We start from the raw sequence: 72,089 nt of genomic DNA, 5'->3' as shown, positions 1-72,089 counted from the left end.
TAAAGATGTGCTATATTTGTTTATGCTACATTTGTTTAATGACATAAGGATGTGTGTTTAATTATGTAAAGATGTGTTGCATTTGTTTCACTTTGCCTGCCTAAGGCACCTGATTGGTCTAATGAAAAGTTGATTGGCTTGAGTCTGGTGCCTTAGACCACTCAGCCATCCTGACACCTCATGTAGTTTTTTTTTTTTAAGATTTATTTATTATGTATACAGTGTTCTGTTTGCACATATCCCTGCAGGCCAGAAAAGGGCACCAGATCTTATTACAGATGGTTGTGAGCCACCATGTGGGTGCTGGGAATTGAACTCGGGACCTCTGGAAGAGCAGCCAGTGCTCTTAACCTCTGAGCCATCTCTCCAGCCTAGGTTCAGTTCCCAGCATCCACATGGTGGCTCACAACCATCTGTAATGAGATCTGGTGCCCTCTTCTGGTGTCCAAGCATACACGCAGGCAGAAGACTGTATATATAATAAATAAACAAAGATTTTTTTTAAAAAAAGTTGATTGGCAAATAGCTAGGCAGGAGAGGGGTAGGTGGGGCTTCTGGGCAGAGAGAATAGATAGGAAGAAAGAATGAAAGAAGAAGAGAAGAAAGAGGAGACAATGAGGGAGAAAGAGAGAGACACTCCCAGGGCAATAAGCCAGGTAGGCACCAGCCAACCAGACATGAGAAGGAGTAAAAGAAAGACAGTAGAAAGAAAGTATGAAAAGTAAAAAGCCCTGAGACCAAAGGTAGATGAGGAGAAATAGGTTAAGCTAAAAGAGCTAGCCAGAAAGGGGCCTAAGCTAGGCCAAGCATTCATAACTAATAAGAAGTCTCTTGTGTCATGATTTGAGAGCTGGTTGGTGGTTCAAAAGAAAAAGCCTGGTACAAGCAACATGTGCTCTTAAATACTGATTCGTCTCTCCAACCCAAGTGTATTCTGTTTTGAGTTCTCAGTGTGTGTTCTTCTTTTCACATGTTCAACATGTCATTGATAATGCATTAACTCATTCCACGTGCACAATGACTTTATGATTAAGTATTTTTCATTTTTTGGTCATTTTTGTTTGTGAGAGCTTTCCCTGTGTGGTCTGGGCTGACCTCAATCTGGCAATTCTTTCTCTCTTAGCCTTCTTATTACAAGCCTAAACCATCAAGCCAGACTCTGATTTGAGTACTAATTCTCTCTCTCTCTCTCTCTCTCTCTCTCTCTCTCTCTCTCTCTCTCTCTCTCTCTCTCTCTCTCTCTCCCTCCCTCCCTCCCTCCCTCCCTCTCTCTCTCTCTCTCTCTCTCTCTCTCTCTCTCTCTCATTGTGTGTGGAATAATATACATATGTGCAGAACAACCTTGGGTGTTATTCCTTAGGTGCCGTCCACCTTGTTTTTTGAGATAGGGTCTCTCACTGGCCTGGAGGTCACCAAGTAGGCTAGGTTACCCAGCATGCCCTAGAGGTCTGCCTCTTTTTACTTCCTTAGAACTAGGAATAAGAGGATGTATCATCATGCTTGTCTTTTTTACTGCAGGTTTTGAGGACTAAATTCTCTGGTCTTTGTGCTGGCACAGACAGTACTTTATCAACTGCTCCATGTCCCCAGCTCTACTGTTGCTCGTTATTTTCTTTTTTATAGTAATGAAGATTGAACCTAGGGTTGTGCAAGTGCTCTTCCACAGAGTTAGAACCCCAGTTGTCCTTCACTGTTATTTATTCTTACTTTCATTTTATAGATGAATTAAAGACTTTTTCCGAAGGCAATGAAACTTATTAGTGGTACATCTAGGACTAGAATAATTTTTGGAATACCCAGTGGATGGCTGTCATTTTTTTTTTGTTTCTGAAAAAATGTGTTCAAAAAGTCAGTATTTGGATTAATGGGAAGGGAATACAATCAGAGCTTTCCAAATCTTTATTACACTGTTTTTATTTTCCCCAGTTGATATTACTGAACTGCATTGTTTTTAATAGAAGGGATTACTAATCAAAATGATAGGTGAATTAAAATATATCATTTATAAGTTTGTGTTATTGTGAATTTGGAATGTAAAAACAACTTTGAGAATGGCTAAGATCAACACAACAACAGACAACAAATGCTGGTGATGTTGTGAGGAAAGGAGAACCCTCCTTCACTGTTGGTGGGAATGCAACCTGGTGCAATCACTCTGGAGATCAGTGTGGACAACCCTCAAAAAACAAACAGTAAATCTATCATATGATGCAGCTATACCACTCCTTGGCATGTGCCCAAAGGACTCAGCATCCTACTTCTCAGACACGTCCTCAGCCATGTTCATTGCCACTCTATTCACAATAGCTAGGAAATGAAAAAATAATCTAAATATCCTTCAGATGTCAATGACAGACTTGTTGCTACATCCACAGGATCAGAAAAATGTTGACTATGTTCTGGAATTTTGGAACACAAGTCACTGACTGAGGTAGTTTGGATGTGGAGCAAGTAAGGGACTGTCACGTTAAAAAGAAGTGTGAAGTCTTGTATTATTATTATCAGAAGAGTAATTACCAGTGAACTGCAACATTTATAGAGATAGCAACAGATGTGTGACAGCTGGGTTAATTGAATGTCTGATAAATCTTTTTCTACATAACATAATTCCTTGTGCATACTTTGAGGAAGAAAGTAAATGTGACCAGTCAATTGTCAAATGAAGTGAATAAACATCACCCAGGGGATTTTCTGATCTACCAAACTTAATGCTTTGTTTTCCTTAGCTTCCAAGATAACCTAGCAATTAGGTTCTGACAGTGAAACAAAATTACACCTTGAAAGCCCATGCTATTTTAAAACTATATGGCAAAGAGTTTTCTGTAGTGTGTCCTAACTTTAGCTTTTATGTGAAGGTTTAGTAAAAGGTGAAGTTCCAAAGACCACCCCCTTCCCCAACAACAGCACATATAAGTATGAATGGCACTGATGTCATTTACATTGATAGATATACTGACTTAGAATTAAGTTAGAGTATTAGCTGTGTTTGTGTGGCTTACCCAAACAGAATTACCTTATCTAAGGGGCTTAATTTGAATTCTTCCTTATTTATATTCTCTTATCCTCTTTTAAATTATTTAGTTTTCTCATTTGCATGCACTAATACTGATATATAATCTGGTGTACAAAATTCAGGCTATCCTACAGCTCCATGAGCATGCAGTGTGTGCTTGTGTCCCCTCTGATGTATATGGGAGTCAGGAAATCAAATGAGATCTCTCAGTCTAAGTTACACTTGGGATAAACTTGAAAGAACAGGACAGTGCTGACAAGAAATGTGTTGACTGTTAAGAAACCTCAATGATAGACTCAGACAAAAAATAAAGAGGTGAAGATGAATAAAGCAGGTTTGTATAATAAAAAGAAATATAGAGTAGTAGGGCTGCTATTATATATTATATCTGCACCTCAATACAAGGAAAAGATTCATGGATGAAAAACAAAGCATAATAAAAATAGAATTGAATTGTCCAAGAAGACATAACAGACTTGAATGTGTATATGCCTAGCAATGATTTGTTAACAGGCCAGGCAAAGCATAATACAGCAAAATTAGAGAGAAATGCTCCATTCTAACTCAGACATCACCACCCCTCTGCCAGCAATTGATAAATGCAGCTACTAGAAAAACAGTAAAGGACATAGGTAAACTGGATCTAAGTGACATTTACAGAATATTTTATCTAACAGGAGCAGATGGCATGTTCTTCTCAAGCTCACAATGAGTATCCATTAAAATAAAAAAAAAATACTTGAAGCCTCTTCAAATAATAGTTTTAAAAGACTAGCAATCACATAAATTTGTTTTAAGATGATGTATTAGTTACGGTTCTCTAGAGTCATAGAACTTATGGAGTGAATCACTCCCTCAACTTGTACTCTCAACAAGGGGATTTATTGGAATGAATACAGGCTGCAGTCCAGCTAATTCAACAATGGCTAGCCGTGAAGGAAAGTCTAAGAATCCAGTAGCTGCTCAGTCCCACAAGGCTGGGTGTCTCAGCTGGTCTTCAGTACATGCTGGGATCCTGAAGAAGTAGGTTCCAATGCCAGTGAGGGAATGGATGTGCTGACAAGGTGAGGGCAAGCAAAGAGCAAAGCTTCCTTCTTCGTTCCTTACGCAGGTTTCCAGCAGGAGGTGTGGCCCGACATGTCTTCCTGTCTCAAGACTTGGATTAAAGGTGTGTGTCTTCCCAACTCAAGATCCAAATTAAAGGCTGTGTCTTCCTGCCTTAGGATTTCGATCGAAGCTATGCATCCTCCTACCTCAAAGGTCTGAACTGGGAGTGGATGGATCCACTTCAAACCAAGCAGAAAATCTCTCACAGGTGGACTCTCCATTTCTGGATTGTATTTTATTCCAGATATAGTCAAGTTGACAACCAAGGATAGTCATCACAGATGAAAAATGGATTAAAGATGAAATCAGTAAGAGAATAATATTTGGAACATCCTATAACCAGATATTAAACAGTATAAGTCTATGTAGGACATGGGTCAAATAAGAATTCTCAAAAGGAATTTAAAAAATACTTGGTGCTTAGAGCTTAAAGTATAGCTCAGGGTAGAGGAGTAGCTAATTGTGCATGAGGCTTTGTGTTGACACTCACCACCAAAAATAAATAAATAAACCCTTGTATTTTGAGAAACGGTAAAAGACAATTTATCAAATTTCTGAAATATAATAAAAGCAATGCTTAGGGGAAATGCTGTGGCATTGAATTTATGTCTATAAAAATCACAAGATTTAAAATCAATAACACAAACTTCCACTTTAGAAAGTAGAAAAAGAAGTTTCCTAAATAAAAATAAGAAAAGCAAGACTAAAAATCATAACAGGGTTTTTCTCCAGAAGATAAAATCAGAGAAAAGGCTCCATGACTCATTTTACGAGGCTAGAGTTATAAGAATACCAAACTAAAGATAAAAACAAGAGGAAACGTTTACACCAGTATCTTTCATATAGATAGATGCAAAATTCCTCAGTAAAATATGGGTTTATCAGACCCAATGACATATAAAAAGAATTATACCTCACAATTCCATAAGATTTATTAAAAATATGTAAGGGCAGCTCAACATTTGAAAATTAATTAATGTAATCCATCATATTGACAGGCTCAAGAAAGGTCATGTGATTATATTAATAGATGCTAAAATTTATTTGATAAAATACAAACACGAGGTTAATAGATTATACTCAACTGCTTTCCTATATAGCAAAGATGGATTAGAATTTAAAATGAAAAACATGGGGCAGGGAGAGGACTCATTAGTGAGCCCTCTTGCCATGAAGCCTGAAGACTTGAGTTTGATCTCCTGAACTTGTGTGGTGGAAGGAGGAACAGACACCCAAAAGTTGTCCTCTATCCTTGATATACAAGCCATTGCACATACACCCTGTCACACACACACACACACACACACACACACACACACACACACACACACGCGCGCACATGCACACGCACGCGCGCGCACGCACACGCACACGCACACATACACACAGGCAACAATAGCTCCTTCAAATTGATAACAGATGATTACAGAAAACACACTAAATTTTGGTATGATCGATCGACTTAAGACCTTCTGGATTCTAGACAAACAATGTACTACTACATCTTCAACCCCATATACAATTTCCTTTTTGTTCATAACATTTTTAGTAATTTGAGAATTGTATGCAATGCATCTTGATGACATTCACCCCCAGTTCTCCTACACATTTCTTCAAGATCCACCCTTCCTCCTTACCCTTGTACTTCATGTCCTTTTGTTTTCTTTTAAATTTTTTAGAAGAGACTATCTTGCAACAGATGTCCTGATCTTTTGGCATTTACAATCTTTCTGTCCTCTCTTTGACCATGTTCCCTGAGTCTTAATTGAAGGGCTTGTGTTGTAAAATATGTTAATTGAGGACAAGTACTCCGTGGTCAGTTGGTCTCCACATTTCTTTAATGATCTCCATCTGCTTAAAAAAGAAGCTCCTTTAATGAGAGGTGGAGGAATGGATCTGAAGCTGACCTGGAAGTCTCCTCCCTGAGGAGATGCTCATAGTATTAGAAGGAGCCATGCAAGCTGCCAAGGAAGGAAAGCAGTAAATAGTTCTACCTAGCTGGAATGCCTATGAACCGCAACAATGACGCCATATCATCCTCAATGGTCAGAAACTAGATAGATTTCTGCCAAAAATGCTTTTTTTTTTTTTTTTTTTTTGCAGGAAATGCTTCCCATCTCTTGGAAGTCATCTTTCAAATTGTGCTGGAAGCCATTATGAATACAGTAAGACAATAAAATAAAATTTATACATATTACGAAGAATAAAAAAAACGTATTTTGGGGATCAGATTATATGACTATCTGTGTAGAAAATAGGAAGGAAGCAACAAAGCTCTCTTGCAACTAATAAGGAATTACAGGCAAATTATAGAAATGATGGAAATTAGAACTTAAACTGGAAAACATTACACATTAAACAAATTATCTATTCTGTGATTGGATTGCTTTACTCTATTTTTTTTTAAATTTGTTTATTCGTTGTATCTTTCACATCATGCATCCCAATCCCACTCATCTCCTGTCCCCTCACATCTACCTTCTGTCCCTGCAACCTGCCCCTGAAATAAAACAAAATAAAATTTAGGATTAAAAAAAAGGTAAAGAAAAAAATAAAAGAAAAGGGATATCTCGTCATAAAATCTGCAGTATGATACATTGAGTCACCAAGTAAACACCTTTATTCATACATACATTTTTACGTAGAGACATTCATTGCAAAGAATCATTGGTTTGGTTCAAGGCCCTTGGTCTATGCTACACTATCAATACTGGACCCTCACTGAGGCTTTCCCTAAACATCCCATTACTACCCTTTGCTGAGAAGATCTGTAGCCCTAGGTCTGCAGGACTACCTCCATACCCCAAACTGTGATCCCTCAAATCACAAATAGTGTGGATGCTGGGGTGGGCCAAGACTTAACCCTAGTTTTGAGCCTGGGTAGTTGCAGGGTTGGTCAATCTGCCAGTTCTTCACCACTAGGATGAGTTTGTTTTGTTTTTTTACTTCGTCAAAATAAGTGACGTTGGTCAGTTTTGTTGGCATGACCTTAGCTGGTTTTAATATTAATTAGACTATTTGGTTTGTTGATGTCTAGTTTTTTATTTCTTTATATATTTTGGATATCAACCCTCTTTCAGATATGGGGTTAGTAAAGACCTTTTTCCATTCTGTAGGCTGCCATTTTGTTCTTTTGATGGTGTCCTTTGCCTTACAGAAACTTTTCAGTTTCATGATACCACAGTTCCCCCTCCCTCCCACTCACCTCCCACCTCCCTGCACTCCATCCCCCACCCATTCCTCAGAAAGGGTAAGGCCTCCCATGGGAGTCAACAAAGCAAGGCCTATCAAGTTGAGGCAGGACCAAGCTCCTGCCCCCTGCATCAAAGCTGAGCACAGTATCCCACCATAGGGTATAAGTTCCAAAAAGACAGCTCATGTACTAGGGACAGATCCTGGCCCCATTGCTAGGGGCCCCACACACTGGCCAAGCTACCTACACACCTGTCACCCACATGCACAGGTCCTAGGCTGGTCCCATGCATGCTCCCTAGCTGTCTGTCTACAGTCTGTGAGCTCCTGTCAGCTGTCTCTGTGGCTTTCCCTGTTGTGACCTTTGACCCCCTGGTTCCTTCAATCCTTCTTGCCCCTCTTCAACAGGACCCCGAGAGCTCAGCCCGGTGCTTGGCTGTGGATCTCTGCATCTGCTTCCATCAATTACTGGATGAAGGCTCCATGATGACAATTTGGATAGTCACCAATCTGATTACAGGAGACGGCCAGTTCAGGCACCCTCTCTACTATTGCTAGTAGTCTTAGCTGGGGTCATCCTTGTGGATTCCTGGGAATTTCTCTGGCACCAGGTTCTTCCTTAACCCCATAATGGCCCCTCTATTAACATCTCTCTTTCCTTGCTCTCCCTCTCTGTCACTCCTCCAACTTGGCCATCTCCATCCCTCATATTCCAATCTCCCATCTCTCCCTCTCTACTCTCTTCCTGGTCCCAGGAGATCTCATCTGTTTCCCCTTTTCAGGGCAATCCATGCATCCCTCTTAGGATCCTCCTTGTTACCTAGCTGCTTTGGGGCTGTGGATTGTAGCCTGGTTATCTTTTGTTTTACATCTAATATCCACTGATGAGTGAGTACATACTGTGTTTGTATTTCTGTGTCTGGATTACCTCACTAACAGAGATCGGCTTGCCTCTGGCTGCCAAGTGCTGAGATTAAAGGTGTATGACACAAAATCTGGCTTTTCTATTTGTTGTTACATATGTCTTTGTTAGTCATTACATTTTTTATTTGATGACTCATCCAGCCAGAAGCAGGAGACAAAATCTGAGATTTTATCCACTCATTGGATAAAATGTGTGCTGGATGGAAAATGCAGTGTGCATACAAAATATGTTATTAAGGAGAATGTACTCTGCCAGAAAAAATACTGCTAACTTTAAAAAGTTTATTACTATTTATTTTATGTGTGTGGGTGCTTTACTTGCCTGTATGCTTGTATCATGTTTGTACATGGAGCCCACAGAGGCCAGAAGAAGGTATTGAATCCCCTGGAACTGGAGTTACAAATGGTTATGAGCTGGCATGTAGATTCTGGGAATAGAACTCAGCTCTTTAAAGAGCAGCCAGTGCTCTTAACCATTTGGGCCATTTCTCTAGAGCACAATTAGCATTTTAAAATTATGGTCATTTATTTAAACAAGTTTATTTGAGTAAGTCTTTTGCTTCTCTTAGACTCCTAGTAAGATACCCAAACTATTAACTCAAATATGGCATCATGATCTTAGTTTTCTTTGATCCTTGATATATATGAGCAGAGGAATACAGGATTTTTGTTAGTTTGTTTGATCGTTTTTCAAGACAGGGTTTCTCTGTGTAACAGCCTTAGCTGTCCTGGAACTTGCTCTCCATAGACCAGGCTGGCCTCAAACTCACAGAGATCCTCCTGTCTCTGTCTCCTGAGTACTAGAATTAAAGGCATGGCCACTACCACTCAGCTGAGGAACACAGTTTTATATCTCAAACCAAATGTTCTACAATGACCTAAACAATAGATTTGATTACTATTTAATGAATATGACAGCTTTTAATACTTTTATTAAGAAAATTTGTTAACTTTATATAATCAGCCCCGAGAAAGAACATCCAAATGCAGGTAGGATTCAACTGTGCTCACTCTACAATTGTCAGTGTCTCAGTAGGATCAATCAGTAGAAATAGAATCTAGTGTTTTTATTAGTTATCCTCTTTCCCTGCACACTACTACCCAACATTCCATTTCCTGAAACTCCCTGCATTCTTTCTAATATGAAATGCTCCGCATGAACATTTCCTTGCACAAAGAGAACAATAAAAATGAACCACAGTGTTAATTGGCAGCTCTTTGAAACCTGTAGGTTTGTACAAAGGACAGAAGTTTCCAGAAAGCTGGAAATGTTCTGTAGACAATCTAGCCTGTATTTTCCTGCAGGATTGCCTTTGAATAAATCCTCCCCTAGTGGCTCTAAATCATTACCCATTATGGTTTATAGACCTCTAGAGAAAGCTTTTGGGACAACTTTGCACTATTAATGTTTAATGTTCCATAAACTATTGTCAGGACAAAATTCTCTTTTCTGTCTTACCTACCACTTCAGTGTGTTACCATTACATTTTCTTAAAAGGTGCCTCCTGCTTGTCAAGTTCATTCACATTCTGAAGAATGTTATCAAAAAACAGGGCACAAGGAAGATCCTTTTTTTTTTTTAACTCCAGTGGTCAATTTTAAGCTATTATTTCCTTGATCTCTTAGCATTACTGGCTCCTGGGGCTACACATTCCAAACTGATATCCTTTTTTTCATTTGTTTTCCAGTACACAGAACTATCCTGGTTTTGTTTGTTTTAGCTTTCAAAGGGAGGTTACTTTTTTATATTTAGAGCTGGCATGTAAGATTGTATACACTTGTGGATTGTAACGTGGTGTTCTGATACATGCACATAGTATTTCAGATCCTATCTGGGTGCCTATCATTCATTTGTTGTGAGAACACTCAATATCTCTTGTAGAATCTTTCTAAAAGTTAACATGAGATTGCTAACTGTAGTCTTCCTATTGTGTAATATAGCAACAGAATTTATTCTTCTAATGTATCTTTAACTCTGGCAAAGTTTATTTCTCTTTTGCTCACTATTACAATCTTATGTTTGATAACTTGTTTAAAAAATAAAGTGAAGCCGGGCGGTGGTGGTGCACGCCTTTAATCCCAGCACTCGGGAGGCAGAGCCAGGCGGATCTCTGTGAGTTCGAGGCCAGCCTGGGCTACAGGGTGAGTTCCAGGAAAAGCGCAAAGCTACACAGAGAAACCCTGTCTCGAAAAAACCAAAAAAATAAAAATAAATAAATAAATAAAAATAAAAAAATAAAGTGAATTAATTTTAACTCACAATCATGGATCCACATCTGCATTTTTTGTTTAGTTCTGAAATTTACAAAAAGAAAAAGAAACAAGAAAAGACATGTGGACCTGGAATGACTTAAAAAAAGGTAAGGACATGGAAGTGAATGGGACCGAGATGCATTATGTGAAAGACAGAGGAATAAATAAAAAGAATGTCACATACCCAGAAAAAAGCATACCTCTTTCAGGCCAGATACCTCAAGGTCATTGTCGGAGTGAATTTCTACAACAGATACCTTCAAAAGTGAATTGGGATCATATTTACCTTTCTATTTAGGTTTGTCCTATGATTCAAATGCCCAGCAGAGCTAGAGAAACTGTAGTTTTGAAAATACTTGGCTAAAAAGCAATTAAAACATGGCTACAAATATGATTATCATAGATGACTAATTATTAATCTATTTTTTAATTATCCATTACAATTTTAAATGAGTTATATAAACATAATACCTCAAACAAGAATATATATATATATATATATATATATATATATATATATGGTATAACAAAATTAACTTCAAGTTTGTATCAATAAACTAAAATCTATACCAATGTAAAACATTTTAAACATAAACTAAAATCTATTCCAATGTAAAACATTTTAAACAAGTTGTTCTTTAAAAGTAGGTTCATTAATCTACCCTTTTATCTTATCATCTCTATATCCTCCTGTATATCTATATCATATCCCCTTTTCTTTTTTAGAAAGAGATCACATTTATAATCAACCTGTTTTAAATAAAAATATTGTTTTTTCTCTGTCCCACACCAGAGGGCTCTTCTGATTTGGGACATAAGAATCTTTTAACCATTTTTTAAAGCAATATGTCTGTGTTTAGAGGGGGAGTGAGCCAATTCCACCTCTAAAGCCAGCTTGGTATATTTGGGAATTTGGGCGTAGCATCTCTTACTACTTCCTGCTGGAGGGGGGCACTGTATCTTATAGGGACACAAAGAAAATTTTAGGCCTATGGGGTAGTCCTTGAGGCTGTATTGTGGGAGCCAGTTGCCTTGAAACCGTTCTGGATGTTGGATCATCTGAGCCATGGTGTCATCGGAGACCTTTCAGGGGTCTTGGCTGGTGAAACCTGATGTATCTTAATCTGGAACAAATCCACAGCCTCTGGCTTTCTGTGGAAACAAAAGCAGAACCTCTTTTCCAAAGCAACAAATCCTTAAATTTTGAAGTCAAGATACCTTTAAAATATGCATATTGGTTTAATTCAACATCTTTTTTGATCAAATGTTTTTTTGCACTTAAAAATCCCAAAGACAACACAATCCAAATTGTCTGTGTAATATTCATCTTTACGTGGTTTTTTTTTATATTAATTTATCTTTTTTTTTCTTTTAAGCCTACGTATTGTGAATCTATTGCTTTAAACTGCAGTATTCTAAGACTGAAGTGGCGCTGTGGCTGCTGGCTCCGCCCATTTCAGCTTACCAACATGGCATTTTCCGCCAGTTTTGTGAGTCAGTCTTCTAGGTATACATAGATATATTTCAGATAGATAGGTAATCTTCAAACACTTCATAGACCTAGAAAATATGGCATTTAAATAACTTAAAATTCTGTTGACATGAGACACAATTGCTCCTGGCTGCACTAATTGATCCCGAGAGAATGTTGGCCTTCTAAGACATTTCCATTTGGAAGTTTGTCTTTTTGGCACAAAATGGCCTACTGGGCAAAGAACTGCCCTTGCCTTGACGGCTGACAGCACAAATGCAATGCTGTCCTTTCTGGACAAGCGGGACATAAGGAAAGCGACCACTGTACTCTGCCAAGACAGGGTAAGATGGTCTCTCAGGATTCCTGCTTCTGAAAATCGTCTGTCAGATATTCTAGGCCTGTAGCCAATTTGAATGCACCAACAATGCTGAGAAACATTAGGTGACTGTCCAGGCTGCCAGCTGTCTTGGTCTACTCTTACAAGATTCCCTAAAGTTGCTTGCATCCATCTACCATTTCTCAGGTACCATTATGTTCCTTCTCAGGTCTTTGATGTGGTTGAAAACTAGATAGTTGTAATTTCCTCAGTTATGATAAAAGATCAGTTAGATATAAAACCTTAAACTCACAAATATAAGATAGATAGGACATCTTCTTTAATATTGTAACTATAATTCTTGCTTGGTAATTGTTTTGTTATATGTAATTTTACCATGTTAAAGTTAAAACCTTCCTTTTTAAAAAAAAAGAAAAAAAGGGGAAGTGCTGTGGATATTGCTCTATATAAATAAAACACTGATGGCCAGTGACCAGGCAGGAAGTAGGTTGCCAGGCAGGAAATAGGTGGGACAAGGAGAGAGGAGAATTCTGGGAAGCGGAAGGCTGAGGGGAGACACACTGCAGCCACCGCCAGGAGAAGCAGCATGTAAAGACTATGGTAAGCCACCAGCCACGTGGCAAGGTATAGATTTATAGGAATGGGATAATTTAAGATAAAAGAACAGTTAGCAAGAAGCCTGCCACGGCCATACAGTTTATAAGTGAAAAAAAAAAAGCAATTAAAACAGTTGTTCTTTCCCTGTCAAAGTAAAGAATAATACATGAAGGAAGGGAAGAAAGCCCATCTGTTTTGAGTCATGAAGTCATCCTGCAGATTCCATAGAGAGCTTTTATCCTAGAGGGAGTCTCCTATGACTTCAGGGCCAGTTCCCCATCTATCTCAGGTGTTGATGTGGGGAGAGCCCATTTCTCCTCAGCCCATGCTGCCCTATGGTGGATGAGAGGCGGGGCCAGGTCTCCCTTGCTCACCTTCCCAGGGCCTGCTGACCTGTGCCCTGTCAGCAGGGTCAGGTCCACTGTGCTGCCCAGATGAGGTTCAGGGCCCGCTTTCACCAGTACTGCAGCTGGCAAAGCAGTCAGCTCCCTTGCCAGCTGCAGGCAGTAGTGGCAAGGGGTGGGGCATCTTTCCCTCCTCCCCACCACCACACTGCAGATGAGGGAGGTTACGGAGCTATGCCCCTCTCAAGCCCTCAGAGCTGGCTCCTCCATGTCCCTGTCTACAGGGTCAACTCTATTGTGCCTCCTGGCGAGGTGGAGGGTCCATTCTATTGAGTGCAGCTGGTGAGATGTTGGGTCCAGAGAGCTGGCCCTGAGATCCTAAGAGCAGGAGAGCTGCCTCTGTCCCCAACACTCAGGAGAGCAGGCCCTGCACTTGGCTTGGGTAGCACAATAAATCCAATCCTGTTGGCAGAGCTGTGGATGAGCCAGCCCTGAAGTTTCGAGCATGAGAGAGCTGTCCCCATTACTCAACTGTCTTGTGGTAGCATGAGTGGGGGAGAGACACCCTCTCCCACTCCACCCCACTCCAACCCACCCCACCCATCAATGCCTGAGGCAGGTGGGAGAGCTGGCCCTGAGGTCATAAGAGCAGGAGTGCTGTCCCTGCCACTCATCAGCTGCAGCACTTGTGACAGTGGTCCCTACACCACACCTGGGCAACACAGTAGATCGGGCTCTGAAGGTGTAGGTGGGGGAGAACTGACCCTGAGGATGTGAAAGTGGGAGAGCTGGCCCCGCCTCTTGGTCATTGATGCAAGGGGTGGACTAGCCCGGGCAATGCTGGAGAGCTCACCCTGGTGATGAGGACAAGGAGCGCTGGCAGGCTGACCAACCTGGCAACTACCCAGGCCCAGAACCAGGGTTATGACTTGGCCCACCCCTACACCCACCTTGTCTGTGATCTTCTGGAACACGTGAAGAGGCCAGACCTGCAGACCCAAAGCTGCAGGATCTCCATGACACAGTGCAACAAACGGATATCCAAGAGGAGTTCCAGTGAGGGCCCAGCTTCGAGAGGGCAGCAGAAACCCGAGGCCTCGAGCCAGACAAATGAAATGACTCTTTGCAACGAACACTTGCAAGTAAAGATATATGGACAAAGGGGTTTAATATGTGACTGTGTCATAGTACAACACTCATGACAAGATTAATTTTTCTTTCTTTTCTTTTCTCTTAAATTTTATTTTGTAGGGGAGGTTGCAAGGACAGAGGGTAGATATGAAGGGACAGGGAAATAAATGGAATGGAGATACATGATGTGAAAGCCACAAAGAATAAATAAATAAGAAAGTTAAAAAGAGCCAGGCAGTGGTGGCACATGCCTTTAGCCTTTAATCCCAGCACTCGGGAGGCAGAGCCAGGAGGATCTCTGTGAGTTCAAGGCCAGCCTGGTCTACAGAGCAAGATCCAGGACAGGCACCAAAACTACACAGAGAAACTCTGTCTCAAAAAAAACAACAACAACAACAAAAAAAAAAAAAAAAAACAAAACCAAAACCAAAACAACAACAAAACAAAACAAAAACAAACCCCAAAACCAAAACCAAAACCAGAAAGTTAAAAAAGAAAACAGATTTTTTTTTTCTCCAGGTCTCCTGGTAGGCTACATCTTCCCCCTTCCTCAGTCTAAGTTAGTGAGCTACAGATATGAGTAAAAGCTAAATTGCAATACCTCAGCTGGAACAGTTAAGGCTGTTGATTGTACATGCCCTCAGCACCAAACTGAATACAGATTTTTAAAACAAAACATGATAAACAGTTTCTTTTTAAAAAGAAAGTAGAACAAAAATGAATTTTATGTAGAAAATTGAAGCAAGTAAAGGATGTGGGTTTTTTAAAAATGGAAATCTAACTATGAAGAGAAGGGAAAGTTTTAATACACCTGTATTTCCATGTCATATTAATTCACATTGTCTTTAAGTCTTAACAGTATTCTATTCTTGGATTATTAATATTCACATAAACATTTATGTTTCTTATTACTGCAGCAAATACCTTTAAAGAGATGATTGAATCAAAAATACTGTCCTTGGTGAAACTAATAATGAGAAAATGATTCTCTGTCTTTGGCTTAGACTGAAATTATGGAAGCAACTCTTTTATACTTGAAGACATTTAAGGTGCTGGCAGAAGTCACTTGGCACAGACATACATATTCAAGATGTAGGTATTTCAAGAAAGGGAATGGATTCTGAAGAAAGAGTTTAGGCTGGGCAACTTTTATGGAAAATAGTGATTTCTATGATTTTGTTTTGCTTTTATTAACAAGCATCAATTGAGCAAGTTAATGGGTTTCACTGAAATTTCTTTACATGTGAATACTATGCTCTGATCATGCCCACCTTCCTATTTATTGTCTGTCTCTGTCCCTACCCATCCTCCTCTTGTCCCTTTCTCCCTTCCCAGTCCCGGACTACCTGTTTCTACTTTTACATCAAGAAGATGTATCTTAAAATTAGAATTCAAAGAAAATGATTTGGGAAAGGTTTGATGCATTGAGAGGGAGAAAAGAAAACAGTTTAGACACAGAGAAGAGGACTGAGTAAAGGGATGGAAGCAGGAATGTGGCATGCGCCTCCAAGGAGATGAGTGTGACAGAATTGTGGTCAATGGTCATTCTGGGGATTAGTGAGAGTATAGGATGAATAGGTTGGGTGGAGACAATTGATAGAAGACCTGGAATTCCAGTTGATTAGTTTTGACTTGATCCCCCAGGCATGGCCTTGTAGGAGAGCGACAAGCTGAAAGCAATGTCTTAAGAAGATTAGTCTAGCATGGGTTTTTAGGAAGGATTTGGGTGTCTGTGTGTGGTAAGAGTTGGATGATGTAGGATCACTGAAAGAGTTAACTCTGTGCATTTAAGCTTATCAGAAGCAAATCTTTCAGTTCTTTCCTCGGTGATTGGCAATGACCACAAAACTTGCAGGTTTCTTGTTTCTTTTTGGTTTTCATTTCCTCTGTCAACATTGTCCTAATTTCTTTGAGCTCCCTTTTTACCCTAATTAGACATGATCCTTCAGGAAAGCACATAAGGGGGAGGAGGGACTTTGAGACTGTGTGAGCTGCCTTCCCCAAACCTCTAGTCCTCTGGTCCTCGGATGCCCTTGCTCAATGGTCAGGAAAGATCTTTTTCAACAGATTTGTGATTGATTTTTCTAGTCCCTGAGGAGTTATTCAGCCTGTAATTGTTGGAAGCTCCTAAATCTGGGTTTAGTGCCTTTTTTCAAGCCTCAGCATGAGTATATACTGAGTTACTTCCTAAGTTTTTTTTTTAAATCGCCTCTTCACAGCGTGACTTCATTATCTGAAATTATGCAAAGTCCTAATGTCCCAGACAGATCTCTATTAAAATGGAAATACAAACATACATCAAAATGCCAAATAATGATGAGTCAGGGATTATTTATTTTATTGTTTCCCTTCAATTCAATTCAGGTCGGTTCAATAATTGTTTATTGAACACCCTCAGCAGGGATTTACACATTCCACAGGCACAAAGTATATACCATAAACAGAATCCTCCAAAATGAACAAGCCACATAACTTAATAGCAACATGAAATATAAAATTTGGTGACAAAATGAAGAGCCACAGACCATTGCAAGAAGGCTTGCAAGCAATTTAAAATAGAAACACATGAAAAAGTATCTCAGACTCATAATTGTGTGTGAATTATGGATGTCAAATTAGTTTGGATATGTCATCATCAAATCTCCCTAATCCAGCTTGATAGGCATGGAGAAAAACCGATGGCTAATCATCTCATTATTGTAATGTAATTTGCTCCAATCCATCCTTTGTTCTTGTTTTTGAACTCTGCTTTTACAGTACTCTTTCTGAGCACTTGAATCAGCCTTTACTGAAGTGGTTTTCAACCTCCCAAATGCTGTGACAGTTCCTCATGTTGTGGTGATCCCAAAACCATAAAATTATTTTTGTTGCTGTAATTTTGCTAATATTATAAAATGTAATGTAAATATCTGTGTATTCTGAAGGTCTTAGTTGACCCCTGTGAAAGGGTCATTCAAACCCCAAAGGGGTCACATCACACAGGTTGGGAACCAGTTTACTGTCTGCTATTTCCCCCCTTGCAAGTACAGAGACCAATTTCTCATTGAAAAATATTATGTGGTATGCACCAGCCGTATTTTGGTTTAAAGAGTAGATGATAGGCTTATTCTGGAAGAGAATGTACCCACTCTATCTGCTGATTAATGAGGCCAAGCTGAGATCTCCCATGGTGCTGCACTCCTATCTGGCAGTAGATTTTGTTTTTGTGCCAGTAACTATGTACCTGTTCTCACAGAAATATCTTGAGGATGCTGATACTTTGTTGGCAGATTTGTGACTGGGAAGATCAATGGGGATGACTTACTAAAAACTGCCTTGGAATTTTTCTGACAAGGAAGGGATGAGCTGCTTCTTCAGCAGTGTTAAAATGCATTAGGCTGCCTGGTCTAACACCTTCTACTAAGCCTTCATTAGGATTAACTCTACTCCATACACATTGTAGGGATTTCCTGGCTAAGAGAAACAGCCAAATGGGAAGAAGATCTAGGAAATAATGATAATAATAAGAGAAGAGTGAAGAAGGAAGGAAAGGAAGGGGAGAGTAGAGGGAAAGAGGGAAGGAAGATGGATAGATGCATTACTGATATATCTAAAAAGAAACAGGGTTTGTAAGTTTCTTGATATTCCAAAGAAATGTTTGTTCAAAGGACACACTGTGTGAGTAGAAGATATGTATGAAAAACAAAATTTGTTAATTTAGACATGTCTGATTCTCCAAAATCTTGTCTTTTATTTCCATGATAGGCATATAAAATCATAGGAAAAGAGCTTGCTCCATGCTGTGTTTGCTGTGCTTGTTATAAAGTTGGTGTGCCTGGAGGAATTCAAGGTGTCAAAAGAGCAATCCAAGTAGAATGGAGGTCAGATGTGCTGTCCCGGGCCTACAATCCCCGCTGTTTGAAATGCTGAGACAGGAGGATCACACATTCAACTTCTACGTGCCCTAGTGAGTTGAAGGTTAATTTGAGTAACTCAGTGATAGTTTTTTTTTTTTTTCAAAAGAACGTCAATATCTGATATGGGATGAGGCCCCCAAATAAAGGAATGAACCATATTTAAACATTTATTGCACAGTAATATCACTATATGTGATAATGTAGGCAATCATTATACATTCCTCTTAGCAAGACTTGTATAACTTGGAAATTTGCTATGCAAAATCCATTTATATATAATTTGGTTAGCATGCACTAGTACATTAAAAGTAGTCTAGTTCTTTGTACTGATAGGGGGCTATCTTAGGGCCCCTAACATACTAAGCAAGCACTCTCTCACTGAGCTCTATCCTTAACCTGAAAAGAGTTTAGTTTTGAATGAGTTTTCTAACTCTTCTGCCTTTTTCTGCTATTCCAAGGCTATCCCCTTCTTTATCCCATCTGTGAGTTCTCTTAAATGTTTTTCCAAAAAAAACAAACTCTTTGATATCATTTTTAAGTAATAATGAAGGGATGGAGATGGAGGCAGTGGAGAAGGTAGGACAACTTAAGCCCCTGGTCCTAGGGAAATTCTTACTAGGAAGATTCTGGCTAATATGAATGGAGTTTTAGAAATGCAACACAAAAGCCTATATAAAATAGTAGTTTATTGGTTGGCATAAATAATTAATTTTACTAGTTCTGTCTGATATGTAGTAATGTTGAAATATGACAGTGATTCAGTTTCCAAACATTAGCTGTATATCATTAGACTCGCCATCTTGGGTGCTTGACAGCAAAGTACATTTGTATCATCTCAAGTCATATTGGAAAGTCTCCAGTTAAATCCCTTAGAGTCGTATCAGTATGGGATGAGACCTTTAAGGTCGTTCAAGGAACACACATGATCGGCTGTTAATAGTGAAACACATTCACTTGTGTGAAGGTAGTAAATCTAATACATTTTAAAGTCAGCATTAAAAATGTTCCCTTTCAGAGGTTGAAATCCTAGAAATGAGCTCTCTGCGTCTCTATGTTCTTTCCCTTGTTGTTTTTTTATAGCTCTACTAGTGTTACCAGGAGCCATACCGACCTCTGCAACCCCTGGGGACTCAAGAGGGCAATCTGACTTTCTAGTTCTCTGCTTTCACAAGACACTTTCTACACAGAGCTGAATGTAATGCTTTTTATTACTTCAAAGATGGTTTTTGTCCAAGGGTTTAATGAGACAGATGGGAAATATAACTTTTCAGAATAGCAGGGTAAGGGGCTATTTCCTATATAACTGTCTCAACAAGACTCAAAGTGAAAGAAAAAGAAATCTCATCTAACTCTAGAAGGAAGAAGAACTTCTGCATCATTTGGCCAAGGTTTATCAACTGTAATGCTTTGTTTCTCAGTCAAAACACCATTTGATAAAGGAATATACTAGATGTTTCTACCTGTGGCTGTAGAGCTAATGTGAGTTTCTGTTTTGATAATACCAGTGTTCCCAAAGATTCAAAGGAATGAATTCATCACAGATCTCCAGGAAAAACTTGCCTTCATTTATCATGAAAACTCTGTAACAAACATTATAAAAAATTCATAAAGATGTTGTGTGAATTATTCTGCTGGCTATGAGGAGTAATCTTTCACAAATACCCAGTAGAGTAATCTTGAACTAGATCTTCTGTTAGTGGGAAATTTCTTTGAAAAGCTAAAATACCTAAAAAAGTATAACACATTTTTATTATTCACCATCACTTGCAGAACAATTGATTTAATTATTTCTTTTTAATGTGTTATAGCTCTATGCTATTATGTTCTACCAAATTGCAGGTTATTGACATGAAAATGTCAATCCAATTTAAGATTAATATTCCTCAGTCAAGTCACTTTTACTTTCTTTTCCAGCACTTTGTAATTCTTGTGTGATAATTTTGTAGATTAAAAATTAGGTTTAACTGCACACGTTCATAAATTTTGGTACTTTTATGCAATTTTATAAATATCACTATTCTCTATAAATTGAAAAGGCAGAAAATGTTTCTATCAGCCTAAAATGTTTCCTCGTGTCCCTTTAAGTTGATTGCTTTTTCCCCAGTCTACAGACCCAGGCTACCATTCCTGTTTAGTAACATTTGGTTTTGTCTTCTCTTCAATTTTATGTAAAATCATTCATGCCTCATGTAGTGGTTTTGGCCTAACATTTCCATTTAGTATAGTTTTTCTCCACCTTAACACTATTGGCATTGCTTTGTTGTGTGTATGGATTATTCTAGGTTTTGTAGGATGTTGGGTAGCACTGCTGACCTCTACTATTGGGAGCATGATTCAGTTGTAACAGTGTTACAATAACTGTTACCGGATAGCTCAGATACAACTCAGGGGAAGAACACTTGGCCAGAACTCAAAAAACAAACAAACAAACAAACAAACAGAAACCAAAAAGCCTTGTGTGTGTGGGCTTGCTTGTGCTACAGAGGTGAGAGGATAAGTTGAGAGGATTCCTTTCCCCTTTCACTGAGTTGGAATAATTGAGCTCAGATCATGAAACTCGGTGGCAAGTGTAACACAAATCTTTTTTTTTTTCTTTCATTCATTTTTCTTTATTAAGAAATTTTCTACTCACTCCACATACTATCCACAGGTCCCCCCTCCTCCCTCCTCCCACCCCCCAGCCCTCTTTCCCAAGCTACCCCGCATCCCCACATCCCCCAAATCGAGGTCTCCCATGGGGAGTCAGCAGAGCCCAGCGCACTGAGCCTAGGCAGGTCCAATCCCCTTCCCACCGCACCAAGGCTGTGTAAGGTGTCACACCACAGGCACCGGGTTCCAGAAGCCTGCCCATAGACCAGGGACAGATCCTGATCCCCCTGCCTCGGTGCCTCCCAGCCAAAACAATCGTCTTCCATATCCAGAGGGCCTAGTCCAGTCCCATGGGGCCTCCACAGCCACCAGTCCACAGTTCATGGGTTTCCACTAGTGTGGCCAGTCATCTCTGCATGTCCTCCCATCATGATCTCGACGTCCCTCACCTGCAGTATCTCTCCTCTCTCTCATCAATTGGATTCCCGGAGCTCAGCCTGGTGCCTGACCGTGAATCTCTGTATCTGCCCCCATCAGTCACTGGACAAAGGCTCTATGATGACAACTAGGTTATTTGCTAGACTGGTCACTAGAGTAGAACGGTCCAAGCACCCTCTAGACCACTGCCAGCAGACCAAGGTGGGGTCAACCTTGTGGATTCCTGAGAGCCTCCTAGCACCCTGCCTCTTCCTATTCCTATGATGTCCTCATCTATCATGGTATCTTCCTCCCTGCCCTCCCACTCTGTCCCTGTTCCAGTTTGACCCTCCCATTTCCCTATGTTCTCATCCCCCATTCCTCACCCTCTGCCACACCCCCACACCCAATCCACTCCTGTAGATCTCATCCACTTCTCCTTCACAGGGTCATCCATGTGTCCCTCCTAGGGTCTTTCCCTGTTAGCTAGCCTCTCTGGAGATGTGGGTTGCAGTCTGGCCATCCCTTCCCTCCCATTTAGTATCCACTTATGAGTGAGTACATACTATGTTTGTCCTTCTGAGTCTGGGTTACCTCACTCAAGATATTTTCTAGATCCATCCATTTGCCTGCAAATTCCATGATATCATTGTTTTTTTTACTGCTGCATAGTACTCCATTGTGTACATGTGCCATATTTTCTGTACCCATTCTTCAGTTGAGGGGCATCTAGGTTGTTTCCAGGTTCTTGCTATTATGAATAATGCTGATATGAACATAGTTGCACATGTGTCCTTGTGGTAAGATTGAGCATTCCTTGGGTATATGCCCAAGAGTGGTATAACTGGGACGTGAGGAAGACTTATTCTCAATTTTCTGAGAAACCGCCATATTGATTTCCAGGTGTCTGTACAAGTTCGCATTCCCACCAACAGTGGAAGAGTGTTCCCCTTTCTCCACATCCTTTCCAACATAAGCTGTCTTCAGTGTTTTTGATCTTAGCCATTCTGACAGGTGTAAAATGCTATCAGAGAGAGAGAGAGAGAGAGAGAGAGAGAGAGAGAGAGAGAGAGAGAGAGAGAGAGAGAGAGAAGTGTAGCATGAATTCTTAGAAGGTCTTATTAATAAAAACAAACCCAGGAGCCAGATATTGGGGTGAACGCTGAAAGATCAGAGAAACATAACCAGCCACAGCTCACCTCCCCTCGCCAATTACTGACTGGAAGCCTCTGAGTACTCATCCAAATGGATCTCAGCTGAACTGCTGCTCAAAAGCCTAAAAGCTTAACCAGAACTCTAATTCCTGGTCCTCACACCTTATATACCTTTCTGCTTCCTGCCATCACTTCCTAGGATTAAAGGCGTGAGTCACCATGCCTGGCTGTTTCCAGTATGGCTTTGAACTCACAAAGATCCAGACGGATCTCTGCCTTTGGAATGTTAGGATTAAAAGTTTTTTAATATAGAGACCATTTTCTGGCCTCTATATCTAGTGGCTGTTCTCTTCTCTGGCCCCAGATAGGTTTATTTGGGTGCACAATATACTGGGGAACACAATATCACCACAGGCAAGTGCCTTTACTTGCTAGGCCATCTTACAAGTCTCAGCAGCCACATTTTAAAGCGTGTTTTTATCCCGAGTGCTTCGAAGTGTGCCAGGTAGTTCAGTCTAAGGCATAATCAATAAATGATCATTGTTTACACATAAATTCATGATTCCACTAGAAGTTTCTATAGACACAAATAGCAATTTACATGTTGCATATTTAGTGCTAGAAGATTTAGGAAATGAACTTTGAAGACTAGAATAATCAAGGATAATTTTTAGGGGCTAGGTCTTAAATTAGAATTCAGAAGATGAGAAAGATGTGAGCGAGAGTGACACTTTCAATAAAGACAGAGACAGGACAGACCCTACCATGTTAGTCAACTAGAGAAAATAGTAGATTCTGAGGTCAGATAGCCAGAGTTGTGTCCAACTCTAAAAGCTTTGAACAGCATGTAAAAATGTTGTAGACTGCCAATTGAATCAGAAGAAAAGCAATTCCAGCAGAAATCACACAAATAAGCATGCAGAGTTTTAAATTTAGGTTGTTTACCACTATTAAACTAGTCAATGCCTTTGGTAGGTGTGATTCATATTTAAAGTGCAATAAGGCTCAAGTTTAAGTTATGTAGATTATATATTTCTTAGTAGAAACTGATTTTAGGAAAAACATTATCACACAAACAGAATCTTCTTTCCTTTCATAATTTTTTTCTGATAAAATGTTTCTCCATAGAACTACAAACACAGTCCTTGTAAATTTAAGCACTGGTAGTGACCCCTGATCCTGGGCATTAATCCAAGTTCTCTGGTTCATAGATCATAACATTTAGATTGAGCTCTTTGAATTCACTGGAGAAAATGGTATTCCTCAACAGAGAAGTGAAACTTATTTCTTAAGTTGGCACTCATCTTTCTTTAGCACCAACTCATTAAAATACTGTGAAATTAGTTTGTAGGCAATCATATTGAGTTTTTAATACATCTATTGTTAAAGATGTTTTTTTCCTCTTAGTAAGGTTGGATGTTCCAAGAGAATATTTCAAATCTAATAATTGAATTTTGAATTGCCTTGTTCCAGGAATGTATTTTCTAAGTTTGTCTGAGTTCAATTAGATGGAAGTTCTTACATAGTTCAATCTAAGTTCTACTCTGTTGGAATTGATAAATTCAAATTTTCTTGCATATTTTTAAATCAAACCTCTACTTTTGACACATCTATTACATGCTATAAATGATCAAGGAAGGTAGCAGAAAACAATTTCATGTGTATATTAGGTACCTTTAAATTATGATATGTAATTTAAGTTAATTTGGTAGTTATAATGCCTTTTTATTATTATGCTGTTGGCTTATTCAAGATAACATTGGCAGATAAGTATACTTTGCATCATGGTAGGAATTCTCTTCAATACTGGAGGCAAAATTATACAAACTGCTTGTATTTATAAGAGAATAGCAATACATCCTTAAAATATCACCTTTCTAAGTAACTCAGTTTTTCTTTTCAAAAATCTTTTCACTTTAGCTGGCACATAGTAAATGTATTTATAGATAGGCTACAGTGTGACATTTCAATACAGGTACTCAATGTAATTGATACATCCTTCATCTGGAATACTTATCATTTCTTTGTATTTGGACTATTTAAAACCCTTTCTCCAAGTTATAATGAAATCTTGTAAACTATACTTATCCTACCGTGCTATAGAACATTAGAAGTCATTTCTCCGATCCAACTGCATTCCTGTATGTCTTAATCATCCTTTCTTTAAGCCCTCTCCCACGTGCTATTTCTAGGCTCTGGTAACACTGCTGTTCTATTCTCGTCTTCTTTGAGATTAGCTTTTTACCTCCAAATATAAGTGAGACAAAAAAAAAAAACACTTCTCTAAAGTAATTTTTAAAAATGAATTTACTCTATTGAAGATCAATAAATGATAAATTACCAGCCCCTGGTCAGGCCTTGCTAAATGTATATACATATTAATTTAGATGGCCGCAGATTTCTCCTTCATTGTGACCTTTATGTTGTCAATAACAGAAATATATTACTGAACACATCACAGCTCTTAGGAAATGAATGGGAAGCTTATCATAATCACTGTAATCATTTTTGAATTTATGTTAATTGAACTCCTAATGGTGAGAATAAAGCACATTAAGTACATTTCCAGAAATAAACTCTTAAGAATTTATGAGCGCTAGGGCTGGAAAGGTGGCCCAATGGTTAAGAGCCGATACTGCTCTTATAGAGGACCCAACTTTGACTCCAGCACCCAAATTGGGCTCCAAGAGGGGTCCATAGCCAATTGTTGGCCTCCATAGACAATTATATGCACCTGCACATACCTAACCACAGACAACATATACACACAGCATATACACTTAATTAAATGTAAAGGTAGTCTTCAAAAAGAGAATTTATTAGCTCTGTTAAAGTACAATGTACACATTTTTTAATACAATGGACATAGTCAACATCAGTGTTGCTGAAATGTCCTGTCTGACCTAGAAAAGAATGATTCCTTTTCAGTAATTATGAAGTCAGTACAAAATTACTATTTTGAAATTTTCTAAGAAATTCTTTTTTATAATTATAATTTTTATGTTCTGACAATAGTTAATCTTAAGATGTCTTGATTTTCAAAGAAAGTTTTCATATACAAATATTACACTTTTCTGTACCCAAAGCTTCATTGCTCTGCTAACTTTACATAAAAGAAAATAAACTTGCTACAGCTACTTAAAAATAACTTCAGCCTATCAGGAATCTGGCATGTAGCTGACTTGGAAGACTTCTGGACAGTCATGTTGAGATAATTACATTAGGGAACAAAAGGTAGAAAAAGTTCCCAACTCACTTGTTAAACTTTACTCACAATTGATTAATTTCTTCCTTTTTTTTTTTTTCAAACTCCTTCTTAAAGTACTGAGAAAGCTCTTCTAATAATGGCAAATGGGAAACTAAGTTTGCTCATTTAGGCAAAAAATGAATAATCGGAGGCCAGTTGAGGGTGTCAGAACGCATGCATGGGACTTAAGTTACAGATGTTTGTGAGCTACCATGTTGGTGCTGGGAATCAAACGAAGTCCTCTGGAAGAAAAGCCAGTTATCTTGTCTACTGACCCATCTCTCCAACCCCTTGAAATCATCATTTAAATTGAAATGACAAATGTGGTATTGATTTTCTGTGTAATCATTCTTAGACAGAAGGACCATTGGAGATAAGTAGTTATTCAGCAGACATAGTGCTTGGCATGATATAACTGCAGTTATAGATTCTCTTAAGGTTGAAGCAGGACATTGAGATCAGCCTGGATAGTAAAGTGAGGTCTGTATTAAACATGAATAAATGAAAAAAATAAAGTAAATTAAAAGGACATGACAAATCAACAGATTCAGTTATTTATAGATGTTAAACTCATTTATAGTATAAAGGGGTGTGAAGTTAAATTATATAAAAATAATAGTTCAACAATTTCATAAAACCTTCTTTTGTTTCTATTATTAGAAAAATAATTTAGCCTGAAAATTATTCGTATCACAAATCTTAAAAGGTCTTATTAATGAAAATAAACCTGGAGCAATGTATTGATGTAAATGCTGGAAGAGAAGCAGAACAAGCCACAGCTTCTTCACTTTACCATTTCCTCAGCTGATCCTGTTTCCTCAGACTGGAAGCATCTGAGTCCTCATCCAGAATGAATACCTCAGCTGAACTGCTGCTAAAAGTCTAAAAGCTTTACCAGCTCTAGTTCCTGGTTTTCATGCCTTATATACATTTCTGCTTTCTGCTATCATTTCCTGGGATTAAAGACGTGAGTCACCATGCCTGGCTGTTTCCAGTGTGGCTTTAAACTCACAGAGAGCCAGGTGGATCTCTGCCTCTGGAATGCTAGGTTTAAAGGCATGTGCTACCACTGCCTAACCTCTATGTTTAATATTGTGGCTGTTCTGTTCTCTGGCCCCAGATAAGTTTATTAGGGTGCACAATATTTTGGGAGCACAATATATCGCTACAATTATTGTTTAAAAGAAGACCTTTTTGTTCGAGACCTGATCTCATCATGTAGTTTAAACTTGTCTCAGACTCCAGGGAATCCTCCTGTTGCATATTCTCCAGCGCTGTGATTATAGGCATGGGGAACCACATGTGCCATAACAACAAGCTGGTAATAACATACATGTTTTAAAAACATGTCAGCTGTGATTAGGTTTGAAAACATGGAATTAAAGGCATTAAAATTGTAAAGGAAGAAACAAAACTGTATTTATTCACACATCACCCAAGTGTATACAAAGAAAATTCCACATAAGTCTCCATAGAGAAAATTCTTAACAGTCCTATGAACATTAATAGCAAAGATACAGGATAATAGATCAATGTACAAAAATTGGTTGTATTTGTATTTGTATCTATGATCAATGAAAAATAACAATACTAAGAAAGTAATTCTAGTAGTAATAACATTAAAAGCAATAAAATATTTATAAATTCATTTAAGCAAAGAAGTTTGAGATATGTACACGGAAAATGAAAAAAAATATTATTCAATGCAATTAGACAATACCTAAATGAATGAGACGGAATTCAATGTTATTACTTAATGACAATGAGAAACAGCCACTAGGAAGGAAATCAGGTCAAGGATAATGACCTGTGTGTATGATGTTCTCAGCTCGCAAAAGGCAAATTTGAGAGGAAATTGGCCCTATATCATATATTTGATAACTTCAAAGCACTAATATCTAGGTATAGTTAAGCAATACACTATGTAATTTTATTGCAAATGATATAACTATTCCAGTGATTCCCACAAAACACTTTCACCAACGTCCTTGAGATAGTTACAAACAACACAAAGCCAATCTTACTATAGTCCTCATTGGTCAGATTGGCCACAATGGTCCTCAGAGTATGGAATTTTGCCTTCTCAAATTCTTCTATTTCTTCTTCAAATTACTTATTTATATTTTAATTTGTATGTATGGGTACTTTCTACATCTATGTCTATGCATGCCTGGTGCCTAAGAATGTCAAAAATCATCAGATACCCTGGAAATGTAATCACAGATGGTTGAGCCATTGTGATAGTTCTGGGATTTAAGCCTGGATTTCCAGCACCATCTTTCTTCTTCTTTAGGAAAGGTCTTGCTGCGTAGCCCAGGCTACTGGCATTAAATAAGATATGTATCCTTTCCCCTCTCAGGCTGAGGCAACATCTCAGAAGAGGAAGAATGGAAGATTTGGAAGATAGATATAGGACTGTCAGCTACTTCTCCAGCACCATGTCTGCCTGCATACCGCCATGCTCCCACCATGATGATAATGGATTGAACCTCTGAAGCTGTAAGTAAGCCACCACAATTACATGTTTTCCTTTATAAGAGTTGCCGTGGGTTGTGCTGTCTCTTGACAGCAATAGAAACCCTAACTAAAACAGAAGTTGGTACCAGGGATTGGGGTATTGCTGTGACAGGCTGGACCATTTTTTTTTTTATTTGGAGGTATATGAACTTGGCGAGTTTGGTCAGGAAAGCAGTGGAATGCTTTAAGCACTTCTTAATTGGCCATTCTAGTAGGAGCATGGAAGACAGTGGTATTATGTGAACTGTGGAGTACTCACTCAAGAGGTTTCAGAGAAGAATTTTAGTATGTGGCCTAGAGATCATTTCTGTGATATTTTAGTGAAGAAAGTGGCTGCTTTTTGCCCTTGTCTGAAAATCTTGAGGCTAAAATGAAGAGTTTTGGATTAATTCCATCAGCAATAGAAATGTCAATACAGCCTAGTATAAACTCTATCATGTGGTTATTAGTGGTAACTCTAATGAATATTTATAGTGAAAAGGAGAAAGCTGAGCAAATAAAATAAAAACATTGAAAATTTTGGGGAGAAAAAAGAGCACCAGGAAGTGAAATGGAGTTAAGTTCTGTGTTCAAGGAAATAAATAGATTAAGAAATTGAACAAAGGGAGTGGTGACCTCACGGAAAGATCCCACCCAGCTAAGTTTCCAACATGTGAAAAGGAATTAAAGAAAATCTTAGAAACAGGGTGTGGTGGTACATACCTTTAATTCCAATATTCAGAAGGTGCAGGCTGGCAGATCTCTGAGTTTTAGATCAGCCGGGTCTACAGAGCAAGTTTCAAGACAGCCAAGCGTAGACAATGAAAGCCAAAAAGCTGGTGAAGATGTAATTGAATGAGGGGGCCATGTTCCAGCCCCAGCAAACAGTAGAAGTTGGCAGCTTTGGCCATGTGGTTCTGGCTTTAGAGTTAAGGATAGAATAAACAGGTTATGGGCTTTGCCCCTGTGCCTAGGGAAAGCTGCTGAGGCCAAGCATGTGTCAAGGGTGTCCCTGAATGGAGGTCCAGAGAGGCCATTTTATTCCCATCCTGTGTGTGTTCTGGCTCTGACTTCTTTTGATAATGAACTGTGATGTGGAAGCGTATGCTGAATAAACCCTTTCCTCCTCAACTTACTTTGGTCATGGTGTTTCATTACAGTAATAGTAACCTTGAGTAAGACAAACTGGTAAATCCAGCATAACACATAATAGGATATTATTCATCCATTAGAGGAATGAAGTATTGATCAATTTGCTAAATCACCATACTATGTTAAGTGAAAAGAAGCGAGGCATACTAACTGTGTGTATCCATACTGTGACACAAGGTCTAATATAACTGAAATTTATCGTATTGATTTCTTTACTCTGGATACCACACAAAACAGTGCAATGTACTACTCAAGAGTCTTGGTAGTATTTGTGGCAATGTAGTAAGTGAAACTAAAGAACAAATGAAAATGATACCCAGCTTAAATTATATTGCTTTAAAGAAGACTGACAAAAGTCAAAGTATAAATATCTGATATGTAAAATACATAACAGTGAAAAGTATTGTTTTTCAAAATAAAAGGTCTTTTATTTTCTCTTGGTGAATAATTTTCAAGGATCTACTGTCACTTTACTATGTGTATATTACTGGCTTAGTCACTGTAGGAAAAAAAACCCTTACGAGTTAATAGTTGAAACAGTTTAAAGTCCGGTAGAGAAAATAAGGCATTGCTCTACATTATTATGGGGCCTTAACTGAACAGCATAAGTAGTGTGGGAGCCAGCGTTTCAGACACATGAGACTACAGAGGGAAAAGGGTGCATATCCAATTGTGAGGACATAGTTGCAAAGAACACTGCAATGGAACTAGAAGGTTAAGTAGGATTAGACTAAAAAATAAGATGGGGCAATTTCATGGAGTTTATAAACTGCCAGCAATATTTTGAAATGAGAATGCTCTTTGAACCTTTTTCAAATTTTTTAAAATCAGAATTGTGCAATGCTACAGCTACTAATTGGAAGACAAATATGTGACATGAATGTGTGTATATATATGTATATATATTGACATGAATATATATATATATATACATATATATATGTCCATAGCTAAATAATAAAGTAAATAATTTCATTAAAAAAGATCCAATAAATTCTTATGACATTTCTATTTAAGTCTCCTTTTAAGCCAAGTGGGCTGACTTTTATTTGTGATTCTAGCATTTGTGGTCAGAGCAGGAAAAATCTCTATGTTCAAGGCCAGACTTGTCTACAGAATGAGACTCTATCTTACAGAACAACAAAACAATCTATTATCAATACAGTAATAATATGTGATTGTGGAGCATTCAGCTGTAAATGATAGCTGTGAATTTAGAAAAATGAAATGGCTCATTTCAGATCGTATCTGATCATGTGTGATGACAAATAACTGACAGCCCTTTACACAGTCACTTGATCGCTTGTAATTGTGTATGGCGATTATATGGGCCCAAGCAAACTCATAATTGAAGTACATCTCTTAAGTTTTATAGTGACTCCACATTGTTGATTTTATGACTGCCTCCTTTAGGCACAAAACAGAGAGGTTGTATCTTATACTTGTGTGCAATACCAGCTCTCTGAATTTAATATATGCTATATGTATTAAAGTAATCAAGGGACTTAACAGTACCTGAGTTAATCTTATTATGAGCTGCTTTTCTCTTTCCAGACCAAGTCTCCATTTGTGAAAAGCCGTTAGAACTCTGATAAAGACCAAGTTTTCTACTAAATACTTGTGGGTGACTTAAATACTTTTAAGTTCATGGACTATGCACCACACACAAAAATTAAGCATCTGTGATTTATAGATGTTCACTTAAATAGTCAACTTTAATATTATTTCAAATGCAAATACATAGTCCCAGAATTTTGATATGATCACATTTGTATTCATGAATAAATCAGTTTGATGGACACTTTCAAATGATTTATTAGTTCAAACGTAAAATTATAGTTAAAAACTTGGCCTGATTTATTATTTCTCATATAATTGTTTTATCTATTTTAGTATAATACAATATCCTTAAATACAGAGATATATGAAATAATACTCATATACTTGGCTCTGAGTCAATAGTTAATTCTCGAGGTGCTTTACAATTTGGGGCTGAAAGAGTAAATGCAAGCAACCATATAAATGGCTCTGCCACACCCTGTCTTTTAGTTCCCATCTTTATTTCATTCCAGAATTCTGAATTTTCAAACTTGATTCTATTTTGTGAAGAAAGGATTTCATGTAGTTCAGGCTGGCCTCAAACTTGTTGTGTAGTTTAGAATGATTTGGACCTTTGTGATACTTCTGTGAAATTCTTTGTGAATATAGCAGTATGCCACTGCATCCAATTTATGGCATACTGCAAATTGAATTCAGCCGTTCATGTATGGTAGCTGAACACTCTACCAATTGAGATGCATCCCCAGACAGTTCTATTTTATATTCTACGTATAGATAATGTCAATCAAAAATAGACTTGTTTGTTTTATATTCTATTTTATATTATATAATATCAACAAAAATAGAGTTATCTGGGCATGTGTCTCCATTGGTAGAGTGTATATACACACATATATACATATGTATATATAATATATATATTATGAAGTATAATGCCTCCTATTAAGTATATCTCAAAAGTATAAAAGTATAATACATCTCAGATTGTTTCGTATGTACATTGCTTAATGATCACATTAGGATAATTAGACTATCCATCGCCATAATCTTTCATCATTCATTCTTTGTTAAGTACATTTTTGGATTCTCTTTTGTGACTATTTTGACTATAGTCACCTATAGTCAAATTACCTGGCATTTACTCTCCCTATCTAACTATAATATTGTAGCCATTGAACGACCTGTCTCAACTTCTTACTCTCTGTTCACTTCATACTTAACAATCAATATTCTGTTCTCAACTCCTGTAGCATCATGTTCTCTTAGTTTCAACGTGAATGAGACCATTTGGTGTTTCTTTTTATGTGATGTGCTTAACTTAAACAGCCTCTAGTTCCAACCAAACAGTCACAACTAACTGGACCTCATTCTTTTTATAGTGGAATAGCATCCATTGTGTATATGAACCATGATTTCTTTGTCCATTTGTTCCTTAATAAGCACTTAGGTTGATTCCATAATCTAGTGACTGAATTGTGTTGTAACGAACATGACAATGTAAGACTCTCCTCAACATATTGAGTTCATCTTTGCCAACATTTCAAAATTTTACATTCTCCAGCATTTCAACTTAAAGGTTACCTCATGTTTTTTGTTTTCCCTAATAAAACTTAAAATAATGTGTTAACAATTTAAACAATTAATAGTAATTAGAAAAAGACTTTATGCATCATTGGGTTCATAACTTATGCACTAATTTTAACTATTGTACTAAACTACTTCTCTATTTTTATTTTTGCTTTTTGCCAATGAGGGAACAGAGGGAAGAGCAATAAATTTATCCAAAAGTAACATCCACATTCAGAAGAAGCTAAAAGTGTGAAAGAGGATTTGACTGATTTGAATTCTGTACATTATAACTCTGATCCAAGTATGAAAATGCACAGTGTGTACTCTTTTTTTAGTTTTTGTTTTTGAGACAAGGTATCATGTAACCCACACTGCCCTCAATTTTCTAGTCTTCCTGCCTCAGATTCCTAAGACCTGGGTTTACAGGTTGGTGCTACCACAACTGCTAGATCTTAATGTCCTTACCTTTCTTCTTCTTTCTGAAGACTCCCTTTGTTTCACATAAACCACTGGTATGTACTACTCCTTATATTTATCAGAAAATCAGCCACTTGTGTGGATGCACGATGTATCTGTATATATGAATTCATGTGTGTTATTGTGGGGGTCATATGATTAGGTTTTGAGATGGGGTCCCACTTTTAGCCTTTGCTGTGTATGCAAGGCTAGCTGTCCCATGAGCTTCAGGAGATCCTTTGTTTCTTCCTCCCATATCCCCTTTAGATTGTTGGGATTACAGACACTCATATTTAGTTTTATTTGGGTTCTAAATATTGAAACTCAGGTTCTCTCCTTGCTTGGCAAACCCTTTTAAGCACTGAACCATCCCTCCAGCACCAACACGAGCTGCATTGAATTTCAATTCCTTTTGTAGAAAGTGCAGAGACTTCTGTGGGCATTTGAATCCCATGGTTCTTTGCTACTTTCCTCAGCTCTCCCTCACATTCCCATCCTGCTTTCTTTTCCTCATCTTGATTTGGCTATCCCTGTTGGTCAGCCATTCTTGGATTGCTTCTGGTGATCATCTCTCCAATCTACAAGGTGGTTCCTCTCTTTTCTCACTGCTCTGACCTCAATGCATTGAAAATATTTTAACTTTTGCACCATAGAAGAAAAAAGCTCTCCATGATATTTCCTCTCAACTTTATCCATGTTTATATAAAGTTCTTCCCATTTCTACTTCTTTCTATTCTAAGGTTGGTCTATGCTCTTGGTCTCATGTCCCATCTGCTACCAATCACTCTATTGTTCCTTCAAGATCTATTTTTCTCTTTTCCATAAATTACTTTAATCAGTGTACAAGACAGTGGGTTTTATCATCTGATGCATCTTACCTCCCCACTGCTCTCCTCCATCTCTGCTCTCCCTTTTTCACCAATCCTTCTTTCTCTTCAAATAGTTCCCATTCTACTCTCATTCCACATATGTTTATGCATGTATTTATATATATATATAGATACAATATCTACATATGAAAAATTTTGGATATTTATCATTCATTATCCACTTTATTCTTTCCTCTTTCCTCATAGTCCTCCTACTTTCATGTCATGTATGGTCCCATTCATTTTCCAGTTGACATGATTTCATTCTTACAACTGAAAACAAAACCCTTCATTGTGTGTATATACCACATTTTTTTCTATTCATTCCCCAGTGACTCTAGATCCTGCCATACTGACAATGATAATCATTATAGGTGGATCGGATGGTAGCTCTATTTCCAGAAATCTCTATGATAATTTCCATAATGGTTGCATCAGTTGACATTCCCAACAGAAGTGTATAAGAATTCTGCTTTGGTTCTTTGCTAGCAAGGGGAAAGAAACCTTTACACGCTCCTCAGTCAGTTTCTACAACCGGACGTTCTACCATAGGAAATCGCCTCCATTCCTTGGCTTGGGTCCCCTGGCTCCTGATGAAACTGTGACCACTGTCCCCTTCCCAGATCCTGGACTTCAGCCATGTCACTCACCACATGCTGCAGATCATGTGGCAGAGTGCTGCTCGCCCCAAGTGTGGCTATTGGTCCCTGTCCCGGGAGTGATCATTGGCTGCATCCGGTATTCATGTGCTGAGCCAGGGGAAGGTCTGGGATGGCACCCTTAGTAGGGAGAGGAAAGTTAAAGTGTGCCACCGGCTGCGGGAGCTGGAGTCCAGAGTGCAGCAACCCATGGAGTAGACCTCCACCCTGCTCGTCTAGCCTGGTGATGACTGTGGACATACAGTATAGCTATAGCAGCATGGCCCCTTCTCTGTGCAGGGAGCGCTTCACCTTCAAGATCTCCCCAAAGCTGAGCAAGCTACTGAGACCTTGTATTCAGCTGGGGAGCAGGGATGAAGCCAGCGGAATGGTGGCCCCCGTAGTGCAGGAGAAGAAGGTGAAGAAGCGGGTGTCCTTCACTGACAATCAGAGGCTGGCCCTGACAATGGTCAAAGTGTTCTCAGAATTTGATGACCCACTAGGTATTCCATTTAACATCACCGAGCTCCTAGACAACATCGAGAGTCTGAAAACAGCAGAGAGCGAGAGCTTTGTTTTGGATTTTCTGTAGCCTTCCGCAGATTACTTAGACTTCAGAAACTAACTTCAGACCAACCATGTCTGCCTTGAAAACCGTGTACTGAAGGACAAAGCCATCACAGGCACCGTGAAGGTCCAGAACCTGGCATTCGAGAAGGCTGTGAAGATCAGAATGATGTTTGACACCTGGAAAAGCCTCACAGACTTCCTTTGTCGGTGTGTGAAGGACACTTATGCTAGTTCAGACAGGGACACGTTCTCCTTTGACATTATCTTACCTGAGAAAATTCAGTCTTATGAAAGAATGGAGTTTGCCGTGTGCTATGAGTGTAACAGCTAGGCATACTGGGACAGCAACAAAGGTAAAAATTACAGGATCATCTGGGCTGAACTCCAGTCCACTCAGGGAATGTTACCTGGAATATGAAAAGCTGGGTCCCTACTACTAGTGACTGCAATTGACAGTCTGACTGATCAAGATGCAGTAGAGAATGCAAGACAAGGCTTGTGGAGTTGAACTGTGATTAGGCATTTAGGCATGATTTTTGAAAAGATAGGATCCTGTTCACCTTTTTTTTTTTTTTTTTTTTTTTTGGTTTTTGGTTTTTTGAGACAGGGTTTCTCTGTGTAGCTTTGCGCCTTTCCTGGAACTCGCTTTGGAGACAAGGTTGGCCTCGAACTCACAGAGATCCGCCTACCTCTGCCTCCCAAGTGCTGGGATTAAAGGCGTGCACCACCACCGCCCGGCTCTGAACAGAGCCTTTTTTTGTAAACCAGCAAAACCAACGGGTTTCCATCACAGCTGGTTTCTTGCTCCGAGAATAACAGGTGTGCTGGTCCTCTGTGGCATCCCGGTTGGCCACAAAAGAATGCACAGGATGGTGCCAGTATGGTCTGGAGAGGAGCCAAGCTGGCAAGAATGGAGGAAGCTGGCCTCTTCTCCAACCTTGCATGTCGAAAGTCAGTCACCCAGAAGCCACCAGTCTCCAGCTGTCTCCAGTCTTACCATTGACCTTGGGGTCCTGTCCCACCCACGCTTTCCCACATGCTGCCTTCATTCCACACGACCTCAGAGCCACACCTTTATCTCAGCTCTGTGACACACTGGCTTGATACCCTGTAGCTTCCAAAGAGGGATGGAGGCAACCCCTTTCTGCGCAAGCTCATGCTCTGCATTTCCTTTTTTCTCCCCCGCCGTCCAGCCAGTGATCCGGACAAGATAATTAAAGCAAAATAAGTAGCTTTTGGCTGGGATAGACATTTCCTTTCCCCTCTTTCTGATCTCTTCTTTATATTCCAACAGAGAGTAACACACCAGTTACTGGAAAGTCACTGGTCTCCATGTGGAGTCATGGGGTACAGCATGGTGGACAAGGTGGGACAGTCATAAGTTTTAGCTTTTCCTCTTGGCTTTTGGGAGTGCTTTCTAAGCACTCAGTTTCACCCCGAATTACCAGAAGTCTCAAGGACTAGATCTATCTTCACTTGCCTGGCTGGCGTGTGAGCTGCTTTAGTTATGGGAGAATTATAGCTCTCTTCTCTCGGACCATCCACTTCAATGCTGCAGCTGAGACTTTCAAATGGCACGTCTGGCATACCCTGGAAGTCTCCAGAGAATGCTTAGATTTGTCTGCAGTATACAGCCATATTTGGGATGCTTTACAAGCACCCAAGGGCATTGATTGGGAGCTTTTATTTATGGTGTGTATTGTAAAGGGGAGGGAAGAAAAACCTCATCGAATTTTTCTATGTTATTTTAAATGTTTGTTAACTCTGAGGTATCAGAGATGAAATTTTTTGGACTGCAGTGCATTATCAAGTGGTATTTTGAGACTCCTGGAACTCTTACTGTTGGATGGTCCCCCAGAACCTGTGATTTTTCTCTTGGGCAAATTAAAATTATAGGGAAGTTAAAAAAAAGAATTCTGCTTTGTCCATATCCTTTTCAGTATTTGCTATAATTTGTTTTCTTAATAATAGCCATTTTGATCTTGGTATACAAATTTTTGTGATATTCTTACTCTTTTGTATCTCTTGAATGTTTATTTGAAGACAGCAAAAGAAGTCAAATTGGCTCGCTTTCTAGGTACCAATAAATAAAACAAAAGTAACACTGAAAATCTTAGTTTGTCCCAGCTTGTCCCCCCGGGAAGTAGCACTCATGTTCTTAGAAGAATATTCTATATTCCATCCATTATATTAACTTTAACTCCTCCCCCTTAAACTTGTTGAAATATCCTCATTTTTATCCCATATTCTGCAATCATACTAGCTAGAGATTTAACTAATTTGTAAATGCAAATACTCCTGAAGAGGCTAGGGAAGAAGGGCAAGTATCATATTATTCATTCCTACCCTATTGTGATTAATTTACATTGGATTAATTTTATAATAATAGTGAGCAGCTGTTTTGAGATGAGTATATTATTTGATTAGAGGGCACTGGTGATTTGGGTATTCAGGTTGACAGAAAAGATTAGAAAAACCTAAGTGAAGTTCAGTACTTCCTAGAGCACTCAGCGTACAATATGAGAGCAAGGAGTCCCTGGTGATGACTCCAGAAAGGTCATTGAGAAACTGGAGAGGGGCAAATGAAAGCAGATAGGAAGCTATAAAGAAAAGTTGTTCTTATTTCACAGTTTGTCTCAATCCAACCCAATCACATTTGATGGTTAAGCCAGTATAGTGAAATGGAATCAAAGTATTAGGATTTTGTAGAGTTTGTGACATAGATCCTTCTTGATTTTTGGTACATTGGTTATATCAGGGAGTGAAATACCCCTGGAAATAAAAGAATACTTGTCTTGATGCTGCATTTCTTCTCAGAGGTCATACCTGTTGGATATTTTCTCTTCAAGGAGATTATGTAGCACTAGATATTTATATTAATTTTTTTCTAGTGCCAATAAGGCCTAGAGTCTAGGTAGAATAAGTATTTCAAACACTTGATTTATTGTATGAGCACTTTGTATGCATAAATAGCAATTGAGTTAGTGATGTTTACAAGGACAATGCTTTCCTTTGTCTTTTTAGGTTCAGTATTTGAGGGTCTAAGTATTAAGATAACAATAAATTGATAAGAGAAAATATACACAATTTTCAATGATATTCATATTCATAGAATTTCACTCAAGGGAGTGCCAGAGATGGTAAACTCCTCTATTCCATAGTGGGTAGAAGGAAGAGAATTATGAGGAGTAATTGTTAAGCAACCCATTTTACAGCCTTCATAAGGTAGGAAAAGTTAGATTTCCAGACACACCTGGGAAGACCTGGCTTTATTTTTTTTAATTGTCATTCATTTTACACACCAATCCAAGATCCCCCTCTTTCCTCCTCCCACCACCCCAGCCTCCTGCTCCCAACCCACCCCCCACTCCTCCCCACAAGAAGGCAAGGCCTCCCATGGGGAGGCACATCCAGTAGAGGCAAGTCCCAGCCCTTCCCCCTGCCTCAAGGCTGAACAAAGTGTCCCATCATGGGAAGTGGGCTCCAAAAAGCCTGCTCATGCACCATGGATGGATTCTGATCCTACCGACAGGGGGCCTCCAAGCAGATCAGGCTATACAACTGTCTCTCCATGCAGAGGGCCTAGCCTAGTTCCATACAGGCTCCACAGCTGTTGATCCAACTTTCATAAATTCCCACTAGTTTGGTTTGGTTGTCTCTCCAGGTTTCACCATCATAATCCTGATGTGCATGCTCAGAGAATCCCTCTTCTCTCTCTTTGACTGGACACCTGGAGCTCTGCCTGGTGTTTGGCTGTGGATCTCTGCATCTGCTTCCATCAGTCACTGGAGAAAAGCTCTGTGGTGACTGTTAGGGTATTCGCCAATGTGGTCACTGGGGTAAGCCAGTTCAGTTCAGGCATCCTCTCCATTATTTCTAGTAGTCCAAGTTGGGGTCATCCTTGGGGATTCCTGGGAACTCCCCTAGCACCCAGTTTCTCTCTATCCCCACGATGGCTCCCCTTATCATGGTATCTCTTTCATTGTTTTCCCACTCCATCCCTGTTCCAGCTCAACCATCCTGTTCCCTTATGTTCTCATCTATGAAAAATCAAAGAATGATGAGGCTTTGTGAGTTGTTTCCCACTCTATGATAGAATGTTGACATGCTCAATGTGAGTTCTAGAGTGCAATGGCTATAACATGTCCAGAAGACAGTGTTCCCCATTACTCTACCGCTCTCTCCTGCTCTTTCATTCTTTTTACTTCATTCTTCATTTTCTCTTGAGCCTTGGGGAATTGATGTAGATATTCCATTTAAATATACTATGGTGGTATTGTGTTCCCCCCAAATATTGTGCACCCTAATAAACTTACCTGGGGTCAGAGAACAGAACAGCCACTAGATATAGAAGCCAGAAAATGGTGGCATACACATCTTTAATCCTAGCATTCCAAAGGCAGAGATCCATCTGGATCTCTTTGAGTTCAAAGCCACACTGGAAACAGCCAGGCATAGTGACACATGCCTTTAATCCCAGGAAGTGATGGCAGGAAGCAGAAAGGTATATAAGGCATGAGGACCAGGAACTAGAGTTCTGGTTAAGCTTTTAGGCTTTTGAGCAGCAGTTCAGCTGAGATCCATTTGAATGAGGACTCAGAGGCTTCCAATCTGAGGAAACAGGATCAGCTGAGAAGTTGGTGAGGCAAGGTTAGCTGTGGCTGGTACTGTTTCTCTGATCTTTCAGAATTCACTCCAATACCTGACTCCAGGTTTGTTTTTATTAATAAGACCTTTTAAGATTCATGCTACAACCTACATGTTCAATAGTCGCTTGTTCACAGTATTTTGACCAATTATGGTATTTTGTAGTAACTAACAAAGCAGTATTTTGTGGGTATACAAATATTTAGAAGGCATTTTGGAAGGTATATTATGTTCACTTAGCAAAACAATAACTCCCCCAGTAGGGCCTATGACCTCCCCAGCCATGAGTTTTTGATCAGGTTTACAATACTGGATGTCAATTTCCTTCTGTGGAGTGGAACTCTAATCAGAAAGCAGTTGGTTACCCCGTACCAGACAGGTCACTATTGGACCAGTGGGCAAATCTTGATTTAAAAGTGGGCAAAGTAGCATGCAAAGTCCACAGGTAAGACTTTTGTGATTCTATCCGTACCCTGAGCAGCCTGAATGATCCAGCACTAAGAAATGCAGTCAGTAGGATGAAGTTTCCAACTCTATTGAAGTTTGATTTCTCTATGTCCTGCAACCAAAGTGTGTGGTGTCTTCAGGATTAGAGTACTATCACCTAGTAACTAGTACTACCATTATCACCCACTACTATTGAAGATCACCAACAGCCATGCCAATAGATGATATTGTTTTGTTACCTCAATGGTTTCACTGGTCAACATTTCATAGAAAGATATTCCACTCCCGGCACTGGGATTTTTCTTTAATTATCTTCTAGCTTCTGGGAATGGGTTTATCCACCAATGTAGGATACTGTCACTCAAGTTTGTTCAAAATTTTATTTTGAATTAGCTTATTAAGTATTGAGTTTCCTTATGTCTTTTTCATGCATACTTAGTTTTAGTTGACCCCTTTTCACCATCTTCCAACCCCTAATCTTCCTTTTAATTTCATATTACATGCATTCTACTATTCTCCTCAATTTCCTTCATGTCTCTTTCTCCCATTTTATGGGCTCTTTTCCTAGTTTATTGGACTCTACACACACTAATTTCCACATAAATACACATATGTAAGACCAGGAGGTAGGACAGTATAAGAAAGAACATGGAGTATTTGTCTTTCTGTGTCTAGGTTTTTATTTATTTATTTTTTCAATGAAATATCTTTCAGATGCATTCATTTCCAAGAAATCTCATGATTTCCTTTTTAAAATTATGGTTGAATAAAATTCCATTGTGCCACATTTTCATTATTCATTCATCTAGGTTGATTCCGTTTCCTGGATATCGTGAATAGAGTAGCAAAGAACATGGATATATAAATATCTCTGTGGTTGCATATAGAGTTCTTTGGTTATATGTTCAGGATTGATGTACTAGGTCATAATGTGGACCTATTTTTTCATTTTTTGAGAAGTTGTCACATTGATGTATATAGTGGCCTTAGGGGCTACTAGACCCAAAATATTTATATTGAAGGCATCCATTTTCTCATTTTTTCACTAATTTTCGCTTTCTCTTTTTTCTCTATTGATATGCCTTGCTTCTGCTTCCATTTTATATGTCACAACCTAAATTATAGGTGACATAATTAATGTATAATCATAATAATATAGACGAAGAAAGCTTTATTTGACAAAGAAAGAGCATTGGTAAAAATATTTTTCCCTGTTGTTTCTAGTGTTTTTACACTGAAGAGAAAAAGAACTTCTTAATTAGATTGTCTTAGTCTAGTTTGGCCATTTTTGATTTTTTATTACCTTTTTTTCTAAGTAAATTACCACCATTATTTTTGAAAGTGTGATTCCCTGAGTACAGGTATCTTTTGCTATTGTTTAGCACTGTTTTAAAAGAAACAATGAAATGTTTTGTTATCAAGTGCTTATACAATAAACTAAATTCACTATCTGTCTTTGTTTTCTGATCACAGTAGTAGCAATGACTAATTTGACTTCTCTATTCATGTAAAAAAGATAGCCAAGTAAATTTCCTTAGTTTTAAAAATATTTTAATTATGACATATCTCCCTTCCCTTTCCTCCCTCCAAACTCTCCCATATACTCCCCAATCTCCTTCAAATTAATGCCTCTTTTGAAATTGCTATTACATGCATATATGTACAGGCATATAAATATAATTATAACCTGTCAAGTCTGTATAATGCTACCTGTATATATGTTTTCAGGGCTGAACATTTGGCATTGCACAACCAGTTTCCCTGGGGAAAGCCACCTCGCCTGGTCCAGCTTACCTCAGTTGCCTATAATTCTTTTTGTAGGGTGGAGGCCTCATGGGCTTTTCTCTGTCCACTTTGGCATGACTATTGGTGTTGTCCTTGCTCAACTCCTTCGTTTTTCTCTTTTGCAGAAGATGACTCAAGTCGATCATGTTTTGAATCCTAGATGGTTTTATTTAATCAGCATAGTTTTCTCTCCTCTTGTTTTGCTTTGAGCAGGCAGCAAATGAGGTTCTCTAGGTCCAAGTTCTCCTGTTGTCTGTGCACCACATGCATGCCTGGTGCTCTCAGAAGTCAGAAGAGGGGATCCCCTAGAACTGGAGTTACAGTTGGTTGTGACCCACCATGTGAGTGCTGGGAATCAAACTCAGGTCCTCTGGAAGAGCATCTAGGGATGTCTCTCCAGCTGCTAAAAACATTTTTCTATTTAGTGTTTCCTTTTATAATAAATTTCAAGTACTTTTATATTCTCACTTTTGTTAAATTGTAACAGCTTATGTTAATTCTAAGATTAATTTAAATAAATATTTAAATGATGATTAAATAAATATTTGAATGATGATTTTCAGAACATTTAATCTTAGGAGTTTTTGTTTGTTTTTCAAGAGACAGGATTTCTTTGTGTAACAGTCCTGGCTGTCCTGTAACTTGCTCTGTAGACCAGGCTGGCCTCAAACTCACAGAGATTTGCCTGCATCTGCCTCCAGAGTGCTGGGATTAAAGGTGTGCATTACCACTGCCTGGCAATCTTAGGAGCTTTTTAAACTCTTAAAATTCTTGAGGACTGGATTTCTGGTTAGGTATGTTATGTCTGTCAGTTTTTCCATAATTTAGTTTTAAACTGATAAACCAATACAATACATATTTATATAAACATTTGGTTAAATGAAAATATGTATATTAATATACATGGAAATGACTACCTTTTTTTGAAGCTAAAAAATTAATTTAGGGAAAATGAGTCAAGACAGAAAGACAAGGAAAATCAAGAGAACATTAGACAGGAAAAGAGCCTTTCACTCCTCCAGATCTGGTTTAAGTCTTTTCCTGGCTGAGAGTCAAGAATTTCAATGCAGCTGACCAAACCACCTGGGAAGAAGTGTATTTGCTTTTCTGAGAAAAACAACCTCAGAGTCAAGATTGTGAGCTGTGTTTACAGTTAAAACATATAATTTGACCTCCGTGTAATCTATGTGGAGTGAGAATTTCTTTGACTTTTTAAAAACTATGTTTTTATCCTCTCAACACTTTTCTTATCTGTAAACTCATACTTAAGTTCTTCATAAACTACCATATTGTCTCACTTATAAAAGGAAAATTCTTTAGATAAAATGAAGTATTCCAAAACATTTTACTTAATCCTTTAAGCCTAGATATAAGTTGTATCTTTTCAACAATCTTTGATATATATTTATGTATATGTATACATATATTTGTTTATATATATCATATATAGCACTTATACACATGCCTATCTTAATGCTCACTTTGATTTTTATCTCTGAGTGTATACTTTGCTTAATAAACCTTGACTTTGCTTCATACTAACATGTCCTACAGTTCTTTTATGTGGCATAAGTTAAGATTCCAGCTGCACCGTGTAGGGTTTTTGAGAAAACTTTCAGTCTGCATAGCTGGCAGTGTTTAGTTGTATCTTTCTTTGCTGTGGACATGAAGAATATTAAGAATTTTGCTACTTTATACTTTTAAAAATTCTCTATAATATTGCTTTTTAATTTTTTCTTTTTATTAAAAATAGATTATTTTTCTCATACAATAGATAATGATTATAGTTTCCCCTCCCTCTACTTCCAGTTCCTCCCCACCTCCCATCCCATCCAGATCCACTTCCTTTCTGTCTCTCAATAGAAAAGAACATGCCTATAAGAGATATCAGCCAAACATGACAATAAAGTATACTAACATAAAGCAAAAAAAATCAAATTGATGCTGGACAAGCCAACCCAACAGAAGGAAAAGAGCCCCAGGAGGAGGCACAACTTCTTAATTGACTAAAAATTGTATAGCCTTTGAAAGTTCCATCATACTTATATAGCATAATAATGATAATAATAATAATAATAATAATAATAATAAATGCTAAATAATGCCATCATAATTTATGAAAGTTTTTTAAACAAGGCCTCACTGTGTAGCTCTAGCTGTCCAGAAACTCACTAGGTAGGACCACTATGCAGCTTTGAACTCACAGAGATTCACCTGCCTCTGCCTTCTGAGATTGAAGATGTGTACCACTATCCCTGCTTAATTTTCTTTACCTCAGAGATACCCTAGCAAGGTCTCTGTGGTGGTTTGAATAGGAATGTCCTCAATAGGCTCATATGTTTGAATATTAAGTCTCCAGTTGGAGGAACAGTGTAGGACAGATTAGGAGATGTGGCCTTGTTAGAGGAGGTTTGTCACTGGGGCCCAAATTTGAGGCTGGAAAAGCCCATGGTCTTCCCAATTACCCTTCTTGGCCTTGTGGTTGTGTCTCAAAATCTGAGCTCTCAGTTACTGCCCCAGTGTCATGCCTGTCTGCTGCCAAGCTGGTCCTGAACTCACCCTCTGAAACTGTAAGCCCCAAGTAAAATATTACCTTGTATAAGTTGCCTTGTTATGGTGTCTTATCCCAGCAACAGAAAAGTAATTAAGACAGTCTCAATATTGTCTAGTGTTAAAGATGGAGTAAAGATCAGTTTCAGATATCTTGTATGTAAAAAGTAAATCTATAAATTTTCAGAGGAAAACATTTGGAGAATAACTTCATTATACTGGAGTAGGCAAAATGTCATTTTCTCCCCTTCTGTTTTATTTATTTTTCTGAGGCAAAATTTTTACTCCATAGCCTATTCCATCCTTAACCTTGTTGCACCCCTCCTGCATCAGCTTCCAAAGTACCAGGAAGATAGACAAATAAAAGAGATGAATGTAAAATAAAAATATAACAAATTATAAAATCTTAAAATTTATGATATGTTTTAATCAAAAGGTTCTACTAAGAGCATTAAGACATAATTCACTGAGTAGCTAATAAGGTTTATGAAACACAAAATTAACAAAAATATTTGCTTGATTAAAAAAAACTCACACAACAATAAAATAACAAAATAGAAAAACACAAACAAAATACATGAAAAAGATAACTTACAAAATAAGTTACAAAATGACCAAAAATTATAAGGAAAATTGGCTGTGCCTCACAGTGTGTACTTTCATTCCAGCTAATCAGCACTTTGAGACAGTAGGATTCTAAGTTCTAGATCTGACTGACTTAATAATAGGGACTTCAGGGCTGCTCTGAACTATTGAATGAGACACGGTCCAAAATAAAAACTAAAATTAAGCAAAACCAAAATACCACCATTCCCCCAACTCCCCAAAGGAAAACCAAAGCTGGAGAAATGCAGCTCACTTCTTCCCTATTGAATATGAGGCTCTAGGTTCAATTCCAAATGTCACCAAAACAAGAAAGGAAAATGGGTCAACTTCACTAGCCACCAAAGAATGCAAATGAAACTCACAATATAGTAAACAGTGTACATTCAGGAGAATGATCTAAACTGAATAAAAAGCAAAAGAATAAGATGTCATTACTGAGAACACAGAACACTTCCAAGCTAGCAAGGCTGTTATTTGTCATAACACCTTAGAAAAAACTGTTTGGTAGCATTGATGGACTTGAATAACTTGATATTTGAACACTAAGTAATTCTATCATTATATAAATAACAATTGGAATGCATGCAAATATTCAGCAAGAAAGAAATTCTAAAATGTTTATATCAAGCTAACGTAGCCAAAATACTGGAAATTTCCCTCATGCTCATCAACAGTAAAATGAATAAATTAATTATAGAATACAAAGCAATGTAATACCAAAGAGCAATAATGAATAATAGCACATATGATTTTTATGATGTTAAACAAAACCTCAAATATAAAATATATTCTCTATAAGTTCATTGATACAAAGAACAAAACCAGGTAAAATATACATATACTTTTAAATATCAATATGGTAGTTACTTTTTGGAATGAGAAGTCAGTTCAATCTTTTTTTCTTCTCTCACCCCCCTCTCTTTTTCTTCTCTCTCCGTTTTAACCTTCTTTTCTCCTTCATTTTCTTTTTCCTATCCTTCCTCCCTCCCTTTCTTTCTCCACTCTTCTTTCTTCCCTGCCTTTTAAGGCAGGGTCTGTCTGCATAACACAGATGTCCTGATCCTCATGCTTTGGCCTCCATAATGCTGAGATTATAAGCATGCCTGGCTGGAACTTTCTGTTGCCATTGCTAATGGTGATGGGTTACATTAATGTTTGTGAAAATTGTACTTACCATGTTTGAATTCTTAAAAGCATTATGTTGTGAACCAACCAATGTGTGCGCTAGAAACACCGTCAGATGCCTTAGAAGCACAGAAAACACTGTTAATCTTCTGACCATCTCTCCAGTCCCTAAACCACAATCTTAAGGCCATATGATTAATTGCTTTCTTTTCTTTGCATTCTAAATCAAGTCTTTCAGCTGTTCTTCCTGGGGTGACTTTCCTTACTTCCAGTGTTAAAAACATTACTATAAATACTATTATCTCACCAGACTATAGCCCTTTAACTAGTTTTCCTGCCTTATAACGGACGAATATTCAATAGTAAAACACATTATATCATTCTCTTAATCACCATAATTAGGGTATAAAAATAACTGCATTTCATTCTCTTCAAGAGACTTTCAGGTAATGAATGGGAAATAAATAAACTATATAATTTTTACTGTGTACTACTTCATGAGATCACTAATTTGGGAAATACTGTCATCTGATTCATGATTGAAAGCACTGAGTAAGGAATTATGGGAGGTTACTATAGAAGGGACAGGCTGCTACCACATGGCACATTGATCTATCATGGTACCCAAAAATTGAGTGTATCCTCATGTGGTGGTATTGTGTTTCCCAAAATATTGTGTACTCTAATAAATTTATCTGGGGTCAGAGAACAGACAGCCACTAAATACAAAGGCTAGAAAATGGTGGCACTCACACCTTTAATCCTAGCATTCCAGAGATAGAAATCCCTCTGGATCTCTGTGAGTTCAAGACCACATTGGAAATAGCCAAGTATGGTGACACACACCTTTAATCCCAGAAAGCCAGCCTTTAATCCCAGGGAGTGGTGGTAGAAAGTAGAAAGATATATAAGGCATGAGGACCAGAAACTAGAGCATTTTGGCTGGTAAAGCATTCAGGCTTCTAGCAGCAGTTCAGCTGAGAGCCATTGGGATGAGGACACAGAAGCTTCCAGTCGGAGGAAGCAAGACCAGCTGAGGATCCAGCGAGGTGAGATAGCTGTGGCTTGTTCTGTCTCTCTGGCCAACCAGCATGGACCCCAATAACTCGCCTCGGGTTTGATTTTATTAATAAGAACCTTTAAGATTCCTGCTACATCCTCAAGATAAAACCGAGTGCAACCTATGAAATCGAACCTGAATCTAATCAAGGCTAGGACTGGCTTCTATTTACAACAATCATGTGAGTTAGAGGAACAAATTGAATGGCCTTATAAGTAAATAAGTCTGGTGCATCTGGACATTTTTAAAGGAAATAGACTTTTGCTCTTCTACCAGGTAGTGACAAGCAAAAAGGAAGGAGCTACTGTGGTATAGTGAAAAAGAATACATTTCAAATGAGTTTGATGGACCTTCTTTGGACAATGCTTTCAACATAGCAGTGAAGAAAAGACACTGATGATGTAATTGGATAAGTGAATACATTTGATGATTTATTTGTAATTAGATGATAGGAAAGACTCATTGTTATCTGTATTAGGTATGATAATAGCATTGTGCCTATGTAAGAAAACATACTTTTCAGAGATGCCCTCTGAATTATGCATATAGATCAAACTACCAGAAACCTAGTTGACTACCCAGGGTTAGTAAAGTCATGTATCTTTGTGAAAAACTTACAACTGCCTCTTTACTGAGTCAATATAATCCATAACTTCATTCTGTATATTTGTCTTTATATCCACAGATAAGTCTGGTCTTGACTGCCATCAAGGAAAATTTTTTTCAACAGACAGAGCCCATTGCAGAAAACCATAACTGATCAGAATGCAGAGTTGCAGAGCCAGTCTTAATGTTATATCCACGATACAACCACTGCACCAACGGCTCAGGACTCATTTCAGAGGAGGAGGAAGAAAGATTGTAGGAGCCAGAGGGCTGAGCAGTGGTGGCACACACCTTGAATCCCAGCATGCAGGGGGAAGAGGCTCTGTGAATTTGAGGATAGCCTGGTTTACAGAGCTAGTTCCAGGACAGTCAGGACTGTTACATGGAGAAACCCTGCCTCAAAAAAAAAAAAATTAAAAAAGAGGCAGAGGAATAGGATGTTTTCTATGAGTTTGTGTCTCCTAGAAATGTCAGAAGCTATACCTATAAAATCTCACCAACATGACTGCCTAAACATGAGCTGAACAAGGATAACACCAATAGACATGCTAACATGGACAGGGAAAAGCCATGAAGCCTCAACCCTACACAAAGAACTACAGGCAACTAAGGAATGCTGAGAGATGGAGAAAAAGTCTTCTCCAGGTAAGAGCACACCAATTGGTTATCCAATACCAAAAAGTCAGCCCTGAAAACATACATACAAGTAACATTGTACAGACTGAGCAAGTTACATTTTGGAATATATATGTACATACTTATACATAAATACATACAGCAACAATTAATGAAAAAAGAGGGCATGGGTTTGAAAGAGAGCAAGAAGCAGTACATGGGGACTTTGGATGGAGGTAAGGAAAGGGGTAAATGATGTAATTATATTATAATCTTAAAAACTAAAATAAATATTAAAATAATAGTATGAAGTTTATGCTATGCTTTATGTACTTAGGCAAAATCAAAATCAAAGATAAATACAGTAAATATCATAAAACACTGACAATTATGAAATCTGGTGATGGCCCTATGAATTTATTTTATTCTCTGCTTTATATTTGGGGTAGAATTTTATTCCATTTTCTGTTTTGTATTTAGGCTTAGAAGTTTACATGAAGAATTTACAGTGGCTCCCATACCACTAACTATAAAAGCCTAGTTCCTTATCTTGTAAACTTCACAGGATATGCTCTTTTTGACCTTAACGTGCTTGAAGACATCCAGCTCTTTACTTTCTCAGAGCCTGTGAGGTTGTTTTTTCCTTTGCCTGGAGAAACCTTTCTCCAGAGAGTCCCACGCTTCTGCTCTTCTCACTATTGTGCATTAAACTCAACTGTTGCCTCTTTGGAAAGGTTGCTCCCAACACTGATTGCTAAAAAAGTATCTGTACTTATGGTCTACTATAATATTCAGTAGGGAAGATCTGGAAGGAAATATTTTCTCTCTCCAATATTGGTAAGCTGGGCTAAGGTAATCGTTTGGGACAATTTGAGCCACTGAGTACAAATAGACTTGAAATGCATTTCTTCCCCTCATCGACAGAGTCACAGAAAGCTGGTACTCATGCACTATATTATTAATCCTTCTATCAAGAGATTGAAAATAATATCCAGATATTCACTGTAATTGTCCACATCCAGCTGGGTGCCTATCAACGCATAGTTGTTCAATAACATTTTATTGACTAAATGAATGAGTCAGCCCACAAAGGTTATGAAAGAGCTTGAGTTATAGTCCTTTGACCACTGCCTTGGGTTTGCAGCATTAATGCAGAATCCTGTGTGCTGGGAAATAGGGGAAAGCAACCTTGTTCAACAAGGGGAAAGCCAAATTTCATGGCTTTAATAGCGCATATTAAGGACTTTATATGCCCTCTAAGAACTCTTTTAATTCCTTGCTGGAGAAATAGAGTCTTTTTCAGCCAGTAGTACTTCTGATCCTGTGAGAAAATAGTTGAAGAAGAGGAGATAGACTAGATAACAGCCATCTCTTTCATGGTGGTTTCTTGAATGGTTTGTTTATGTCTATTTTATCTCTTGCCTTACAGTTTAGACAGCTCTCACATACTTTCAACTTCTCTTACTCTTTGAAACCGAGATGTTGGAACGTCATAGATTACAGCTTCCTGAGGTTTACTGCTATTTCCCATCATTAAGAAACTTGTATTCAGGAACCAAGCAGTGATTCTTTCCCATGAGTAAAGTATGGGAAGTTGCCTACCCTTCCCATGGCTATTTGGCTTCCCCATATTGCAAAAAAAAGAAGTGTGCCATGATCAAGACAAAAAAAATGGCACATACTGAGACATCTTTGCTCTGCTCTAGTTCTTATTAAAACTAACAGATTGGAGCTAGGAATGTACTCAGTAGTAGAGCACATTCCAAGAACATATAAGGCTTTGGAGTCTAACCTAGCACTTCCTCCAAAAATTATGAGTGAATATGATGGATAAGGTTATATTTTGAGTGAGCTAAAATCATGATGTCAGCTGATGATTCACATATATGTAGTTAAGATTATTTTAAAATATAAACATTAACCATGCTTTACTTTAAAGATGATATAGCTATAACTTGTAGTTGTGTATAATGAATGGCCTGATTCAGTTATTGGTATTCTTTCTGTGTCATTACACATCCAATTTATGCTCTGTCTCCAAAAATATATGAAACTATGCAATAGGATTCTCTGGTTTCTCTTAAGATCATATGAATCTCTTGCCTTTCACTAACATCTAACACATACATGAAAAAATACTCAATGTCACTAATCACAAGGGCAATAAAACTCAAAATTCACATCTGTAAGTAACACTATAAAGCATAAAAATAAAACAAGTTGCCATAGTGGTTCATATCTTTAATATTACAATTTGGAGATGAAGACAGGAAGATCATGGCATGAGGTCAGCCTGGTTGCAAGAACAATGAAATTTAAAGAGAAAGTTGTGTGACTACAAATCTCAGCAGATAAAAGTTCTTACAACTCAAAGATGTCAGCCTAACCTCAGTTCAGTCCACATATAGAGGGAAAGAGCACTGACTCCAGAATGCTGTCCCTGACCTCAACTTGCAGATTTTGGCACCTTTCCTCACATATCACACACACACCACACACACAATATGATGATGATGATGATGATGATGATGATGATGATGATGATGACGACGACGACAATGATAATAAAACTATTAGTAAAGATATGGAGAAATTATAATCAATGCACACTATTTGTGGTGATGTAAAAGAGTGTGGCTTCTAAAGAAACTAGTCTTTAAAATGATTATAAACAAAAGTACCATATGATCTAGCAGTCCTACTTTTGGATTTGTAACCAAAAGAAATGATATATGCTTGAGAGTTATCTGAAGTCTTATGTTCATTGAAGTACTATGCACAAAGATATGTAAACTGCCTAAATGTCCATCAATAGATTAAAATATTCAGAAAATGGAATGTGTAAGTGTATATATGGAACATTACTGAGCCTTAACAAAAGGAGATTCTGCATTATATGACAATATAGGTGGACTTTGAAAACATTACACTAAGTACAAGAAACCAACTACATAAATACAAATAGTATGGTTTCACTCAAACAAGACAGCCATTTTTAAAATTATATATGCATGTGTCTCTCTGTGTGGGTTCTATACACATGATTGCAAATGCTTGTGAAGAAGAAAATAAGAGTTCTGGTGTTATTTTGCTAGATATTTTTTAATCTAGCTATTTTGTTACTTTAATTGCTGTATTTATCCTATCCCTATGTTTTGTTTCTAGTTACTGAAAGTTTTGGTGATGGGATTCATTTTTTGCTACTTCTGTATGTCCCTAAGGTTAGTCCCTGTTGTGGATAGGGAATGAAAAGGTCTGGAATTTCTGTAGTGTACGAAGAAAGGCTAGAGTTGTACAGTGATGAGAGGATACAACACAGTTTCAAATGACTTACAGAAATTAGGAGTTTGTGGGCATTTTCTATGAGCTCATCTACTGGATGAGCTGGGGATCTATTTGAAGAACTGTTGTGTACATATTGGACTCGGCAGAAGATCAACATTACAGTAGCATTGAGTTAACTACCATATTGAAATCTAAAAGCATATATAGATTCTACCTGGTTTTGTAGTTTTTGCTAAAACCTGAGAGAATAATGGTTGTACTTTCTAGGTGTCCAACAAACAAAACAATAAATGATTAAAAACATGAATATCATTTCTAACTTCATCAATTACTAGGCTTTTTTCATTTATAACTTTGATTTCTGGTCCCCAAACCATAAGATCTGCCTTCTTCTGCCTTTGGAGTGCTGGGATTAAAGGCATTTGCCAACATGTCCTGCTAAACATCTCTTCAGCTAAACAGATACTAATAATCAACCACAAAACCCCTGTGGTAATTAGGGAGCACTCCTACTGAAATATCAGAACTATAGAAATGAGGATGAGGATTGTTAGTTATTACTGTCATAACTGAAGAATGGGTATTTGGACTGTACTTTTGTTTTTCTTTCTTTCCTTTTTTTTTTTTTTTGGTTTTTCCAAGACAGGGTTTCTCTGTGTAGTTTTGCACTTTTCCTGAACTCATTTTGTAGCCCAGGCTGCCTCAAACTCACAGAGATCCACCTGCCTCTGCCTCTCAAGCATTGGGATTAAAGGCGTGCACCACCACCTCCTGGCCGGACTGTACTTATGAAATTCTATCTTATTTGCCTCTTTGACTAAATAGTGAATCAGAGCTTTTACTACATAGAAAAGAAAATACATACTGAATTTTCAAACCACTCGCAAATGTTTTAAGGGTGTGATGTCACCTCAGAAATGACATCGAAAACTAGGTTCTGAAGAAATAAATAATCTGAATGCTGTAGTTACTTACAATATCCAGCACAGTAATTTAAATTCTCAATGGCCAAAATAGTAGCTGGAATTCTCTCCCTCAACAACACTTAAATAAGTCTTTTCAACAGATAGCTGAGACCCTGTCTTGCCAATGAAGGCTAGAAATGCATTCATGCTTTCTGGAAGAGAAAGGCTTACATTAATATTCAGTTTACACTGGGAAAAGAAAATCCCCTTTCCATACAAATTTGATGCTATCACATCAAAAAGTTCTATCACAAAAGAGTTGAGGTGATGTGGCCTATTCTCGAAGGCTCAGTCTGAGTCTTACCTTTTCAGTGCTGAAGATATTTTGGGTGAATCTTCTCTCCTTTATTCTGTTTGTGTGCCTGTTGTATCCACCACATAAATATTACCATATTATTTGTTTTGGAAAACACAGACTTTGACACTTTAATATATACTTCTGCATTTCAAGGTTTATGACTGTGTTTTCTCTGCTTGTGTTCAATTGCCTCAATAATATGTTTCTCTTTTTTAACTTCCTGTGTTTCCTTACGGCATCTAGCATATGTCTGCTCACATATAAGGCACTTAGTTAAATGATTGATTAATCAATGTGTTTTGATGAAAAATGATTTGGAATGACAGGAACTATGTGCAAATTTGAGAAAACAAATGTGACATTTGGATGTCCTCAAGGATGTGTCATTTGGTTGTCTGATTAATGGGAAATCTTTATTTAATTCATCATCTTCTCATCATTGACCACCAGGCATCATCTTAGGAGCACAATACTGTCAGAAATATTATAAAATATTATTAAAATTTACCAACTTTTTTTGTTTTTCATGAGAAGTTCTACTCACTTTTAGTTTTACAAAACTTCAAGTTTCTTTGTAGTATTAGGTTCAATCCAAGTTCATTTGGGATGTTTTATGTCTGTGTGAATATGACAGAACTATCTTCCTTCAGCTATTATCTTAACTAATTCTGATAGTATTTGTGATGGTTAATTTTGCACGTCAATCCAGAATAATACAGTCTCAGGTATACTTACCCTTGGAAAGAAGATGCACTCCTCCTTCACCACCCCCTGGCTTTATACTTCCTCAGTAGAATGTCACATGCAAAGCAGATGACCCTGTTAGAGCTAGTTAGTTTCATAAACCAGATATCAAACCCCAACTTTTTTTTGCGTTGCTGGGTCTGATACAGAACTACTACCTCTTTAGTTATAAAGAGTATTATTTGCATTAACATGGCAGGATGTGGAGGAAAGCAGTCTGGAAAAGGACTCTATTATCTAAAAGAAAGAGAATCTTACACTGATTTTCACAAGGGCATTGTACAGGCTAACAGTGCTCCTGGCCTGACTATGGTGTTTTTCAACTTCAGCTTAATTTTAGCCTTGATTGTGATATATGAATTAAAAATGCCCTGTTTCACTCTAGACAGATGCCTAGGGAGCCTACATGGGACTAACCTATGCCCTCTGCATGTGGATGACAGTTGTGAAAATTAGTCTGTTTGTAGGACCCCTAGCAGTGGGACCAAGATCTATCCTTGGTGCATGAGCTGACTTTTTGAAATCTACTCACTATGGTGAGATGCCTCGTTCAGCTGCAGAGGGGGAGGAGCTTAGTTGTGCCTCAACTTGATATGGCATGCATTGATGACTCCCATGGAAGGCCTTACCCTTTCTGAAGAGTGGAAAGAGTGGGTTAGAAAGAAGGTGGGAGGAGAAAAGGGGAGGGGAGGAGAGAGGGGAAACTGTGGTTAGTATGTAAAATAAAAAAAATCCCCTCTCTTTTCTAGTTAGGTTTTCTGCATAGGCTGCAACTGCCTCACTTACAGTGTTCATTTAGGTAACCCCTACAAGCCATCATTTTGGGCACACTACTGTAAGTGGTAGTATAACATACTTATTCTCAGCCCTCCAAAGAAATAGCTTTCATTGTTCCTGAAATTTTGGACTATTTCCTCCCATCACACCAATTTGGAGTGAGTGCTGGGCATATCACACACTAGATCTCAATGTCTTTAGTTTTAACTACAGAGATCATACTCTTCCTCTGAAGCTTGCTCTGGGCCTGGTTCTTATCGTCAATATTACTGTGTTATGATCAGGGACTTCACTGAAAATAAAGATAATGACTCTGAATTTAAAGTATTAAGGACAGACTTTTTACATTCATTGTATGTCTAAGGTAGAACTTTTCCATAGACATGCTTCTGTAAATATTAAACAGATGTTCAAACCCTCATTATTTAAATATTTACTAAAACATGTTAAATCCACATATTTGAAAAGAAAAATAGCTTTTCCAAGTATAACTACCACTGATTATTTTTCTTAATTGTTAGTGTTCATTCTCATGAATTTAAATTCAAATATAATACATTTTTTAAACAATCTTCAAACCATACATGGGAATAGAAAATAAAGTTAAAACCTGCCATATCCCAGCCATTTAAACAGTCCAAGTTTACAGGGAGTAGATATTGTTCTTTTACAGAATATTGTTCTGTGCACGTTCATATACTGAGACAATGATCTACATAATATATTCTACCTGTCACTAATATTATAATATTCTATTAGTCACTTGGTGATAATAGGCTATGAGCCTTTTGGTGTGATAGTGCTTGTGTAAGTAAGCCTTAAGCAGTTGTCTAATGATATATCTCATTACCTACATTATTATCCTCCCTCCAGCTCATCACATACTCTGTAGATATATGGCTAGATAAAGATATGGATTTTTAAGAGTTCTTTTTGCTTTTTATTAAAAAATTATTTGTATTACAGGTATTTTTCTGACAGTGTCTTTTTACATAACATACAAAGGAATTGCATAGTTTATTTATGTATATATATATAATGGATATATATAAAGGATATATATGTATATATATAAAGGATATATATAAAGATATATATAAAGATATATATAAAGATATATATATATATATATATATATATATATATATATATATATATATATATATATATATACCAGAGGAGTTGGCTCTCCTTCCACCATATGAGTTTGTGATGGGTCCAACGATTGAATGAACTCATACCATCAGGATACCCTCAGAGTCATCTTGCTAGCTGCTTTTAATTATTGTTTACATTTATTAATTTTTTTGGGAAATTTGCAGGTGGGGTGTTTTGTTGGGACTACCAGCTGCCCAATAATTGATATGGAGATAGAGACTTATTGTTAATTATAAATGCTCAGCCAATAGCTTAGGGTTGTTACTAACTAGCTCTTAATTAACTAACAACTTTATTAGCTCATATTTTTTGATCTATTCTCTAACAGTTTTGGTGCCTTTTTTCAGTACGGCATGTTCATCTCCTGCTTCCTCTTTGTCTGACTGGTGACTCCACCCTTCATTGTATTGCTCTCTTTTGGTTTGCAGGTCCCACCTAACCTTTACCTGCCTAGCTATTTGCCATTTAGCCTTTTATTAAGCCAATGAGAGCAACAAATATTCACAGTGTACAAAAAGATTGTTCCACAGCAGAGGAAGGTCCTTTATATATGGGACCAGGGACTTTGGTATTCATGGAGATGTTACAACTAATCCTTCATAGATACTGAGGGAGAGAGATAATAGTATATATTTATTTGATCAATTACCATTTGCTGTTATCATTGGAAAGAGCATAGGGTTACCTTTTCTTCTTCTCGATTTTATTAACTGAAATTAGATAATTTCATCTGCTCCCAGATATGTGATTCTTTAATTCAGTTAAGTGACTTCACTACTAACACTAACAAAACTGTTACAACATTACTATTTTCAAGACTTATCAGGCTACATGTCAATCAATAAAACTTGAACCAAAACATTAAATGGCAATTGCTGATGCAGGTCAATTTGTACAGCAATTGCCTAGTATTTAAGAAGTGCTAGATTTGAGTCCCAGCACCCCAAACTAAACAAAAGAAAACAAACTCCAAAGAAAAATAACCTGTAACACCTCCCAAAAATCACCCCTCAAATCTCCAAATTGGGCAGAAATCCTTTATTTCCTAATTTAAGAAAACAAGAAGGCTAACAAAAATAAACAGGAGTTGTCTAGGATTGGGTAAATTATGTAAAGAACATTTGGATATAGGAGAACCCAAACATGTGTTAGAGGATAGAAGCCAGTTTATTTGGTAAAGCGGCACATCCAATCCAGTAGAATTTTCAATAAAAGATGAGTGGGCTGGGAAAATCACATTGTATTTGGTAAGCAACAGAGTCATTGATTAACAAGTTAGAGTACTAAAATGATATTTTATCAATAGGTCATTTCCCATTATTCAAAAGCTTATACTGTACAATATAGTAGTTATGACAACACATGCCCAACAACCATGCCTTTTCATCTGGATACTGTAGGAATAAAATTAAGATGACATTTATGAAGTCCTACATGACCCTTTTTTATAGAGATTTTAGATAAATATCTGTTGCACTTAGAAGTTAAGGGAACCTCTTTTACATCAGGAATCTTGAAGGTTTTTTGTTGTTGTTGTTTGTTTCTAATTTTATACCTAAATGTAAGATACAAAAGATGCATGCCCACCACAGCACACATGTGGAGGTCATAGGACAACATGTGGAGTTAGATCTGGCCTTTTACCTTGAATGGAACTCAGGTCCTAAAGCTTAACAGCAAGTTTCTTCCAATGCTGAGTCATCTCACTGGCCCCCAAACCATGGTTTTAAGAATGTATACACCTAAAGAAACTGCCTTGGAAGTTCACAACATTTCCACAACCCTGATATTTAGGCCCCTTACCTCTTCCAGATCCTTAAACTTACGGAATCATAGAGAATGAGGAAATTCCCATCAGGTCCCAGTTCAGGACAAAGTTGAAAAAGCTGAAACTTTTCCCAGGGACAACCATATGCAGAGATGTGCTGCGACCTAGTGGTCCTTTCCTCGCCTAGCAAGTTGGAACAAGTCTGAAGTGGCATTTCTCCCCTCTGGGAATCACTGTCACATTTACAGGCCCCTCTTCATTATTTTTCAGCACACTGGAAGTTTTGTAATGTTCCCATAGTTAATCTGCACCCTGTCATCATCATGCTGGCTGGGCAACCAGGCCTGAAAATGGGTGTTCACTTGGTTGGCAGCCTACAGAAGACCGTCAGTTCGCTTCAGCTCACCCTGTAGCTCAGTGGCTTTTTGTGGGCAGTATCCTGGACCTGCCTCTCCTTACTACCATAAGAAAGCAGCTGCTGGAGGACCACCTCCATCTGCTTCATCACTACTTTGTAATCATTCTATAGTCAGAGGACATTGTTGTGCCTTGCTGTACAGACCTGGTATGGGTCCATGGATGTCTAGGTATATCCCTCACAGGGCACCAGTGGCCCACTCATCTACTTTTCTGGTTCATCAACACATTATACTTAGTTTGTATCTGCATCTTTACATTCTTCTTGGGTGCCATGAGCATCTAGATGTCCCTTACAGTGGTGCTGTGGGCCTCCTAGGAGGCTTTTCTTTGTCTGATTTTCTTATGTGACATGGTGGTCCTCAGCCTAAATTCTCGATACTCAATTTCCTGGCTAAGGGATGCCAGAGGAGACCGGGTACAGCACCACCCACAGACCATAGTCTGGTTTGGAATTTTGAGGCAATGTCTCAGCTATGAATTGGAGATCCTCTTGAGCAGCCTCCTGAATGCCATGCCTTCCAACTTTATTGATTTTAACACACACATTCATAGGTTTGAAAATCACAACCACAATTAAGTTACATAATTGTTTAAAGTCCCAAATATTCTCTTTACAGGCTTGTCTTTATCTCATCTTTATTCCTTGGAAATGACTGGTCTTTCTCTCCTTTCATTGACACTATAATACTTTTCATCCAAGAATGTTAAATACATGATATCATACCTCATGTGCCTTTGCCATTGTCTTTCCTCATGATCATGTTATTGAGATTCACTCAAGTTCCTGGGTATACTTTTCTTTCTTACTGCTGAGTCATGTTTCTTGGTATGAACAGATACTTTGGTTAAGAGTTCACCAATAAGAAGATATTTGGAATATTTTCAGTTTGGAGAGGGTAGGAAGAAAGCCACTGTGAACATCAATTCATGGGTTATTTTTTTCTGTAGATATGTTTTCATTCTCTTGGTTATATACCCAGAAGTGAAACTGCTGGTTTGGGGCCATTTCCACATTTAATCACTGGAATAACTTGACACACTTACTTTCTAAGGCAGGGAAATTATTTGAACCCTCTATCAGCAGTATGCTATATGAAGCTTCCAATTTCTCCCCATCCTTGTCAGCACTTAATATGATCTGTTATCATCATCACTCTCATCATTATCTTAGTAGATGCAAAATAGTAGAGACTTACATTTCTTTACTGAGTAGTGATGATGAATACTTCTTGTGCTTTTTGGCCATTTACATAACTTCTTTGGATACAGCCAATGGTTGCTCAGGAAAGAAGAGTCCATTTTTTTCAGGAATGAGCACTGTAATAGGTGATCCTAGACAATGCACTCAGCCTTAAATTCATGTATATATGGGCAAAGCTAATTAGACTTGGTATATTGTGTGTGTATGTGTTTGTGTGTGTAAAACAATAATATTTATAGAAGAACAGGACAGGAAATTGACAGGGGATGTTGGAGGGAAACCACACAGGAGGAGGTAGAGAGAGGAGAGAGAGAGAGAAAAAAAATGATGTAAATATAAGACTTATGCATGAAATTCTGAAAAATAGCATGAGTAAAAAAAATCAAAGGAAAACAAAACAACTTATAAGCATAACATATTTAAAACAAGATAGACTTTACACTAAAGTCATTTATTTACTCATTCATTGTAGAATTTCATTCTAGAGCCTAGGATGGACATGAACTTGTGATCTTTTGGCTTTAGTTTGCTAAGTGTTGAGATTTTGGGCATGTGCTCTCACATCTTATAGCTAAATTTTAAAAATAACTATAAGCATTTCCTTAAATTATATAACGCCTTGGAAATAACTGCATTCTCAGTGTAATATTTAAAGATAGAGTATTGATTTTCCAATGTAATTTTGGTTATTTGTTCTCATTAACATTATCTGACTACAGAACTTCCCTTTTTATATTGTGATTAAAATCCTCTTTGCAATTATTTTAATGTATTGTTTGTTGCTATCAAAGTTTTGGCATTAAGAATATTGACATTTCACACTCTGCCTGCATTGTCTTTGAAAAGGCTTATGCTAATCAAAAATCTTCATTGATTTTTACTTTTGCAGTCTTAACCCCTATGTGATTGCATACCCAGGAGAAGAGACCTCTCTTCCTTCTATGTTTAGAATATAAACAAATATATCTAGAGGAATATATTCCTGTCTAAAGGGACAAATAGTAAGTAGAAAGCATGGAGGTATATTGAAATATATACATTAATAAATAAACTGTAATCAAACACCATTAACAAAATTGCTGAATCCTCAAATTCATGTTAATATTGATTGAAATATTCACAGTATGCAATGAGTAATAATTACTTATGTCTGGAAAATTTCATGTTTTCCTTAAAATTTTATTTGAAGTGCATGAAGCTTCAGTAAATAGTGTTGATGATCAGTTTCAAAATGATCCCACCAGAGATACTCCTGCCTCCGTACATACTTGTGTGATCTCTCATATTTTACAAGGGACAGATTTTATGGCCAATAGCACATCAAAGAAGTTGTAATGCCACTGAGATTATGTTATAAATGACAATTTATTTTCTATTTTTGGTCTTTCTCTGTAAATACACTATCTTACACAAGAGTGTAACTTCCTGGTAACCATCACATGTGATTGCAAATGGATTCTTCAGAGATGGTTTCCTAGTCAAGAGCTTGACTGCCACATTCTGGGAGCCCTGGGTTAAAGGACCCTACTGAGCTCATCAAAGATCCCTGATTAGCAGAAACCTTGTGGGATAATAAATAGAACTTTCAGATGCCGAGTTTTAGAGTAATTTGTTACACAGCAGTAGATAGCCAATACAAATTATGAAAGCTTTAGACATTTCAAAGAACTTCTAGAATGGTAACATAACATTTGGTACAAGTGTGAAACATTGTATTCATTCTAATGCTGGTCGATTAGGAAATCCTTATATGGTGGTACCATTCTTTTTTCACTTTTTTCATCTATTTGTTTTATATCCTGGCTGCAGCCTCCTCCCACCATCTTCCCTTCCCAGTCTTTCTTCCCCATTCATCCCTCCCAACCACAATCTCCTCCTTTTCCATCTCCATCCGGGAAAGGGCAGGTCTCCTACTGAGTATCAATAAAACATGGCATATCAAGTCACAGTAAGACTAAGCAGGTAGGTGGTGTCATTCTTAAAACATAGGCATGAGCACATGTATCCACAAAATTTTATAATCTCGTGTGTGTGTGTGTGTGTGTGTGTGTGTGTGTGTGTGTGTGTGAGAGAGAGAGAGAGAGAGAGAGAGAGAGAGAGAGAGAGAGAGAGAGAGAAAGGAGTTGTATCTAAACTATTTTTAGATTTATGTATGTATGTATGTATGTATATATATATATTTGTGTGTGTGTGTGTGTGTGTGTGTGTCTGCGTGTGCACTGCCATGGTGTTCACATGGCGATCAAGGGACAACTTTGGGGAGATGGTTCTTTCTTCTTTACTCATTGAGCTACTTCACTGGTCCTCAGTCTAATCATGAAGTTTGTGTTCCGAGTGGCCTTGGAATTGGATCAATCCTCTTGTCTCAGCCTCCTAAGTCATAAAATTTCACCCAGACCTCCACCCAACTCCAGAAATAAATATTGAAACAAATACCCTTATGGACTCTGATGGTTTATATTCTCGGCCATCTTGGTGCTGAAAAGTGAACCCTGGTCCACTGTAAGGGCAGCACCTACTCTTAACCATTGAGCCATCCCTCCAGCCTCAGAGAGTACCATTAAGGGATGTTTTGAAAATTGGAGTATGGGGGACAGCTTTTAGTTTTTCATTGTCACAATGCTCGGGGATGATTTTGACACCCAATAAGACAAAGGGAATCCTGAGGTACTAGAGGCTCTGCAATATAGGAGCAGAAAAAGTTTGAGACCAATTTCACCTCTATGTCTAAAGCCAAATAAACTTTTGCAAGACAAGCTTATTCAAACAACCTGTTTCCTGTAAAAGCCAGGAAAGGGACTTTCTCCTGGCTTCCAATTCATGAGATGCCACACTCTCTGCTATATGACCTTCCTGAGATGGCAGTAAAATTTTGAGAAGTCAACCCATATGAGTGGCTCTCAGCTGAGTATGGATCCTTGTGCCAAGAGTAAGGATCAGATGAGATGATGCAGAAGTCCTGAGAATTTATAAAATTTTAGAAATGCTGCGTGAGCTGCCTCTTAGGTTGTAAAACTTAGCACCTCACTTCTGTAGGATCCATTCCTGGAACGCTTCCAGTACGGTGTCCTTCCTGCTGGTGGTTAATTCCTAATAAAGACTCACTTGAGTTGGAATTGCTTGCTTCTTTCTGGCTTCTATATCAAACTGAGTGAAAGAGCTGAGCTGACAACATTATGATCTGCTGTAGAAATATGAAGTAGGAATTCAGCTGCCTATGAAAAAGCTATACCTGGAAGAAACCAAGGGCCTTTCCAGAGGATAAAGCCAAGGCTTTAAAAGTCATGGTGATATTGACTTTTGAATATTAGCCATTTCTGCTATGAATTTCTCCTGTGCTATTGCAGTTTTTCCATCATTCATTTGGTACAATTTTCCCTATACAATTAAAATATTTGTATAACTTTCTCCAACTGTCCTAATAACAGACAGTCAAGATTCCTAATTTCCGGCCCTTCTGTAATTGTGTCATTAGCAACATCTGGCCAGGACCTTCTCCAGACAAAAGTTATCTTATCTGAGATATTCTCCAAACTCTCTAAGAACATACTTAAGCATCCAGACTATCTGTTTGAGAAAGCCTGGTGGATGTGCTAATTAAGCTTAACCTTCCCCTTTCCAAAATCTTATCTTAAGTTTTAGATCTACCTTTAACAATTAACTCAGAACTAAAGTGTTTCTATTTACAGGTACATCAAGCTGTAATGTAGGCTGCCCAACCACGGAATGCACTCCCCTGCCCTGCCAGAAAATGGTCGCAGTTGACATAGCTTGAACAGATAAGGAACCAAAGGGAGATAAGGCAATTTCATTTTCACTCATCACTGGTAGACTCCTAACACTTTACCTAACCACTTCTAAGAATGTAGTTTAAGAACATACATTCCCTTTCTCAGATCTATTAACTGAATTTAGCCCTCAGTTGATTCATTCCCCATTAGCCACATCCCTTTGTAGATGTTGGCTGACAATTAGTGCTCTTTTGTGTGGATTTTATTGCTCCTCCTTTTGACCCTGAGGGAATTCAAGCTTGGAGACCTTGCCTTAGCCAGAGCACTGCTATTGCATGGGTGTGTAACTGTAAACCCCAGACTTGGGAGGACTAGATTGGAGGACTAGAAGAGAGAACTAGAAGAATGAGATGGAAGATGAGGAAGAGCCAGGTGGGGGAAGATCAAGCTGAGAAAGAAGGATATGAGAGAGGAGCTAAGATGGGAAAGAACTAGATAGATGAGAACCCAGATGGGGTGAAACTAGATGAAGGAACTAAGTAGCACTTGGATGGAAGAGCAGAAAAATGTAGAGAGAATCAGGCAAGAAAGGAGCTAGGCATGAGAGCAGAGGTGGAGCCGTGTAGAGAGAGAAATGACTCAGAAGAATAAAGTGAATGGACTAGAGTTTTGTGTACATAGATTCATTTCATATCATTTAAGATTAGATTAGCAGCTGGTTGTAGATTCTTCCACTGACCCTGGGAGAAGGCTATTAAGGGGCTGGACCCTAATAGTCTTCAGTAATGATCATCACTGACTACTCACAACCATTATGATGAAGCATTTTTTCCCTGTGTCACATGTGACTTTCATATATCTCCCCCAGGAGGAGAATCTAAAATAAGGAGAACAATCATAAACTTATCTGGGCCTCGAATATAGCACCAATTTCCTATGTAGGGAAAGTGTTTTTAATGATTTTAACCTTTCAGAAATTCTGCCACTGTGAAAAACAATGGAAACGTTTTACTTTATTTACTTTGGAACTTAGTCTATGCTTAATTATCATTTCTGAGCATTGTGTCATCATTGCCTTTGGCCATTTGTGACATGTGAGCTGTTGATAAAATCTGCACTTGCAGTTTTCACATATATGGTGATTTACTTCATTTTCAAGATGATTCTGTGGCTATGTTTCTTTAGAAATTTTGAAGTTTTAAGTCTAAATGCAAGTAGTGATACAATTAATTTAAGATTTACTAATCTTAAATCCACATGTCTTCATTTTAAGTACAAGCACCTGACTACTCCAGTAAGTCTACCATTATACACATGCCCTGATGCTGGACTTTATGAAACTGTGTGTAGACAGATTATAGTTTTATAAGTTTTTTCATTTTAGAATCAAACAGAAGAAATGATAAAAATACTAAGAGAAAGAAATGTATTGATCTGATAGAGGTAGGATGACTCCTCTACAGCTGTGCAATAGTGTTGCTTGGCCAGCAGTTTCAATGTATGCATTTGTGGATCACAACCATACACTATCCCTGGTGCATGAGCAGGCTTTTTGGAACCCACTACCTATGATGGAACACCTCACATAGCACAGCCTTGAGGCAGGGGGAGGGGCTTGTACCTGCCTTTATTAAATGTACCTCCCCATGGGAGACCTTACTTTCTTGTAGGAGGGAATGGGGGGCGTGGACTAGGAGGGAAGAGGGGGATCTTTGATTGGTATGTAAAATGAAGAAAAAAATTGTTTTAAAAAAGTATGAACCTGTGGGAGAAGAGCCCAGAAATTTATCTCTAACCTTTTTGACTTTAGGCATTCCTCACATATGGTGGAAATGAGCACATCTGTATATATATGGCTTGTAATATTTTCTCCTACTCCATATATTGTTGCTTCTTTGCTGTGCAGTAGCTTCTTACTTGGTTGAAATTCTGCTTTTCTATTTTTGCTTTTGTGGCCTGCACTTTTGTTGCTATTTGTAAATATTCACTATTAAGACGTGGCAGGAGAGTGTCCCTTCTATGTTCTCATGCAGTAAAATTACAGTTCAAAAACAAAAGAAACAAAGAAAAAGGAAACAAGCAAACATTAGAAGGTGATGGGCATATTTGTTGCTTAGATCATGGTAATAACTCATGTGCATATATATGTGCAAACTCATATAACAATAATATGCCAATAAAGCTGGAGTGGGTAGATGTTAAGATAATTCTTATACAGTCCTTCTAGAAACAGTTCACGAGCTGGTATTTGGGAAATGTGAATCCTGATGTCATCACCTTCTGCTTTTATATTCGTGTGGTATCTTCCTCAGACAGAAAATAAATTAGTCCTTCAATCTTTTATTTTTTAATACCTTCTACTGCATCATTTATCTCTGTCCATATTTATGCTAAAGGAGTCCGTGGCTTAAAGAAGTCCTTATTCAACCTTGTTTTCTTTGGAAAACTGCACTTTATCACTCACATCTTCTTCCTTCCTGAATGTCTTGAAAGGGCTGTGTATCATCTCTTATCACTGCGAACATTTCTCTGTTCTCAGTGACTTGTAATACATCTTCTGCCCCCACCATTTTCATGAAAATGCACTTTCAAAGTATTCCGACAGTGCAGCAGCATCTTCTCAGCTCTTGTCTTGCTGAATTTCTTTGTAGTCTCATATGCTTTTATGTTTCTATTAGCATTTATTAACTATATGTAACACTGGGTTTCATTACTACATCTTTCTACATGTACACTATACACCTTTGAGTGTCTCTTACCACTGGAACTTTTTTTGGGGGAGGGGGGCTCGAGACAGGGTTTCTGTGCATAGTGGCTGGCCTGGAACTCACTCTGTAGACCAGGCTGGCCTTGAACTCACAGAGATCCACCTGGCTCTGCCTCCCAAGTGCTGGAATTAAAGGCATGCACCCCCACCACCTTGCAGAACTGTTTTCTTTTGCTTACTTTCTATAAGATTGAGCTCTCCTGGGTCTCACCTTTTTCATTTTCTCTGACTCGTTTCTTCTACTTCATCATGGATAATTTAAAAAGGAACGTTTTTCTATTTGTGTCTTTAGCCTTTTCATAGGATTCAGTCCTATATTCTTATATATCCTGGTACTTACTTATATATAACATCATCTTTGGAATTAATTTCTGTGTTTTGTGTCTAAAATTGAACTTATCTTTCCTCAAGCCAGCTACTATTCATTTTTCCTAGATAGGTGCTGTAGTTTGAATATGAAATGTCCTTTATAGGTTCATACTTTGAATGATTGTCTCCAGGATGGTGTTTTGGGAAACTTCAGAACCTTACATAGATGTGGCCTAGTTGGCAAAATTAAGTGACTAGGGGTGGAACTTATCCAGGTTCCTGCTTCATCTTTAGCTTTTTGGTCTGCACAATGACTCTGTCATATTTCCATCACCATGGTTGAGCTTCTCCTCCATGATTTCCCTACTATAAGGTTCTGAAAACCTCTGAACCTGTGACTCAAAATAGATCTCTTCTTCCTTCACTTACCTAGATCAAGAACTATGGTCACAGTGATGCTAATATAACTGATATAGTTATTTAACATGCTCACTAAATTACTGAAAGTAACACAAGGCACAACTCTCACCTTTCATACATAATCAATTATCAAACTGTACTCATTCTTCTTTACAAAATCTCATTTTTTGCTGTGTAGCCTTGGCATCTAACTGGTCTTCTGTGAAACTCTGATGTGGAAACTGCAGTTTACAGTCGGTTTTTGACTTTATCACTTACTCCATAGTCTTGTACAAGCTACCCAGTCTAGACCTTCTTTGTGCTTTTCTCTTGTACAGAATAAGGGGATCATGTATGTTCAGCATATAGATTGTCTTGATGAAAAGAAAACCCATTAGATAGTGCCTCAATGTGCCTCATATGGGATAAGTACTTGATGACTGTGAGCATTAATAATTTACAGATATATCAGGAGTTTTAGCAATGTTTTGTAGATGTAACCAATTGTATTATTAAAATAAAAAACACAGAGCCAAGGTAAAAGAGAAAAGCCGAGAGGTCAGAGCTCAGAGATAAAATCTTACCTCCTGCAGTGCTCCTAGCTTCCCCGAGAGAGAGAGAGGTACTTCCTGTGTCCCTGTTTAAATAATCTTTCTGTTCTGCCTTCTCATTGGTTGTAAACCCAACCACATGACTGCCTCATCATTGCCTGTAAGTACCGCCCTCCAGGTCTTAAAGGCGTATGTCTCCAATACTGGCTGTATCCCTGAACACACAGAAATCTACCTAGCTCTTCTAACCACCATGCTCTTGCTATGGCTCTAATAGCTCTGACCCCAGGGCAACTTTATTTATTAACATAAAATTAAAATCACATTTCAGTACAAATAAAATATCACCACAATGTTTATGTTTTTTTTTTAATTTAAAATTCTCTAGTGTTCTCTGCTTTTAGGAAAATTTACAAATAGGCTAATTGTTTAGGTCCATTTGATGTGACATTTTTGCATAAATTAAGTGTGAGAAATGGATTGACTTTTACTTTGCTCTGTTTTGAGTATTTGGATAAACTATGTCATAATAAAAATCTCTGTCTGTGTCAGAATATATATTAAACATTTGTATCTTTTTTGTTTATTTTTTTTGTTTTATTTGCGACAGAGTTTCTCAGTGTAGCTTTGGAGCCTGTCCTAAAACTCGCTCTGTATACCAGACTATCCTCAAACTCACAGAGATCTGCCTGCTTCTGCTTCCCGAGTGCTGGGATTAAAGGCATGTGCCACCACCACCCGACATAAACATTTGTATCTTACAATATAATTTTCACTTATTGGATAACATGTATTTTGTCTGTGAAGTCTGACTGATGTGACCTCACATTTCTGGGTAAGATACAGTATTTCATGACTATAATTGCCATTCCTTTGATGTATATATCCAGTTATGTCTTAGATGCTCTCTATATATTTTACTATCAGTTAATTAAGTTGTTCCTTAGGAGACAAAGAAATATATCTTAGTTGCCACTCCAAAATGAAGTATCACCTTTGAGAATATTTCTTGGAATACCCCTGTTCACAGTAGAATAAGAAAATCTTTTTCTTTGGAGCTATATAGTTTTTTGTTTGTTTGTTTGTTTTTTGCTAATTGTAATAATATTCCTACTTTTATATTTTTCCATTTATTTGTATTTTTACAAGCATTTACTAAGTTATTCAAAGGTAAGTGATCTCTTCTCTTTGATTAGTTGCAACTTAAATATTCAAGATGGAGAGATTTCTACCACTATTCTTACTACCCTTGTGTTGGACAAAACCTGTATGTTTTAAGTAGTTGTAAGCTAGTCAAGGGTTATGTACACCCTCTAACTTGTTCAGTGCTCCAATTCAGTCAATGGTCATGGCTAATAAGAAGAATGCAACCTTGTCATCCTTGACAGTTTTCAGAGCATTTTTGCAGACAGATCAGTAGCAAAGTAGAAAAATTCAGAACTGGGGAGGGAAATGAGGTAAGGGAGCAGTGGAGAGAGATTGTCAGGTGGAGAAGAGGGCGGGGTGTACTGGAGAAGCAACTTATCTGGATCCTTATTTGTCTTCCAATTTTTTTAAACCTCTCTGTGTGTAAGAGGATGTCCTCAGATCCTGGAGATAGGCACTCCATTTAACCCACAAGAAGCTCTAAACAAGTCAGCAAGGACCAGCTGAATACAGTACAATCAGGAAGATCTCTATCCTCTTACTTCAATCAGGCTTTGCAGGCTTCTCACCTTGACTTTACCCTCCATCCTCTTTGCCAGATTACATTCCTTATACTTTGCACCATCTCTCAGTCCCTCCAGTTCTTTCGTTTTCTTTGACCTGCTTTTAAAACAGATCTGTGATCCCTGCTCATTAACAGCAGCCGAAGCAGCAGGTGGTGAAGCAGCAGGGTGCAGGCCTACCTATAGTGGTGCATGGAGGTCAAAGGATGAATTTTCATAAAGAAAGATTGCCAATAGACTAGTAATGAACATGACATGTTGTCATTTGTTTATTAGAACTGAAAAAATAAGAAGTCCTTCAAATTCTCCTCTAGACCATACCTCCTTTCTCACTGCTCACCAGCAATTCCTCACTAGGCATATTATACCTGCCTTTTCCTGTGCATTGTCACAGAACTGAAAGTATACTTTTACATCAATAAAGCTGTTCACAAAGAATAATGATCTAATTGGTTTTGATAGATGAGCCTATCATATCAGTTAAATCAAACTTGTACGCTGACAGAATGCTATAGTATTTCGTTACCTATCTGCTATGGAGTACTTGCTGTTTTCAGTATGCTTATGGAATGTCTGCAGAAACTGAAGACATGGGTTCAACCTTCAAAATGCTTACTGTGTACTTGCTTTAACTGAACACAGAATGGGAATTGTTTAATAAGTAAAATTATCAACAAATGTAGGTTGATTTTGTAACAATTTGGGCCCCTACTAAAGACTGAACTCAGTAGTGGTGGCAATGAACCTGAGCTCTGATGGGTATCACACTTTGCAAAATTATGTCATGAAACCATGTAAGCAATTAATTTTACAAGAGAGCAAAAGTGAAGGATTAATACTGATCCTGAGGCATGGTACTATCTAAAAGCCAAGGGGGTAAATTCTGACTTGCAATCAACACCACTTTATGATTAGGCAGGGTGTCCTAGGCTTAGCATTTTTGCATGTGTTCTTACATGTGATTATCCTAAGAGCTTTGTAACGATACGATACTAATGCTAAGAAGGATTATGTAAGTAGATCAAAGTTACTCAGCTGGAAATTGATTGCCTAGATTCTAATACTTTATTTCTGACTCTGAATCCAGTTCTTACTTTGCTTATTCTCATCTAAACGGAAAGGAAACCTGGGGAAGAAACTCAGCAATAGAATATTGAAAGTTGAAAGTAAAAATACAGCTGAGACTCAAACAATGTAAGAAGGGACCAACTATTAAATTTAGACAAGGAGTGGGGTTTGTTTTTCATGAAGGAAACCAACTAGTAGATACATGCTAATTCTCACACGGGGAGAGCACTTTGTGGAAAGAAACTTCAGAAGCATTTTGACATTCTTTACATTCAAGATTAAACACATATTATTCAGGTTACAGTGTTTTCTTTGGTAAGTTATGATTAGTGGCTTTGTCTAATAATGATGTGGAAATTGAATTCACAGTAATGTGACTTCTATTTGTTATATACATTCCTTTTGCATTCTGACAACTTGAGGTCTGTCACCAAGAAAAAAGGAAAATAATTAGCAATCACCAGTGGGAGTTTAATATTTTAATTCTCCAGCTGTTGTGCAAAATGTTTTGTGCAATAGATTAAATTAGTCATAAAATTGGGAATCAGAATAATGCATCTACATTACAGAGCCTTTGAAACATTCACTGCAGGTAGAAATTGAGGGGTAGACTCTCTAATTTTTGCTACTATTTTAAGGAAGTACAGATACCAAAAGTCTTTCAAAGTATTTATCATATTGAGAAAAAAATTAATAAAATCATAAAATATGTAGACTTAACAGAATAAATTTAAATAATAATTATAAAAATATTCTTTTAATTTGAGTAAAATTTAAAAATAAATGTATAAATTTAACACTTGTCCATTTCACTGGGCAATAAATAAAATTTAGTGACAAATTATAACCTGGGATTTTTTTTTGTCAAAGTATGACAAAAGGTTAAAATATTTAATATGCAATGAAAATTTACAAATTATCAAGTTTGTAAACAAAACAGTGTATAACAAAATAATATAAAGACAAATAAATGTTCCAGAAGTTCCTTCATTAGTTAAAAAAGAAAGAAAAGATGAAAGAAAGAATATTCTTGGAACTAAACATGCCATGAGTTTAATCTTCCCTAATTTAGATATAGAAAATGATAATACACATAAAATTAGACCACTTATAGAGCTACATTTTTGTCATCCTTACATGTGAGAGGCTGAGACATGAGGAACAGGAATTTGAGGGTAGCCTACACTACATAGTGAGGTCTTATCTCAACCTGTGTCAGGAATAAATTATGTCTTGTTGAGTCATTGGTCAAAGGGGTCTCATGGAACCCCTACAATATTACAAGCTATTGCCAAGGAAGGCTATTGATTGTTCTCTACAAGTTGATGGTAAGGCCCTATGCTGAAATCAACCTTATTTATGTAATCATACAGAGAGGTCAAACTTGTGCCCAAATAGAGGCCTTATCCCTACTGACTAGCATCCATGGTGCTGGAAGGTACTCTGCACACTGCCAAAGGAAAAGGGTACTCATCAATATTGCACAGCTGCAAACATATGACCTATGTAAGTGATCTTTCTGCATATACTGGTGCAATAGAGGCACAAATGTTATGTGAGTCCCCAACCACTTTTAATAATTGTAATTAAGGCCCATAAGATGGAACCCATACCTGATACTGATGAAGTAGTCAATAACCTGAGACTAGACAGGACATAGCCATAGGGAAAAACCTACTATTATTATTTTTTCTAAAAGAACATAGCAATTAGTCCTTGCCCTGGAGGAGGTGGGAATGGGGGTGGATTGGGGGGGCAGGAGGAGGAGGGACAGGGGAATCCGTGGCTGATATGTAAAATTAAATTATAAAAATTAAAAAAAAACATAGCAATTAAATGACTTCTAATTACACATTGCTAGACTCATAGATGGTGCCTTCCTCATCCCTTGTCAGAGAAGCTTCATCTTACAGTAGATGGGAATAACCCAGAGACCAACAATCGCACAATGTACAGAGAGTGAAAGACTTTAGAGGATTCAGTTCTAAATGGGATGTCTTCATCCAAGCACCCCCACCAAGGCTCAGGGATGATGCAGAAGAGGAGGGAGAAAGATTGTGTTAGACAGAGGGGATGGAGGACACCAAGGAAGCAGTGTCTTCCAGATACAAGAGAGGAGCACACAGGAAATTCCAAAAGCTGTGAGAACAGGCAGAAGACCTGCACAGGTTCAAGCTTGATGGGGATCCAAGAACTGAGAGGGGGAAGTGGACAAGGAACCATAGCCCTAACCAAGAAGCTATTTACAATTTGATACCAGCTGGGAAAGGAAAATTTGTTTCTCTCTCTCTCTCTCTCTCTCTCTCTCTCTCTCTCTCTCTCTCTCTCTCTCTCTCTCTCTCTCTCTCTCTCTCTCTCTCTCTCTCTCTTTGGTTTTTCAAGACAGGGTTTCTCTGTGTAGCTTTGCGCCTTTCCTGGAACTCACTTTGTAGCCCAGGCTGGCCTCGAACTCACAGAGATTCGCCTGGCTCTGCCTCCCGAGTGCTGGGATTAAAGGTGTGCCACCACCGCCT

General features: G+C 37.9%; 1 long non-coding RNA gene and 1 pseudogene across 1 annotated transcript; both read left to right on the top strand.

Moving 5' to 3' along the window:
• Positions 1 to 13,982: 13,982 nt before the first annotated feature.
• Positions 13,983 to 48,450, top strand: LOC143270969 (uncharacterized). Its single transcript, XR_013048158.1, has 3 exons — positions 13,983 to 14,383; positions 28,035 to 28,174; positions 47,891 to 48,450. It is a non-coding gene; the product is annotated as an uncharacterized LOC143270969 (long non-coding RNA).
• On the top strand, positions 34,663 to 35,403 carry LOC102925785 (protein phosphatase 1 regulatory subunit 3B-like; annotated as a pseudogene).
• Positions 48,451 to 72,089: the final 23,639 nt, after the last annotated feature.

This window comes from Peromyscus maniculatus, chromosome X (assembly GCF_049852395.1).
Source record: "Peromyscus maniculatus bairdii isolate BWxNUB_F1_BW_parent chromosome X, HU_Pman_BW_mat_3.1, whole genome shotgun sequence".
Lineage (NCBI taxonomy): Eukaryota > Metazoa > Chordata > Mammalia > Rodentia > Cricetidae > Peromyscus > Peromyscus maniculatus.
The sequence above is the reverse complement of the archived record's forward strand: the minus strand, read 5'-3'. Positions and strand labels throughout refer to the sequence as shown.